General features: G+C 45.2%; 2 protein-coding genes across 4 annotated transcripts; one reads left to right on the forward strand and one right to left on the reverse strand.

Annotated features, from left to right (window-relative positions):
• Positions 1–22,492: 22,492 nt before the first annotated feature.
• On the reverse strand, positions 22,493–39,778 carry LOC136629171 (gastrula zinc finger protein XlCGF57.1-like). Its single transcript, XM_066605333.1, has 7 exons — positions 39,739–39,778; positions 32,214–32,346; positions 31,836–32,015; positions 31,630–31,753; positions 31,483–31,547; positions 30,861–30,963; positions 22,493–24,640 (listed from the first exon to the last, which is right to left on the reverse strand). Exons 2-7 carry the CDS (start codon positions 32,268–32,270, stop codon positions 23,565–23,567), a joined length of 1,605 nt encoding a protein of 534 aa, XP_066461430.1. The 5' UTR covers positions 32,271–32,346; positions 39,739–39,778; the 3' UTR covers positions 22,493–23,564.
• Positions 38,929–59,293, forward strand: LOC136629184 (gastrula zinc finger protein XlCGF57.1-like). Of its 3 annotated transcripts, none has more exons than XM_066605348.1 (5): positions 38,929–38,981; positions 43,623–43,767; positions 44,107–44,286; positions 44,369–44,492; positions 58,126–59,293. In XM_066605348.1, the coding sequence occupies exons 2-5, from the start codon at positions 43,690–43,692 to the stop codon at positions 59,121–59,123; spliced, it is 1,380 nt and encodes a 459-aa protein (XP_066461445.1). In that variant the 5' UTR covers positions 38,929–38,981; positions 43,623–43,689; the 3' UTR covers positions 59,124–59,293. The 3 variants fall into 3 exon arrangements, with proteins under 3 accessions (XP_066461445.1, XP_066461444.1, XP_066461447.1); XM_066605347.1 differs by lacking the exon at positions 38,929–38,981 and adding an exon at positions 40,107–40,264; XM_066605350.1 differs by lacking the exon at positions 38,929–38,981 and adding an exon at positions 40,107–40,264 and having other exon boundaries at positions 43,689–43,767.
• The last annotated feature ends 1,655 nt before the right edge of the window (positions 59,294–60,948 follow it).

Below are 60,948 nucleotides of genomic sequence, written 5' to 3' on the forward strand. Positions count from 1 at the left end.
TGGCTGTAATCGGCAGTGGAACGCAAGACATCCACGGTGCACCATGGGAGAAGACCCGCGGTGCACCATGGGAGAAAACCGCGGTGCATCCTTGAGAAAGGACGGGTGGCCATCTTTAAAAGAAGAAACTGCCCGAACAGGGATGCAGGTAAGCGATTTTTTTTAAAAAACAAAAAAACAAAGGGATTGCTTTTAACGAGGCACAATGTGGGGGTATGTAGAAAAAAATTTTTTTTGATTTCGCCGCGGGAGAACCCCTTTAACATTATGAGCATAAACATTTATAACCTTTGTCTCCTAACTTTGTTCTCCGCAAATTTTGGAATCGCATCACGTGGCTCGTAGTACAGGTAGTATTTCCGAGAAAACTACCTTGGAGGTCCTCGCTCTAAGCTTAGATGCTAGATCCTGGCATTTCTAAGGTTAAGGGTCTCAAAATTTGGTGACAGAAAGCAATTTTAGTTTAAGAAAAAATATTAATTTCATTTAGAAAAATATTTAAAAGCCTTTTGAATTTGTTATCGCTGTAACCATACTGACTCATTGGACCAAGTTCATATGTCATTTAGGCTACACTGTGAACTCAGCCCACTAATAATCGTCCAATTTTATTTTAAAATTTCTTCCCATTGAAGCATTCTTCAAAGTTTTACACACATTATAAGGTATATTAAATGATACTGTTAAAATACAACTCTTCTTACAAAAAACATGCTCTTTCATGGCTTTGTCAATTGAAAAATAAAAACTTATGGCTCTTGAAAAACAGTGATTAAAAAACAAAAATAAAATATGACATCCTTCTGGTCTTGAAAGGGTTCAAGGGAGTCTGTCAGCTGAATGCACTAAATAGTCCATCTTTTCTCATTTTCGAATTGGTGGACTACTTCCAATGTTGTGCTGCTCAGTGCATTCAGCATATACAATAATTGTCAAGAACCATCCGCCCCTAGAAAGAGTTATCATTTTGCTGCAAAACCACCTGAGCACCTGAAAGTTGTCCCACCGTTGACCTATTCAAAGACTCTCAGAGGCTCCTTGTGTGTAGTGACCTCTTCTTCCACTTGTGTAGAGGTTGTTGGCCACTAGACACCTCTACGACGCTGAGAAGATATTTCACTCTATTACCAGAGTCTGAGAGGGGTGCATTGTTGGAATGTGAGAAGCTGAATGGTCGTAGCGATGAATTGTCCTCCAACTGGACTGTTCTGACCAGACTGTAAGGAGGTGTTGATAACAGTGGAGGTGTGAGGGCACACAAGGCAACCAAACTCAGGACTCCCCCTACAGAACACCAGTAGAGAGGATTGTCTGATCATCCGACAAGTACAAGCAGCTCCAACTGTTTTGGGCGCCACCATTACACCGCTGTGTCTGTCAGAACCATTTCCAGGTGCTTGACTGTAAAACATGTAGTCTCATGGTACCCATTACATGTACTGCCTTTGACACCCACCATCGCCACCGTTTGCAGGGGTGTCATGAACAAGGAAACTGGATGATACGGAGTGGAACCGGGTTGTCTTCAGCGATGAATCCAGGTTTAGTTTGGGAGCTGATGACAGCTGTGTTTGTGTCTGGAGACCTCGGGGTGAGTGCTGTCTTTGCTGTCGAGCAGCACACTGCCCCCTGCTGGTGTGATGGTCAGGAGGGTCATCGCATATGACAGTCAGTCACCCCTAGTAGTGGTACAAGGGACAATGATGGCTCAGCGATATGTTCAGGACATCCTGCAGCCACAGATGTTCCTCTCATGGCAGCTTCCAAGAGGCAATAAGGGGGTCACAGAATGTCCCTACAACATTGTCATATTTTCGTGGCTATTCGGTTGCCAGATTTATAACTAATAGAACATGTATGGGACCATCTGGGATGTCAACTGCAACAGTCTACAAGTTTGAACGATCTAGTGGTGCAAATGTGGATTGATATGTGGCAGGATAACATACAGAACTTGTATGCCTCCATGCTCCCCGTATCACATCTTGTATTCAAGCTAGAGGCGCTACAACAGGGTACTAGAGCCTCCATGCTCCCCGTATCACATCTTGTATTCAAGCTAGAGGCGCTACAACAGGGTACTAGAGCCTCCATGCCCCCCGTATCACATCTTGTATCAAAGCTAGAGGCAGTACAACAGGGTACTGGAGCCTCCATGCCCCCCGTATCACATCTTGTATCCTAGCTAGAGGCAGCCCAACAGGGTAATAGAGCCTCCTTTCCCGCCCATATCACATCTTGTTTCTAACCTACAGGTAGCTAACAGGGTACTAGAGCCTCCATGATGACCATATTACATCTCGTATCTGAGCTAGAGAGGACCCAACAAGGTACAGGAGACACCATGACACCCATATCACATTTTGTATCCCACTTAGAGGCAGTACAACAGGGTACTAGAGCCTCCATGCTCCCCGTATCACATCTTGTATCCATGCTAAAAGGCCTAACACAGTACTAGAGCTCTTAGGGGAGCAGGAAAGGGGAACCCCCGCGATATAACGGTTGCATCTGGACAGAGCTGAAAAACATTGACCGGACCCTTATTGACTATAATGGGTCTGTCTGTTTTCCGCGGAGCTGCCAGGTTTTGGGATGGAAGAAAAAGGTAGTTACTAACTGGGCAATTAAGCTAGAAACCCGTGTGATGTGTGAATAGATCCTTACCTGATCACATTCATCCATTAATAATATGTACTCTGACTGAATGGGGGAATATACAGCGGAAACTGACAGATCCCAGAGCTTATAAATCTACATAACTATCAGCAGACAGTGACCGAGGAGAATCTGTAACTCCTCTGCTGTACTTAGTGGTTACTACTCACCTGGGCGGTTACCTGTAGGAATCCCCTCTTTACACCGCTGATCGCCCCTTACATTTGTCTATGTAGTATTAATATCGATCAGATCTTCATCCTAATACAAAGCTGTTACACAAATATTGTAAAAGTCAGCAGATGTTTGGAGAAGTCGTGTGGAATGAACATTAATCAGGACAGACAAAAATGAGCTAACAAGAGTAGTTATCTTAGCCGCAGGTCTAGAAGCTGGACATAGATATTAGATGGTGGCTCAATGACCCCTCAGAAACCTCATACACATGTATATCCAGCATGGCTGGACACGCTGCACATTGTCTTAGTGGAGGAGATCAGCATCCATGTAGAGAAACCATGTAATCTTGTAGATCTGATACCTTTTAATGGCTAACAAAAATACATGATGTAATAGCGAGCTTGCGAACCTCTTGGGCTCTTCGTCAGGCTAAAAAAAGAAATAGATCTGAAGAGGCATGGATATTTATACACACTTATAACATACATACTTATGACAAGGCACAGACTTGGATGTGATTGGTTCGCACTTAAAAGGAATACTGCAACAGAAAACAAACTTTTTTTGTCTAGGCACTGATAGCGGAGTGAAAGTTTTATGGTCCTTGAATCACTGTTGGGGGGGGGGGGGGGGGGTCGTCAGGCCAGGAATGCTACAAGAGGTACACAAACATTTTTAACTAGACACTGATAAGAGATTATAAATTTATGGTCCCTGAATTACTGTGGATGGGGGTTTTCACCAGGCCAGCAGTCTTATCTGTGGCATAGATGTCTCACACCTCCCATCCACCCATAAATCCTGGGGAATAATTGAACCCAAAAGTTATCAATTTATATTCCCAAATTCTTCTGTGGTTTTGTGACTTGAAACCACCCTTCAATATCAAAACTCTTATATCTCCTATGTCATGTCCACGGTTAGAAAAGTGCTCAGCCACAGGTAATTCTCTCTTTAGTGAGTCTCATTCAGCTGAACGGCAGGGATTCCAAGCAGTGGACCCTAATAACCACCTGTTGTCAGAAAACCCCTTTAACCCCTTAAGCACATGGCTTATATTGGCCATACGGATGCCACAGTGTTTTGGAGGGATTTTCATCTCCACTTTTCCAAAGCTGTAACTTTTTATATTTTTCTGTCACATGGCCATACGAGGGGTTATTTATTGTGGGGCAAACAGCAGTTTTATTGGTACCATTTTTGGGTACATATAATGGATTGAATAACTTTTAGAGGGTGGAGAGAATACATCAATTTTGACACTTTTGGTTGTTTTTTCTGTGGGTTGGTACAATTATAACAATACCAAATTAATATATTTTTTCGGAGCTACAGATTTTATTGGTACCATATTGGGGTACATACGGCTTTATTAATCACTTTTGTTGTTTTATTTGAAGAGGCAACAAAAAGCATTTTGGCGACACTTTTAAGGGTTTTTTTTAATTTTTGCTGTGCAAAATAAAAAGTGTGTTTACTTTACAGTATAGGTCATTGTGCATACGACGATACCAGATATGTGTGTTTTTCTTTTTATACAAAGTGAAAATGCACAAAAAAGTAATTTTTTTGGTTACTATTTTTTATGTCCCTATTGTGGACTTGAACCATAAAAGCTCTGATCGCTATGATACTGTACTACACTACTTCTGTACTGCACTGCATTATTACTTACAATAGCAATCATAGACAATGCAACAGCTGCACACCATTTTCTGGCTTCTGGTTGCCGTAGCAATCCACTGGCACTTCACAATTAGATAGCGAAAGACTAATGGCATCACAGAGTAGGCATGTGCTATCTGTGCACTTTTTACATGCTGTGTGGAGGATCAGGACAGATGGAGCAGAACTGCATGTGTGATGTGTGGGGATCAGGATGGATGGAGTAGAGCTGTGTGTGTGATATGTGGGGATCAGGATGGATAGAGTAGAGCTGTGTGTGTGATGTGTGGGGGATCAGAATGGATGGAGTAGAGCTGTGTGTGTGATGTGTGGGGATCAGGATGGATGGAGTAGCGCTGTGTGTGTGATGTGTGGGGGGATCAGGATGGATGGAGTAGAGCTGTGTGTGATGTGTGGGGGATCAGGATGGATGGAGTAGAGCTGTGTGTGTGATGTGTGGGGGATCAGGATGGATGGAGTAGAGCCGTGTGTGTGATGTGTGGGGATCAGGATGGATGGAGTAGAGCTGTGTGTAATGTGTGCGGATCAGGATGGATGGCGTAGAGCTGTGCGTGATATGTGAGGGATCAGGATGGATGGAGTAGAGCTGTGTGTGATATGTGAGGGATCAGGATGGATGGAGTAGAGCTGTGTGTAATGTGTGCGGATCAGGATGGATGGCGTAGAGCTGTGTGTGATGTGTGGGGATCAGGATGGATGGAGTAGAGCTGTGTGTGTGATGTGTGGGGATCAGGATGGATGGAGTAGAGCTGTGTGTGTGATGTGTGAGGGATCAGGATGGACGGAGTAGAGCTGTGTGTGTGATGTGTGGGGGATCAGGATGGACGGAGTAGAGCTGTGTGTGTGATGTGTGGGGGATCAGGATGGACGGAGTAGAGCTGTGTGTGTGATGTGTGGGGGATCAGGATGGACGGAGGAGAGCTGTGTGTGTGATGTGTGGGGGATCAGGATGGATGGAGTAGAGCTGTGTGTGTGATGTGTGGGGATCAGGATGGATGGAGTAGAGCTGTGTGTGTGATGTGTGGGGGATCAGGATGGATGGAGTAGAGCTGTGTGTGTGATGTGTGGGGATCAGGATGGACGGAGTAGAGCTGTGTGTGTGATGTGTGGGGATCAGGATGGACGGAGTAGAGCTGTGTGTATGTGTGGGGGATCAGGATGGACGGAGTAGAGCTGTGTGTGTGATGTGTGAGGATCAGGATGGATGGAGTAGAGCTGTGTGTGTGATGTGTGGGGGATCAGGATGGATGGAGTAGAGCTGTGTATGTGTGATGTGTGGGGGATCAGGATGGACGGAGTAGAGCTGTGTGTGTGATGTGTGGGGGATTAGGATGGACGGAGTAGAGCTGTGTGTGTGATGTGTGGGGGATCAGGATGGACAGAGTAGAGCTGTGTGTGTGATGTGTGGGGGATCAGGATGGACAGAGTAGAGCTGTGTGTGTGATGTGTGGGGGATCAGGATGGACAGAGTAGAGCTGTGTGTGTGATGTGTGGGGGATCAGGATGGACAGAGTAGAGCTGTGTGGGGGATGTGTGGGGGATCAGGATGGACAGAGTAGAGCTGTGTGGGGGATGTGTGGGGGATCAGGATGGATGGAGTAGAGCTGTGTGGGGGTTGTGTTGGGGATCAGGATGGATGGAGTAGAGCTGTGTGTGATGTGTGGGGGATCAGGATGGACGGAGTAGAGCTGTGTGTGTGATGTGTGGGGGATCAGGATGGACGGAGTAGAGCTGTGTGTGTGATGTGTGGGGGATCAGGATGGACAGAGTAGAGCTGTGTGTGTGATGTGTGGGGGATCAGGATGGACAGAGTAGAGCTGTGTGTGTGATGTGTGGGGGATCAGGATGGACAGAGTAGAGCTGTGTGTGTGATGTGTGGGGGATCAGGATGGACAGAGCAAGACTTTGTGTGTGATGTGTGGGGATCAGGATGGACGGAGTAGAGCTGTGTGTGTGATGTGTTGGGGATCAGGATAGATGGAGTAGAGCTGTGTGTGATGTGTGGGGATCAGGATGGATGGCGTAGAGCTGTGTGTGTGATGTGTGGGGATCAGGATGGATGGAGTAGAGCTGTGTGTGTGATGTGTGGGGATCAGGATGGATGGAGTAGAGCTGTGTGTGTGATGTGTTGGGGATCAGGATGGATGGAGTAGAGCTGTGTGTGATGTGTGGGGATCAGGATGGATGGCGTAGAGCTGTGTGTGTGATGTGTGGGGGATCAGGATGGATGGAGTAGAGCTATGTGTGTGATGTGTGGGGGATCAGGATGGATGGAGTAGAGCTGTGTGTGTGATGTGTGGGGGATCAGGATGGACGGAGTAGAGCTGTGTGTGTGATGTGTGGGGGATCAGGATGGACAGAGTAGAGCTGTGTGTGTGATGTGTGGGGGATCAGGATGGACAGAGTAGAGCTGTGTGTGATGTGTGGGGGATCAGGATGGACAGAGCAAGACTTTGTGTGTGATGTGTGGGGATCAGGATGGACGGAGTAGAGCTGTGTGTGTGATGTGTGGGGATCAGGATGGATGGAGTAGAGCTGTGTGTGTGATGTGTGGGGATCAGGATGGATGGAGTAGAGCTGTGTGTGTGATGTGTGGGGATCAGGATGGATGGAGTAGAGCTGTGTGTGTGATGTGTGGGGATCAGGATGGATGGAGTAGAGCTGTGTGTGATGTGTGGGGATCAGGATGGATGGAGTAGAGCTGTGTGAGATGTGTGGGGATCAGGATGGATGGAGTAGAGCTCTGTGTGAGATGTGTGTGTGGGGTGGGATGTGATGTGCTTTTGTCAGGACTGTCCATGTATGATATTGGATCCTCTGCTGATATCTATACATACAAACTGAAGTGTCCTGACTGACTGATTCATCAACGCCGAAAACTACTTAAGTTAGAAACATGAAATTTGGCCAGTAGCTTCTTTGTATAACGTAGAGATCCACCATGAAAAACTTTTGAACTTCAACCCCTAAGGGGCTAAAAGTTTGCATAGGAAACAATATCTAATGCACCTATGAACTTGAAACTTAGCAAAAGCAATACATTGAACAAATAATAAATATGTATTGTGGGAGAGTCAGCTCAGATAGAGCGCGGGATTGCAGTGTGAGCGTCGGTAAGAGACCGAGACACAAGGTATAGTCCAAATACAGGCTTGGCCTGCATTTATTAGAAAGTCCAAAAGTAAACAAAACACAGCCTCAACTTCAGGTATAAATAAAAATCCTACTTCTCCAGCACTTACAGAGTCCTTCCCTGACTATACGCGGACGGCTCGCTGCAGCCGTACGAACACCAACAGTTTGCAGAAAGTCCAGATTTTCCTTGGTCAAGGGTAATGCATTACTTGAGACCAGCAGCCTCCAGTATACACAGCTGCTCCCGAGCCTTCTCTCTGTCTGCAGCTTGCAGACTTTTATGGGCTGGGGTATTTACCCAGCCTCTACACCTGGGGAGCTAATCCCCCTAATAAGACCTGGAGTGGAGGGAGTGGAATGGACAGCCCCACTACCAAGCCTGCTATCCATTCCACAAAAACCAAGCCCAACACATTTTTTACAAAAAGCATCTCTAGCAACTATGTGTTGGAGATCACATCATGTCCCTGTTTTTCCCAGTGTCCCACGCAGTGGGACACGGACTTTCTTCATACTCATTGGGCATGACATCTGAACTGGGGTAAAATATAGCGACCGTCCACAATTAACCCTTTCAGTGTCTCACAGTATTTTACAGATTGTCAAAAACACCCACCTAAATATTTTCCAGGTGGCAACAAATTTGCACAAACCATCATAAGTGTGCAGTCACGACAAATTAGCAAAATAGTCAGTAGAATGGTTATAATTCTTTCCATCACTATCATGATATAAAATGGTGAAATCATCCTAGTGATTCACCACATGCTCCAATCTCTCTTAACTGTTAAATGTTATCCATTGCTCCCAGTTATCAGCCATTTCAGAATTAGGAGAAGACGACTTTCGTGGGGTAACAAACAAAGTCATATTTCCTTACATATGTGACTGATGCAGTCTCAAAGTGAAGAGCAGCATCCAGGGGTACTCAGAACTGAGAAATAATACATTCCAAATGAGCTGTAACTTTATTGTGCCCAAGTTGTCTATCTATTTCTAAGCCATGAGTACCCCTGGATGCTGCTCTTCACTTTGAGACTTCTTGGATCCAGAACCAGAGTCCCAGTGAGCATCCTTTGTCCCACATAGAAGACTCCCCGTTTAACTGAGGTACCTTCGTGTGCTGCTGCCAAACAGATAGTATGTGTGACTGATAATACAGGGTGGACCATAGGGAAGTAGGCCAGCACCACACAGTTATGGCCACCTGCAGACGGCCGGGTCAGATCCCACTGCGAGAATTCTCGCAGTGGGACCAGACCTGAGCCCCTGCAGGGACCAGTGCGGCGCTCACCTCTCCCGTGGCTCCAGCTCTTTGATGGAAAATTCGGACTTCAAGGTAATCCCATAAATAGACTGTGTCTTACTTCTCCACAAGATCTTTCTAGCTGACATTTTTATGTTTACCTGCTGTTGCAGCCGTGCTGAGGCCTGCACCTTGCCTGCAGGCCAGACCAGGTTTTGGGTGTGCCCTTGCTTCTCCGGGAGCTGAGGGATGTGGTAGCTGCAGTAGAAGTTCAGTCAGCACCTGGTGCTGAGTAGCCTGGCTCCTATATAAACAGGGCCAGCACTATCTCCTGTGCTGGTCAATCACTTCAGTTGCATTTTGGACAGCGACGGAGCAACACAGCTTGGCGGAAGCTCTCCATGCAAGCTAAGTTCTTTTCTGTTTTGTTTGGTTCTGTTTCGCTTCTATTTTGTGCTAGGGCTCCCTGATAGGGACTTGTTAGTGGCCCAGGCACGCATGCGGGCTCACACTTGTCAGAGCGATCGGTCCACCGAGTAGGCAAGGCCCCCGCCCGGGTTAGGGGACTATAGGGAGAGTATTCCCCATAGTGTTATGCTTCCTTTGCACAGTTGTGCCTTTGATTTATGTTATTGAGGTTGCACGTCCAGAGGACGCAACAGATTGACCAGCCCTTACCTACTCAGGGAGATTCTGTGCTGTTAACATGAATCTCCTTGAGGTTTTGTCGCACCAGCTCGGCACGCTGGCTGCGGAGGTCGGTGAGATTAAACAGCGACAACTTGCGCTGCAGGTTCCCAGCAAGGAACCAAAAATTGAGCTACCGGACCGTTTTTTCTGGCGATAGGCAGAAATTCGGATCCTTTCGAAAGGCCTGTAAGCTCTATTTCAGACTGCGTCCTAGCTCTTCGGGGGACGACGCCCAGAGGGTGGGCATTGTAATGTCCAGACTGCAGGGGGCACCACAGGCATGGGCATTTTCATTACCCCCGACGTCTGAGGCTCTGACCTCAGTGGATAACTTTTTTGCTGCTTTGGGTCTTATTTATGACGACCCCGATAAGATAGCGGTGGCTGAGGGAAATATCAGACGTTTACGACAGAGAGATTCCACTGTTGAAGATTATTGTGCTAAGTTTCGACGTTGGGCAGCAGAAACTCAGTGGAATGACCCTGCTTTAAAGAGCCAGTTCCATTGTGGTCTGTCCAATGAGATCAAGGATGTACTGGTAGGACATCCAGTACCTCGCAGTCTGGATGAGGCCATGTCTCTGGCTATTAAAGTTGCGAGACGGATCAGGGAGAGGCATCAGGAACTGTCTACGGATCCCGACCTCCTACCTACAGGTATGGAAGAGCCCATGCAGCTGGGGTATCTAGATGGCAGGGTTAGGAGGAGAAGGACGGTACAGTTTAATGGCCGATGCTTTGTCTGTAATCGTACAGGTCATATGGCTCAGTTTTGCCCACGTCGTAATGCTCAGTCGGAAAAACTAGATGGCCTGGAGGTTAGAGAGAAGGTCCCTCTAGGCCATCAGATTGCTTGGGTATCCTCTTCCAGGCTGGTACTTCCCACTGAAATTCGTTGTGGCAGTGTTGACAGTCCCATATGAGTCTTTTTGGATTGTGGAGATAGTATTAATTTAATACATCAGGAGACTGTCAAACGTTTAGTCTTAGAGATGAGTGCTTTGGATTGTCCCATCCCTGTGTCCGCCATTGATGCTGCTCCTCTATCTCAGAGAAATCTGAGTTTTTGTGTATCTAATGTTCATTTAAGGATTGGGCTGTTCCACACGGAATGTATAACACTATATGTGATGCAATCCCTCCCTACGCAAGTAGTCTTGGGGCTGCCCTGGTTGCGCTTACACAACCCAGTAGTGGACTGGGAAAAGGGGGACATTGTTAAATGGAGCCCTGGTTGTCTGTCCGGTTGCATTTCTGCTGATATAGCCTCCATTCAGGCAGAGGAGTTGCCTGAATTTATAGCTGACTTCTCTGATGTGTTTTCCCAAGAGGGGGCAGACAAATTACCACCGCACAGAAAGGGGGATTGTGCCATTGAACTTCTCCCTGACTGCAAGTTCCCCAAGAGTCGCATGTTCAACATATCGGCCCCTGAGAGACTGGCGCTCAAAGATTATATCCAGGACAGCCTGAGAAGGAATCATATACGGCCATCTAATTCCCCACTAGCAGCTGGTTTCTTTTTTGTAAAGAAAAAAGATGGCGGGTTACGTCCCTGTGTTGACTTTAGGGAATTGAACAAAATCACGAAACGAAATCCATACCCTCTCGGGATCTGTTTTCGCAGTTGAATGGCTCCAACTGATTTTCCAAACTAGACTTGCGCGGGGCATATAATTTAATCCGGATTAAGGAGGGGGACGAGTGGAAGACTGCGTTTAATACCCCAGAGGGGCATTTTGAGAGTCTGGTGATGCCGTTTGGTCTCACTAATGCCCCTGCGGTATTCCAGTCCTTGATCGATGAGGTTCTTTCTCAGTTTGTTGGCAGATTTGTACTAGTATACTTGGATGACATTTTGATCTTCTCTCCGGATTTTGAGTCCCATGTTCCTCATGTTCGCCAGGTCCTCCAAGCTTTGCGTGAGAATTGTTTGTTCACCAAAAGAGAAAAGTGTGTGTTTGCTGTACAAGAAATCACATTTTTGGGGCATATAATTACCCACGAAGGGTTCAAGATGGATCCTGAGAAGGTCCGAGCGGTGCAGGATTGGGTCCTACCAGAAAATGTGAAAGCCCTACAAAGGTTCTTGGGGTTCGCCAACTATTACCGTCGATTGATTAGGAATTTTTCGGTGATAGTTAAACCTCTTACTGATATGACTAAGAAGGGGTGCTTTCCTGCTAAATGGTCGACGGAAGCTATGCAGTCATTTCAGAGATTGAAGAGGTGTTTTGCTTCTGCTCCGGTTCTGGTGCAACCAGATTTTTCCAGGCCATTTATTGTTGAGGTCGATGCTTCAGAGGTGGGGGTTGAAGCAGTTCTATCTCAGGGAACGGAGACATTGCAAGATCTCCGCCCGTGTGCATTCTTCTCCCGTAAATTTTCGTCTTCGGAGCGAAGTTACGACATTGGGGACAGGGAATTGCTGGTGATTAAATGGGCATTCGAGGAGTGGCGTCATTTTCTAGAGGGGGTGCGACACAAAGTAACGGTTTTCACGGATCACAAAAACGTCATATAGCTGGAATCTGCCAAGAGACTTAATTCCAGACAGGCACGCTGGTCGCTTTTCTTTTCCGTTTCAATTTTTTAGTTACATATCGTCCAGGCTGGAAGAATGTGAAGGCCGATGCTCTTTCCAGAGGTTTTCTTCCAGTAGTTTCTGAGGAACCTCCTGCCCCTATCCTGTCTGAAGGGGTGGTGGTGTTGGCAGTGTCATTAGAGTTAGAGGAGCAAGTCAGTAAAGCACAAAATTTGGCCCCGTCAAAGCTTCCGGCTGGGAAGCTTTTTGTTCCTGTTCATCTAAGGTTACAGGTGCTGGTCAAGATTCACAGTTCGGTGTTGGCCGGGCATCCGGGGATTAATAATACCCGTAAGTCACTCTCTAGAACATATTGGTGGCCGTCATTACGACGGGATACGTTCAGTTTTGTTTCGTCATGTGAGGTGTGTGCCAGAACCAAGTCATCCCGCAGTCAGCCAGTCAGTATGTTATTGCCACTGCCTATTCCTAAAAGACCATGGACGCATTTGTCCATGGACTTTATTACGGATTTACCACCTTCTGATGGCAACACAGTTGTGTGGGTGGTAGTGGACCTGTTTAGTAAAATGTGCCATTTTGTGGCACTCCCCGGTTTACCTAATGCCAAGACATTGGCGAGTTTGTTCATTTGCCACATTGTTAGACTACATGGTTTGCCAGAGAATATAGTCTCCGATCGTGGCGTACAATTTGTTTCTAGCTTTTGGCGAATAGTCTGCTCTCGTTTGGGTGTCCAGCTTTCGTTTTCCTTGGCATACCATCCTGAGACCAATGGGCAAACTGAGAGGTGTAATCAGAACCTGGAGCAGTATTTACGTTGTTATGCCTCGGAAAATCAGGAGGACTGGTCGAAGTTCTTACCACTAGCCGAGTTTGCTCTAAACAATAGATCACTGGAGGGTACGGGAACTTCACTGTTCTTCTGTAACTACGGATTTCACCCATGTTTTGGCCCCCTTTCCAAGAGGGTTTCGGAGGTACCAGGAGCAAATGAGTTTTGTTCCGATATTGAGGCCGGGTGGGCAGAGGTCCAGAAAGATTTACAGCGATCTGTTCGGCGCAGCAAGCGAGTTGCAGACAGGCACCGCTCTGAGGGGGCGGGATTCTGTGTTGGAGACTTGATGTGGTTGTCTACCAGAAATATAAAACTCAAACAACCATCCGCTAAACTGGGCCCGCGATTTATCGGTCCATTTAAAATAATTGAGAAGATGAACTCGGTGACCTTCCGGTTAGAAATTCCTAGCACGATGAAGATTAACAACGTGTTCCATAAATCTCTGCTCAAAAGATTCATCGATTCGGGGGATGACTCATCACCCCCGGCTCCTGTGCTAGTGGATGGGGAGGAGCAGTTTGTAATAAGTCGCATTCTGGACTCCCGTCAAGTCAGGAATTCCCTGCAGTACCTGGTGCACTGGCGCGGTTATGGCCCAGAAGAGAGGTCATGGGGTCCTGCAGCGGATGTTCATGCAGATCGTCTGGTAAAAAATTTGCACAGATAAAACCCTGGTCGTCCTGGTCCTAAGGGTACTGGGGCCCCTTCTAGAAGGGGAGGTACTGTTGCAGCTGTGCTGAGGCCTGCACCTTGCCTGCAGGCCAGACCAGGTTTTGGGTGTGCCCTTGCTTCTCCGGGAGCTGAGGGGTGTGGTAGCTGCAGGAGGAAGGTCAGTCAGCATCTGGTGCTGAGTAGCCTGGCCCCTATTTAAACAGGGCCAGCACTATCTCCTGTGCTGGTCAATCCCTTCAGTTGCATTTTGGACAGCGACGGAGAAACGCAGCTTGGCGGAAGCTCTCCATGCAAGCTAAGTTCTTTTCTGTTTTGTTTGGTTCTGTTTCGCTTCTATTTTGTGCTAGGGCTCCCTGATAGGGAATTGTTAGTAGCCCAGGCACGCGTGCGGGCTCGCACTTGTCAGAGCGATCGGTCCGCCGAGTAGGCAGGGCCCCCTCCCGGGTTAGGGGACTATAGGGAGAGTATTCCCCATAGTGTTATGTTTCCTTTGGACAGTTGTGCCTTTGATTTATGTTATTGAGGTTGCACGTCCGGAGGACGCAACACCTGCCTTATGAAGCTGTGTCAATCACACTTGCCGTTCCTCAGCTTGAAAGTACTTCTAATTTTGAGAAAAAAAGAGCGCTAAGCTAGATTTACTGATGCGTTCAGAAGAAGACAGATCAACGAAGCCACTACTAAGTGCACAGAAAGAAATAGGGAAGCTCACCGTGCTGCAGTGACAAACAACAAACCAACAAACAAATCCACAGGTTCATAGAGCTGCTGCAGCTAGTTATCAACAGAATAACCCCGAGGTTCATAGAGCTGATGCAGCTAAATAGCGAGAAAATAAACCTGAGGCTCATAGAACATCGTTAGCTGAATAACCCTGAAATTCACAGAGCAGCTGCTCATAGATATGACAAAAATAATCCAAGAGGACAATCAGAATCTTGTTCCGTTTCTATGGAAGGTAAAATCTTTGATCATAATTTTGTACAATTCTGACGTGGATTATGAATCGGATAAAACTGTTGCTCCGTGAAGTATGGTTCATAAATGTATACATTGTAATGCCCGTAAGTGGAAAGAAAAGGCTCCTGGTATGTGTTTCAGCAGTGGTAAGGTGCAAATTCCAACTTGTGAGCCTTTGTCCGAGCTGCTCTAGAGCTTCATTATGGGTCTTCGTCTGCAGCACATACATTTTATGGTCTGTATTAGAAAGTACAATAGTTGCTTTCAAATGACATCTCTTAGAGCCAACACAATTGTAGAAAATGGTTTTATGCCCACTTTTTCAAAGTGCATGGACAGTTCTTCTACTTAGTTGGTAGTCTGCTGCCTTCGCCCTAACAAAAACCTAAAATTCTATAGATTTATTTTGGTGGTGAAGATGAAGGAGAAGCAAGCTGAAGATGCAGCAATTTGCCTGGCGTGAAAGACAATTTGGTTAAACAGTTGCAAGCGATGCTGCACAATAAGAGGCCGTACAGAAAGGACTTTTAAAAGTTTGAAGTTGCCATGTATGCCAATAAAAAACTAGCTAATACTCAGAGGGTGCTCTAATGCACCTATAGCAAGCAAAGTGGCTCTGGTCATAGTTGGACAGCACTTCAAACAACGAGATATTGTGTTACAAAGCCATGAAGGGACTTGTTATTTGTATAGCGCCAACTTATTCTGCATCACTTTCATTTCATTTATCTATTACCCACCAGCAATCTAGGTATTCATTTTACCGGCCTCGGAAAGGTAAAAGGCTGAGTCAACCTTGAGCCGGCTACCTGAGCCATCCAGGGATTGAACCAGCAACCTTCAGGTCTTGAGTGAGAGCTTAGGACTGCATTCTGCTGCCTTAACCCTCTGGGTCACACGAGGCCTATGATAACAAGTTGCAACATATCAGTGAGTTGCATCATTTGTATGATGCCTTACAGTATGCAGAGCTTTTCTTTTATGGTGAGCATGGTATTCTATTAATATTCCCCAGTGTGACCCTAAAACAATGTTGCTCCTTAAAAAAAACAGTATCTACATAAAGTTTTATTCCTACCGCATCATGACCAGAGAAACTGATATTAACCATTTGTAGTACAATCAATCTCTTTTCAGTCAATATTTAGATGATATGTACGCAAAAATAGAGACTGAAATTGCGGAAGCATTGCTGCCTGGTCAAAAGCCCCACAATCATCATGACTAGAGATGAGCGAGTATACTCGCTAAAGGCAATTGCTCGAGCGAGCATTGCCCTTAGCGAGTACCTGCCCGCTCGAGATGAAAAGTTCGGGTGCCGGCGCGGGGGAGCGGTGAGTAGTGGCAGTCAGCAGTAGGGAGCGGGGGGGGGGGGAAAGAGAGATCTCCCCTCCATTCTGCCCCGCTCTCCCCCGCCCGCTGCCGGCACCTGAACTCTCAGTCTCGAGCGGGTAGGTACTCGCTAAAGGCAATGCTCGCTCGAGCAATTGCCTTTAGCGAGTATACTCGCTCATCTCTAATCATGACATCACAGCTGAAGCATTTCACTTAAAAGTTAACCCCTTCCAATCCACTGTCTGACCTCTGAAGACATTATGATTTAAGGCCTTTACAGTTTCAATGTTGGAAGACATCCATCAGGGTTCTCTTGCTGTACATTGCCAGCCTCTCTGCTGTCAGAACCTATCCAACATGTCATGTCATGCAGTACTGGCTTTAGCCAGCATATAGCGCTGTTGTATAACAGCAGAAAAAGAGTAAGACCCCTAAGAAAACCAGGATAGAAATTGGATTGGAAAGGGTTAAAGCATTAATGGCATTGTTAACAAAGGGGCATTGTTTGGAAAAGTGTATTTTATGTATTCTGTTTAATGGCAAAAGGGAGGTTTTCCTCATATCCACAGTTTGTTGTGACTAAAGCGAATAGATGTTGTTATCTGTGTGGAGATACCAAAACTGAACAATATCCTCAGCTTCATGAAATTATCAAGGCCGATATAATCCATGGGCCTCGCGGTAACTTAAACATCAATGCACCCTGTATGAAAGAAGGACACTGCAGTAAAAAGTACCCTCGACCCTCCTGAAAGAAACTGAAACAGGAAACTATGGATCCCCCCATTAATGGTGAAGGCGCTCTGAAGGACGATGGTTTCACCGTTGAAATCAATAGTGTAACCCTGGCTGACCGCTGGGTGATGTCTTATAATCCTCTTCTTTCACCTACATTTGTTCTCCATATTAACATAGAGTATCGCAGTTCTATAAAATCTATACAATACATACGTAAATATGGTAATAAAGGCAGCGGCTTCATTTGGTCTCCAACAGGATAGTGATGAGATCAAATCATATGAAAGTGGTCGATACATCAGCAGTTCTGAGGCCGTCTGGAGAATTCTAGCTTTTCCCATGCACAAAAGGTTTCCAACGCTGTGTTCATCTCGCTGTGCATTTGGCCAGCGTATCCACTTGAATCCAAATGACAATGATAATTTGCTACAGAAGGTTAACGGCCTTCAGGAAATTACACTTTTAGCATTTTTTCACCTATACAAAACTGATATTTTTCCAAAAACTCTTTATGTGGAAGTTCCATCCTACTATGTATGGAAAAGTAACAGATTGGAGAGGAGAAAACTTGTTGAGGCTGTTGATGGCTGGCCAGAAGAGCGCTATTATCTCTGTCTTCTGCTTTATGAAATTTGAGGTCCAACGTCATTCTAGGATTTGAAGACTGTCAGGGGCAATGCCCATGGTGGAAATCTGCGTCGGAATAACGCAGCTATTAGGTTCTGTTGAACCTAATAGCTTTTCTACCTGTCAGTGTTCACATGCGTGATTCTGCCACGGATTTCCACTGTGGGAAAAAAATTGCGGCATGTTCTATTGATGGTCACCAGTGGGGAGTTTTTGTTTACCACCATGGTACTCCCACGGCGTAAATCCACAGGCGTATCTCACTCCCTCTGTGGGCATAAGCCCTTAATGGCATGGTTCACCCGACATATCAATCAGTCTGTAAGGCTCTAGGCTTGCTAGAGGATGACAAGCACTGGAATGCTACTGTGGAAGAACCTTCTCTTTGTGATTCTTTATTCAGACTACGGGAACTTTTCTTAGTATTATTGATATTTTATAAGCTGTCAGACACTTTATGTCTCTGGGAAAAATACAAGGATAGTATGTTGGAGGACATGAAGCGTAATAATTGCAAGAAAACGTTCACCTCATTATGGATGAAATTTATCATAAATGCCTGATAAATATTAAAGCCGCAGTGTTGTGTTTTTGGAGGACAATGTTTAGAATACTATGGCTTACCTCAACTTACAAGATGTGATATGCGAGATATCAATAATTTAGATTTGTGGTTTTCGAACCTGAGCCTTCTGTAGTGTTAATCCTTTGACTGCTAGAGAGCAGTGAGTGTTCGAGTGTAACTGAGGGTGATTTCAGGCCCTGCATTCCAGCAGTGGTGGCAATGAGTATGGAGGTGTATGGACTGGGTTGGGGTATGAGTTATGCTCATTCGGCAACTAAAGTGAAAGGGGAGCACAAGATTAACCCTTTACAGTCACACCCAAGCCATGCTGCTGAAACATTATGCCGGGATGTTGCTACATGAGACTCATGCGAGCATGCAAAAAATATAGCGCTGAACTAGATGCATAAGAGACTCATTTAATGGTTAATACGATTATCCACTAAGAAAGGATTGCTTTCAAAGCCGAAAGGTTTCCTAATAAATCCCACAAAGTCCGGGATCCCCGTTGTGATTCTCCGCTCACTACTAATACATAAAATGTCTACAAGTTCTCGCTCAGCTCCATTAGTCCTGAGAGATCGGCCCAAATAAAGCACACAAGTTTTTAAATGTACACTTTTATTTATAAGCAACAAGTTAATAGACACATTTATATGTGAAATATTGTATACACATAGCTTATATATAGCATGAAATAAATCCCACCATCTTGTCCCGTGCTCCATTTTTTCCTTCAATATAATTTTGATGCTTAAAGAACTCTATAAAGAATTTTGTTGAGCTTAAAGAAATTTTTGCCTAAGTGCCCAAAAAGACTTCAAAACTAACTAAGAGGTCCCCGGGCATGCCGTCTCCACACACTGAGCTCCAAATCTCCGTGCAGTTCTGGCTATTTTGAACTCCAGCTCAGCCTGATGCTATAAAAACCCCTCTTATCTGACCCAATTATGTGCTAATTTATGTTACATGTGAATGCTGGATGTCACTTTATTATAATGCTTCTGGAATAATGATAATCTCTATATTTGGAGCAGACACTTATGTTATTTTTATCCACCACCGATAGGTGCGTTATCTGGATCATATTTGCTTTCTGAATAATAAACGTTTCTTAGTAAGTTTATACATTTCATACTCGTGTGGCGCAGAGTGCGAAGGCAGCAGAAATAAAGTCCTAAACTCTCGCTCATGACCTGAAGGTTGCAACTTCAAACCCTGCGTGGTTCAGGTAGCCAGCTCCAGGCTGAGGTTGAAAATGAGTACCCAGCTTGCTGGGGGGTAATAAATAAATTACTTGAAAGCGCTGCAGAATAAGTTGGCGCTATACAAATAAGATTTATTTTTAACATAATATAGCACTCTGAATTGCTTGCCTTTTGTTAGGTTGTGCTGCTGGGACCTGTAGTTCTATGGGTTTCCTTTACCTTCTTTCCGAGGTTTTCAGAAACTTTGAAGACCTTAGAAGGAAGGTGAAGGAACTAGAAGCACAGATGGTCTTCTCAACTTTCCTTCCAGTGGATTGCCATGGAATAGGTAGATTGAACAGGATTTTAGAGGTGAACAACTGGCTATGTCCATGATGCCGTCAGCAAAGATTTGGATTTCTAGACCATGGAGTCTAGAATTAATACATTTGAGAACCTTGCTATTAGACATGGAAAGAAAACAAAGACAAAACATTCATAAGGAAAGGAGAGGAGCAACAGACACCGATCACAAACTAAAATGTTTTTACACAAATGCACAGAGCATGAGAAACAAGCAAGGAGAATTAGAGCTCCTAACACAGGAAAAGAAATATGATGTCATAGGCATCACAGAAACTTGGTGGAATGATACACATGATTGGAATACAAGGGTTAACAGGATACAACTTATTTATAAGAAACAGACCTAAAGAAAGGGAAGGAGGTATTGCATTGTATGCTAGGAAAACATACATCTCCACAGAGATTCAAGCTTCAGAGCATGGTAGTTCTGTGGAAACTGTTTGGGTAAGAATACAAGGAGAGAACAACAGAAAGGACAGTATTGTAGGCATTTACTATAGTCCGCCTGGAGAAGCAGAAGATATTGATGAACTCTTTCTACATCAGATGGCCACGCCCTCAAAAAAACATGACATAGAGATCATGGGAGATTTTACCTATCCAGACATTTGTTGGGAATCTCTCTCAGGTAAAAGTAATGGATCCAACAAATTCTTATCCGCTCTTGCTGACAACTTTATCTTACAAAAGGTCAAAGAGAAAACAAGGGGATCTGCTATCTTGGACCTAATTCATACCAACAGGGAGGAAATGGTTAAGGAAGTAAGGGTGGCTGGGACCGTAGGAGGCAGTGATTATGCTATCCTTGCATTTTGAATAAAAAGGGGAGGAAGATCTGAGAAAACGCAGACCTCAAGTTTGGATTTCAGAAAGGCAGATTTTAGTGAACTCAGAAAGAGGGTAGGAAGAATCCAAAGGCTGGATGTTCTTAAGGACAGAAATGTCCAAGAAGGTTGGGAAATATTGCGAAATGAGATTCTCAAAGCACAATCGTTAACAATCCCTAAAAGAAGGAAGAATGGGAAGAATTTAAAGAGACCAGGATGAATGAACACAGAACTTGCACACATGTTAAAAACAAAGAAAAACATGTTTATCAAATGGAAAGAGAAGGGAATATCTAAAGAAGAATATAATGCAGTCTGCAGAAACTGTAGGGCAAGTGTCAAAAAAGCTAAAGCTAATAATAAATTGAGGCTTGCAACAGAGGCCAAAGTAATGAAAAAGGATTTGGGAGGGGGTGATGTCAAAATCAAAAGAAAAGTCAAAGATGCTATTGGATGCTTACAAGATGAAAATTGTGAATTGGTTAAGAATAATGTTGAAAAGGCCGAACTTTTAAATTCATATTTTGTATCTGTTTTCTCTCAGAAAGTAGATGGAACATCAACTGATCTTCCCCGTGCTATTGGGGGAATAAAAGAAGGCATGCCATCCATAAGCAGAGAGACAGTGAGGAAACACATAGCTAACTTAAATGAATTCAAGTCTTAAGATCCAGATAAATTACATCCTAGGATACTAAAGGAAGCAGCAGAGATAATTGCTGAACTATTCGCCACAATCTTTGAAGATTCCTGGTGAACAGGAGAAGTCCTAGAAGATAGTAACAACACTTGCCCTTTTCCAATCTTCAAAAAAGGGAAGAAGGTAGATCCAGGAAACTACAGGCCTGTGAGCCTGACTTCTATACCGGAAAAATCTAATTTCCTTCTATGACAGAATCACCGACTGGGTTGATCAGAAAAATGTGGTGGATATAGTATATCTTGACTTTAGTAAAGCATTTGACAAAGTATCTCATATCTTACTTATTGAAAAAATGACCAAATATGGGATTGACAAGGCAACTGTTAGGTGGATTCACAACTGGATGAGTGATCGTACTCAAAGAGTGGTCATAAATGGCTGCACAACCAAGTGGAAGAATACCCCAAGGCTTCTCTTAGTCCCACTGTTGTTCAACAATTTTATAAATGATCTAGAGGAGGTAATTAATGGGAAACTGATGACATTTGCAGGCGACATAAATCTAGGAGGGATAGCTAACACTAGGGAAGAGAGAGTATTTAAAAAGACCTAGAAAAGCTTGAACAGTGGGCAGCGACTAACAGAATGGTATTTAACAAGGAGAAATGCAAAGTCCTACATCTGGGCAAAAAACATGAAAAAAGCACATACAGAATTGGAGGAATTGGGCTAAGCAGCAGCACATGTGAAAAAAACTTGGTTATACTAATAGACTGAACATGAATCAACATGAGCCAAAAAGGCAAACGCAATTCTGGGATGTAGTAAGAGAAGCATCGAGTCTAGATCACATGAGGTAATTATCCCGCTTTACTCTTCCTTAATCAGACCTCATCTGGAATACTGAGTCCAGTTCTGGGCACCCCACTTTAAAAAAGACAGACAAACTGGAGCAAGTTCAGAGAAGCGTTACCAAGATGGTGAGCGGTCTGCAAATCATGTCCTATTAGGAACGGTTAAAGGAACTGGGAATGTTTAGCTTGCAAAAAAGAAGGCTGAGAGGAGACTTAAAGGGGTTGTCCCGAGGCAGCAAGTGGGTCTATACACTTCTGTATGGCCATAATAATGCACTTTGTAATGTACATTGTGCATTAATTATGAGCCATACAGAAGTTATAAAAAGTTTTATACTTACCTGCTCCGTTGCTGGCGTCCTCGTCTCCATGGTGCCGACTAATTTTCGCCCTCCGATGGCCAAATTAGCCGCGCTTGCGCAGTCCGGGTCTTCTTCTTTTCTGAATGGGGCTCCGTGTAGCTCCGTGTAGCTCCGCCCCGTCACGTGCCGATTCCAGCCAATCAGGAGGCTGGAATCGGCAATGGACCGCACAGAAGCCCTGCGGTCCATGAAGACAGAGGATCCCGGCGGCCATCTTCAGCAGGTGAGTATGAAGACGCCGGACCGCCGGGATTCAGGTAAGCGCTGTGCGGGTGGTTTTTTTAACCCCTGCATCGGGGTTGTCTCGCGCCGAACGGGGGGGGGGGGGGGTTAAAAAAAACAAAAAACCGTTTCGGCGCGGGACAACCCCTTTAATAGCTGTCTACAAATATCTGAAGGGCTGTCACAGTGCAGAGGGATCAGCCCTATTCTCATCTGCACAAGGAAAGACTAGAAGCAATGGGATGACACTGAAAGGGAGGAGACACAAATTAGATATTAGAAAAAACTTTCTGGCAGTGAGGGTGATCAATGTCTGGATCTGGTTACCATGATTTCTCATTTAATGGAAGTGTTCAAACAAAGGCTGGATAAATATCTGTCTGGGATGATTTAGTAAATCCTGCACTGAGGTACCTTCCCTGGAGGTCCCTTCCACCTCTACCATTCTATGGTTTCCAGGAGCACACCTTCAGAAGTGTGAGAAGTTTGATCTGGCTGGGTGTGGATTTCTATAGCCAGCCAATCCCCACTTGTCTGCTACACATATATATTAGCCCCTCTGGCTAGAGGAAGTTGGTTTCCTCATATCCCTTGTGTTTACATCCATGCATGTTTGTTGGTATGTTGTGAATAGTGACATGTTCTGTGTGTCAATGAAGGTGAACAGACATGTGGTGTACGAAGAGTTATGTTTCTGTGTGGTATGCATTACCTAGTGTGTTGGTATAAACGGTGCCCTGTCTGCTTTGATGGTTTACTATCTCAAGTGAGTTAGGTCCTTAGGTTACAGCGTGGGGCTGTCCCTATTGAGACAATCACCTCGTTTGCAGGCAGGATTCATGGGGAAGTTGTCTTGTGAGAGTAGGGACCCACAAGACAACAAGGACCCTTGTTGGTGAGCTTGTGGGCTTAAGTGTCTTGGCTAAAATATGAACCAATACTTCATACCATAGCAATTCCATGTTTCTACGTGCAGGTATGCTAGGTGAGTGTTTTGGGCATTTGTCAGTCAATGCATATGTCTGCCCGTGAGTCCAGTTTGCAGTTTACTATCTTTTGGTATTCCATGTGTGCATTTGCGTAGTATTTCAGGTTACGGAACCAGCATGCCCTGTGTGGACGTAGCATCTTTCTCTTCTGTGACATCTTATTTTACATTGACTAACTTCTATCTTAAACTTGTAATATTTTTCAAAAAAGTGAACTTGGAGGGAAGAAAAAATGGCTACTTCCCTGTGTGAGTTCTGTAGTGTCTAAGGAGATTAGCTTTCTGAATAAAACATCTCCCACATTGTGAACATGAAAATCGTTTCTCACCTGTGTGAATTCTCTGATGTACAGCAAGCTCTGATTTAGTAAAGCAAAATTTTCCACATTGTGCACATAAAAATGGCTTCTTCCCTGTGTGACGACTGTGATGTTCTAAAAGGCTTGCTTTCCGGATAAAACATTTCCCACATTCTGAACAGGAGAATGGCTTCTCTCCTGTGTGAGTTCTCTGATGGTCAACAAGATTTGATTTTGAAATAAAACATTTATCACATTGTGAACATGAAAATGGCTTTTCTCCTGTGTGAGTTCTCTGATGTGCAGTTAGATCACACTTTTTGTAAAAACACTTTCCACATAGAGTACATGAAAATGGCTTCTCCCCTGTGTGAATTCTTTGATGTATAACAAGAGTTTTCTTCTCTGTAAAACATCTACCACATTCTGAACAAGAAAACGGTTTCTCCCCTGTGTGGATTCTCCAATGTTTAACAAGACTTGATTTTGCCGTAAAATGTTTCCCACATTCTGAACATGAAAATGGCTTCTCCCCTGTGTGAGTTCTCTGATGTATAACAAGACTTTTCTTCACAGTAAAACATTTCCCACATTCTGTACAAGAAAATGTCTTCTCTCCTGTGTGACTTCTCTGATGTTGAATACAATTTGATTTCTGGGTAAAACATTTCCCACATACTGGACATGAAAACGGCTTCTCTCCTGTGTGAATTTTCTGATGCTTAACAAGACTTCTATTCTTAGCAAAACATTTCCCACATTCTGGACATGAATACGACTTCTCCCCTGTTTGATGTTCTTCTGTTGTGTGACTTTCATTTTGCTTATCGGCCTGTGATGAATCAGACGATGGGACCTGTGTAGGAGGATCAGATGATGGATCTTTGCTGTGAAGGGCTGAGGGAATATCTGGGATAATGGCAGGTTCTTCATAGGTATCTTGTTTGATACCACAATCCTCTGTTTTAGAATCTTTAGATATCAGATGTCCCTCTGAGCTCCCGATATCATCATCTACCAAGAATAAAGCTGATTTTACTATATAACCTTAAACATGATACTGAGATTATAGAACATTTTTAGAAAAACATTTACATACAAATTACAAGTCAAGCAGCAAAATGTAATCATTAATGGATTTAGGAAGTTGTTCATATTGGTTATGTCAATTCCATTTTGCTTCTAGGTTATTGGAGCAGAAGAACAGAATCCCCTGCATAATGGCTCCATCTGATAACAGAACCAAACGGATACCACATAATAGGGTCCATTTGACATTTTGCATGATAAAATAGGGTTGCATTCAGCACTAGTTAATTTTTTATTATAAAGCAATTTAGTGACTGAAGCTCTGAATGGAATCTCCAGTGCTGGTGTGAATTAAACCGAATATAGTGGTGACCACATAGATCCCAATTTAACAGTAGACCTCAGAGTGAGAACCAGTAGATCATGATGTTTGGTCACCAGGTTGTTCTCTTGCAGTTTTCCCCTTCTGTGGTGAAGCCTCCATCTTCATAGGTTCATAAATCAGTGAGTCAGTGCTACTGGGTGATGTCCATCTCACACACTCCCTGACTTCTGCATGCACTTTATCGCGGAGTGGAGGAGCAGTATGGTCATATATGAAGAAGTCATGGGTTTCTGTGCCCTATAGATCATTAGGCCATGCTAAATAAAAGTGTATTTTACACTGCCTCATAGAGAAAATGCAACACTATGAAGAAAGTCAACACATAGAAATTAAGTAAATTGTTCTGAACTTAATTCTCTAAGGCCGCCTGCAGACGGGCGGAAATTCCGCGGAATTGCCGCCTGTGGAAGCTGCCACAGAATTGCGTTAGCAAACGCAATCCTATGTAGATGGCCATGGTTTGTCCGCGCGAAATCTTGCGCGGCAAACAAACCGCAGCATGTTCTATTTCTGTGCGGGGCTCGCAGAGAAATGTCACTCCCTGGCCGCCGGCTCCGCCCTGCGCATGAGGGTGAATATGTGGTGCTCTCTGCAGGTGCTCGGGTCGAGTGCCCGCTGCGAGAATTCTCGCAGCTGGATCTGACCCGGCCGTCTGCAGGCGGCCTAGCAGTTACATGTCTCTTGGCAAAATAAACAGGATGATCAGTAAATATTGGGGTCACCATGTTGGGTAATACAGTGGCTAGCAGTTACAGTGGTTAACGTTATGTGGCATTCATTTCAATAATGCTGGAATACTGCCCTAGGGTGGGGCTGACCAGGGTCGGATTTAGGTCAGATGGCACCTTGTGAGAGAAATTTGATTTTCACCCCTCTCCCTCATTCATATTAAAAAAGGTAAAACACTGAGTCAAATGTAATCTCAAAGTTTAATGGTGAAGGTAGCCTGTGGATAGGGAATAGCGTGCAATTGTGGTGCAGCCCCTTAGATCTTTATCCAGCCAAAAAACATCCACACAAAGCAGTTTCATTGTGATAAGATCTCCAATATTAGCTTCACAGACTGGTTTTCACTTATCATGCTCTTGGATCACGTGATTGGCTTAAAATTGCATAAATTTGTATATCTTGCCTTTCTGAATGAACCCTGCAAATTGCATAACGCTGCAGCAAAATCTTCACGATGTTGCATTTTCTCAGTGAGAGTTCGGCCATTACCGCACCAAGATTAGTTTCTGTTTTTCCATAAAGAACTCATAAAATCTCCCATGAAGCCGGATGTCAGTAACACACAGTGTACAGCAAATCTAGAACTGCTCATCTATAAAACAGCTTAGTACATGCAATACTACTATATACCATCACGTCAGAGCAGGATCTCAGACCCTACTTGTGTGGAGTGACCTCTTTTTCCGATCGTGTAGCGCTTGTTGACCGCTAGACGCCTCTACAACACAATCAAAAAGATTTCACCCAGGTAAGATAGTTTGAGAGGGGCGCATTATTGGAATGTGAGAAGCTGAATGGTCATATCAACAAAATGCCTGCCACCTGGGCGTCCTGACCAGACTGCTAGGGGGGTTTTGGACCAGCGGATGTGTGAGGGCACACAAGGTGACTGGGCTCAGGATGTCCTCAAAGACCACCAGTAGAGAGGACCATCTGATTGTTCGTGAGCAGCTCCAACTGTTTACTTGTCTGCCATCCAGGCGGCCCCATCGTTACACCCTTTTGTCTGTTGGAACCAGGTGCTTGACTGAAGGACATTCGGTTTCACGGTACTCATTGCGTGTACTGCCTTTGGCACCCCCATTGCCTTAATTTGCAGTTTTGTCGTGAACAACAAAATTGGGCTGCTTTGGAGTGGAACTAGGGTTGTCTTTAGCGAGAAATCTGGGTTTAGTTTGGGTACTGATGACAGATGTGTTCGTGTATGAAGACCTCAGAGTGAGGCACTCAATCTTGCCTTGAGAGGCATACTGCCCCCTGCTGGTGTGATGGTCTAGGGGGGCCATCGGAAATTACAGTCAGTCAGCCCTAGTAGCTCAGCGATATGTTCATGACATCCTGCAGCCACATGTGTTTCTCTCATGGTGGCTTCCAAGAAGCATTTTCCAGCAAGATAATGCTTGGCCAAACACACAAGGGGGCCACAGAAATGTTTCCACAACATTGCCACATGCCTCCATGCCTGGGCACCAGATCCATCAGCAACAGAACATGTATGGGACCATTTGGGACGCCTACTTCGAAAGCCTATGAGTTTGCACAATCTGGGGGCTTAATTACAGCAAAGGTGGAGCGATATGTTGCGCTGTGGTACGAAGACTCACAAGCTATAGTTTCTCAGTTATCAGCCCGAAGGCTGAAGCATATTATCTTTACCTAACTTTACCTTTTATTAACTTCCGTTGCTATAAACATAGTTGACTAGAAGAGGTTTCTCTCTTTAACAAAAGTAGGGCTCTCACACACTTGTGTTTTTTTAAAGCTGCATTAATGTTGCAGGTTTTTTTTAACACAGATGTCAATGGGACTTTCTAATGTTAAAAAACGCATCGCACAAAAATCGCAAAACACAAACTTGCGATGCGTTTTTAACATTAGAAAGTCCCATTGACATCTGTGTTAAAAAAAACACAAGTGTGTCTAAGGGCTCCCACACAGTCTGCTTTACTATGTATCTAATCGTCATCTAGGTGATACTAGTTGTAGCCAAGATACACTGTGTGACCAGATACCAGGAGCCTGTCCTGGAACTCACCTACTAACCTTCCTCACTTTATTCACACTCTCTACCCCTCCCCTCCCTAAATTCGCTAAAGTGAAACTTGCTAAAGTGAAAGTAAATATTTATTTCCTGGTCTTTGTGTGAAGATTAGCCAATAAGTGTTAGCTTTTATTAAGCCTGCCTACTCAATATATAAAACCCTGTATGTGATGTAATAAGACAGCCAGAGATTTCTGAACATGAGGTTCCCTCTGACTGAATTGTGTTGACACAAATAAAACTGTGTTCACTTCCTACGTCCCTGGGTATCGCACAAGATGTCGGATCGTACATCAGCAGGATACAATACAGAACCTGTATGCATCCATGCCTGTATCCCATCTTGTACCCAAGCTATAGGTGGCCCAACAGAGTACTAGAGCCTCCATACCTGCCTGATCACATCATCTTGTATCCAAGCTAGAAGTGACCCAACAGGGTACTAGTGTAGTGACTGGGCACTACAAACTGGTATACTGTGCATGATATAGGTATGGAGTGATATAGAAAGGTTTTATTGTAGGTTATTTACTCTAGTCCCCTTGATAGTCACGGCCAGGTGGGAGGTAGAGACAATTGCTGCCGTGACATAACAAGCAGCGGACCAAGTAACAACTACCGCTTGCATCATCCACAACCCCCAACCCTATGGCCTCTACACTAGAGCCTTTCTTCAAGGCTTCAGTTTGCCACAATAAATTCCCCTTTTGCTCTGATATTGTAATCACTGACATATCAATGTTACAATCTCACAGAAAGTTTCATTCCATCCAACAACTTCTAGGGCGGAATGGGTTTTGACAAGGAGTGTAAGTATTATTGCTAATAACACTTCTAGGAAGCAGCCAGTGATCAGCGGGGATCTCTTTAAGCTTTTACCCTGCCCTGATGGCAGTCCTGCCTTTAAGACTCTTCCTGATTCCCCAAAACACAGAAGTGTAAATGGCTCCTCTAAGTACTATGGAATGAGGGTTCATAGAAGGACGGAGTGATAACCATTGTATGTTAAGGCATTTCCTAATATTTATGGGGCTGCAGCTTTACATTACTTTGGGGCCATCATAGAAACATCTCTGGAAGCCATTACTTTATCCTCAACCCCCTTATAATCGGCTCAGACGTTATATTAGGAGAAAACTACTCAGAATCTGTTCTCCAATTGTGTACATTTCTGGCATCTGAAAGAGTTGGAGGCAGAACTCAACTACCAGATGGGCTGGTGTCCATCCACTCTCCGCAGACCCTCCTCACCACAAGGAGGGTCCTTGTACACGGGCCAATAAATTATTCAGATTCCAGTATCCCGCAAAAATAATTATCGTTCAGTGTAAATACAGCTTCGACTGAACGGCGAACAATAATCAATTCTCTGATCAAAACTGAACACCGATCGACCCGTAGAAACGAGTAGTCACAAAATACGGGACTGTAAACAAACCCACTGAAATCAATGGGTTCTATTCTCTGCGTATTGCACATGCCAATTTTGTATGCACAAATACGCCAGCGTGAAGCTGGCCTAAAAGCACAGGAACGATCATTGCTGGAAACAACCCGTTGGATATCTGCACCTGACATGTCGTCCCGTAAAAGGGTCCTTAGGCCGGGTTCACATGAGTGGGTGGGATTCCGCAAGAAGGAGGCCCACAGCAGATTCCGTCTGTGAGCCCGGCCGGTGACCCTACATATGACACTTTACTGTATATGACCACAGAGGCGCACAGACGGTCATGGGCAGTCAGGTTTTTTGTTTTGCTTGTTTGTATTTCCCACGCTGTCCTTAGCCACGACGCGGGTACCAGCAGCCCTAAAGCAATGTTAAATGCGCATGGGATGCAGGTGGGGCGTCTCCATTGACATCAATAGTGGCCGTCCACATAGAATCCGCAGTAAAATGGAGCATTCTGCCATTTTTTTTCCACTCGTGGAATACGTGATTTGTATCCTTGAGTGTGAAGGAAAATTTGAAATGCAGGTCTTTGAACACCTGCATTTAACCGCGAAAGGTCAGCGCGGACGCCGATCAAGGAATCTTCAAATCCAGTCATGTGAGACCGGCCTTAGACTGACCATGCTGATGGTAATCCTTTATTAATTAGTGCTAGTGCTCCTCACACCACAGGACACTGTGTAGTGGCCATCACTATCCCATCACCAGAGTACAAGAGACAGAGGAGGAGGACTAAAAAACACAAAGTGAAGACTATAGCTCATTAGTGCAAGATTAACAACAGCACCATCAAGATTCAAAAGAGGCAGAAAGGAGGCACTATTAACAAGTGGGTGCATTAAGGGGGCACTAACATGTGGGGGGTACTATGGATGCACCAGTATATGGGAGCAGCTAACAGTGTGAAGGGCTAAAAAAACACCGATGTCCATCCAGTTCAGCCTATTAGCCCCAATGTTGATCCAGAGGAAGGCAAAAAAAAATGTAGTAAAAAAAATTCCAACCAGACTCCAAGGGCCACTATTAATTTTTGGTAGTGCTAAAGGAGCATCATAACCTTTTGTGGAGCACTAGTATTGTGTGTAGGGCAGAAGGCCTGGAGGTGGGGGACACTGAGAGGAGCAGAAGAAGTGGGAGAAGTTTTTGCGCACAATCATGGCTAGCAAAGGTCTTCATGGCAATGTGGGCCCGAAGAGAGAAGAAACCTGAATGATGAGGACTGCAATCAGAGAATACCCCACCTGTGATCACTGGAAGTAACTGCACTGTAATTGCTATCACTCCGTAGAGCTAGTATCTGAATATCATTTAGTGACAGCACCATAGAGGAATACTACAGCTGAGCCGCTGTATCTAAGCCTGCCATATTGTCATGGATGGAGCGGTCACTGATATTCAGTATATAAATACACAATTTCTCTCTTATTCCGCAGGGAACAGAGATTATGCTTTGAGGCTTGTGCCTCTGATCTATTAAGACTCTAGTAACACCAATGAATAGGCGGCTTCAGAGACCCAGCTGAAAGTTATAGATGGGTATTTGTTCAGAGAGTGCATCTTATGTGACTTTTCTCCCCTTTATTTAGTGGTTACTACTCACCTGGGCGGTTACCTGTAGGAATCTCCTCTTTAATTTCTTGCTTGACCCTCACATTTGTCTCTGTAGTATTAATATTGGTCAGATCTTCATCCTGATACAAAAGCTGTGAGACAAATATTGTAAAAGTCAACAGACGGTTGGAGAAGTCATCTGGAAGATTTTATATGACAAGAAAAGGTCATTAGTCATCACGATGATCAAAAATGACCTGACAGCAGTAGTTATCTGAGGCACATAGCTGCAGGTCTAGAAGCCGGACATAGATGTTAGATGGTGGCTCAATGACCCCTCAGGAACCTCATACTCATGTATATCCGGCATGGCTAGACACGCTGCACGTTGTCTCAGTAGAGGAGATCAGCGTCTACCAGACACATCCGCTGTTTGTCTCGGGGGAAATAAAGGAGCAGATAGATATAAATCCAACCTGTTGGCTCCTTATTCCCACCAGCAGTCTCCACCGCCAGAAAACTGGGAGAAGATCCAGACAACATGTAATGTCTCTGGTCAGCAGTAATCCTGCCATCTCCACTGGCCTCATCACACAAGTAGAAGACATCTAATAAGACTGAAGACAAGAGCTTCACAGCCTTCTACAGATCAGAGGGACATCTCCATCTACCTGATGGTCCTGTGGAAGAAGAGGATGGGGACATCTCTGTGGTGGGCTTCTCTTACTGGATGGAACTGGAGGAAACACAGACAGACACTGAAGTCGTTCTTTACATACAGATAATAAAGAACCCGTGTATTTAGTCCTGTCTATTACCTGGTGATGGGAGCGGCTGGCGGGCCTCCATCATGGCATCCTTGTACAGATCCTTGTGTCCTTCTAAATACTCCCACTCCTCCATGGAGAAATAGACAACGACATCCTGACACCTTATAGGAACCTGACAACACAATATACAGTCATCACCCAGAAGCCTCCAGTGCTGTTACTGTATAATGTCCCAGCATTCCCTGCAGCGTCACCTCTCCAGTCAGAAGCTCAATCATCTTCTTGGTGAGTTCTAGAATCTTCTGTACATTGATGTCCTCATGTATCAGGGGGTGAGGTGGGGGCCCCGTGATTGGGCTCAGGGGCCTCCCCCATCCATCACAGACAGGGGCCCGACAGCCATCACTAGAGGTCTTCTTCACTACTGTGTAATCCTTTATATGGGGAGACAGTAATAAATATCACTACAGACATTTCCAGAGTCCATCACCTCTCCAGTGACATCATCTGTTATTACCATAGATAAGAATGATGTAATGTGACATCATCAGAATCTCTCCCCTCTCCAGTGACATCATCTGTTATTACCATAGATATGAATGATGTAGTGTGACATCATCAGAATCTCTCACCTCCCCAGTAAGCTGGAAGAGTATCTCTAGGGTGAGATTTATTATACTCTCTGCCATCTTGTTTCGGTCTTTCTCCAATCTTGATGAGCCAATCAGGAAAAATCTCTTCTATAGATGATATCATCAGAGGATCCTGAATGAAAATAAGATGAACCAATGCAAAAACCAGATAAAATTCCATATAAAAATATATTTACCAGCAAGAATAAAAATGTATGCAGATATTAAAGAAGGCTATCAGTAGTTGTAACTGCTTAGTGATGGGCCAATTTTAGAGTGGTGATGGCAAAATCCATAGAGGAGTTTAAAAGGGGACTTGATGTCTTTCTGGAGAGGAAGGATATTACAGGATATAAATCTTAGGTTAATTGTTAATCCGGGCATACAGGCAGGTAGGAACTATTAGGGGTTGATCCAGGGAACAGTCTGATTGCCATTAGGGAGCCGGGAAGGAATTTTTTCCCCAAAAGGGCTAATTGGCTTCTGGCCTTGGGGTTTTTTGCCTTCCTCTGGATCAACACAAGAGGATAGACAGGCTGGACTAGATGGACATTGTCTTCATTCAGCCTTACATACTATGTTACTATGATTTTCCATATTTTTCACCATCGCATTCCTGAAGCCATCATTATTTAATTTGTCCATAGACTCACTATAGGAGTGCTTGTTTTTTGTTGGACAAGTTATATATTTAATAGCATCATTTTCGGGTCCTTATATTATGTTGCATGACCTTTATTAATTTTTCAGAGGGATTGGGGAAAGAGGAAATTCCGCAATTGTTTCTGGATTTCATTTTTACGGCGTTCAGAATAAGTAATGTGATCACATTCTCCGGTCAGCGCAATTCCAGAGATTCCAAGTTTATACAGTTTTCTTATGCTTTGCTATTTTTCTAGATGCAGAACCTTGGTTTTTGTGTCGCTGCATTCCAAGAGTCACAGCATTTTTATTGGGCTTGTTTTTTGCAGGTTTCGTCCTCATTTATCCCATATAACATTCTGGTCATTTCTTTTTCCTATGTTTGTCCTAACAACATGCAATTCTGGCAAGACTTTTCATTTTGTTTATTGTTTCTGACGTTCTCTGTGTGAGATCAATAATATGTTAAATTAATTCTGCAGTCAGTATGACAATGCCAATACCACATTATTTTACCTTTTCTTGTGTTTTGCCTTGTTACAGTCTTAAAAAAAACTGCATTTTTTTCTATGTGCTGTGCGTATTGAAGGACCCACAGCAGGTTTTTTCAGTGTTATGTCCATGCTGAGCGGTAAAGCACCATAACCAACATGCAAGGCATTTTATGGAAAGGAGAAAGAAGGGATAGGACATGCATGCACGACAGGACATCAACAAGAAACATAAATCGAACGTGCATACAAACAACCACAAAAAGACAACAGATGCCAAAAAAAAACCTTACCAATAGTACAAACTAACATAGGCAGATGGAATTACTAATAGGTACGAGGTATTGGTTTGTATTTTGGTCATAATACATAGCCCATATCAAGGGTCCTTGTTGTCTTGTGAGTGCCATCTCTCACAAGACAACTAAAAGCACAAAAAGGGAACCCTGCCTACAGGTAGGGTGATCATCCCAAAACGGGAACACCACACAGAAAAAGACCTTGTTCCCACCTAGTGTAATCCACACCTTCAGACATATACTGAACAGGACCTTGTTCACACCAAGTGTAATCCACACATTCAGACATACACTGAATGGCACATTGTTGCCACCTAGTGTAGTCCACACCTTCAGATATACACTGATCAGGACCTTGTTCCCTCCTAGTGTAGTCCCCACCTTCAGATATACACTGATCAGGACCTTGTTCCCTCCTAGTGTAGTCCACACCTTCAGATATACACTGATCAGGACCTTGTTCCCACCTAGTGTAGTCCACACCTTCAGATATATACTGATCAGGACCTTGTTCCCACCTAGTGTAGTCCACACCTTCAGATATACACTGATCAGGACCTTGTTCCCTCCTAGTGTAGTCCACACCTTCAGATATACACTGATCAGGACCTTGTTGCCACCTAGTGTAGTCCACACCTTCAGATATACACTGATCAGGACCTTGTTCCCACCTAGTGTAGTCCACACCTTCAGATATACACTGATCAGGACCTTGTTCCCTCCTAGTGTAGTCCACACCTTCAGATATACACTGATCAGGACCTTGTTCCCACCTAGTGTAGTCCACACCTTCAGATATACACTGATCAGGACCTTGTTCCCACCTAGTGTAGTCCACACCTTCAGATATACACTGATCAGGACCTTGTTGCCACCTAGTGTAGTCCACACCTTCAGATATACACTGATCAGGACCTTGTTCCCACCTAGTGTAGTCCACACCTTCAGATATACACTGATCAGGACCTTGTTCCCTCCTAGTGTAGTCCACACCTTCAGATATACACTGATCAGGACCTTGTTCCCACCTAGTGTAGTCCACACCTTCAGATATACACTGATCAGGACCTTGTTCCCACCTAGTGTAGTCCACACCTTCAGATATACACTGATCAGGACCTTGTTGCCACCTAGTGTAGTCCACACCTTCAGATATACACTGATCAGGACCTTGTTCCCACCTAGTGTAGTCCACACCTTCAGATATACACTGATCAGGACCTTGTTCCCTCATAGTGTAGTCCACACCTTCAGATATACACTGATCAGGACCTTGTTCCCACCTAGTGTAGTCCACACCTTCAGATATACACTGATCAGGACCTTGTTCCCACCTAGTGTAGTCCACACCTTCAGATATACACGGATCAGGACCTTGTTCCCACCTAGTGTAGTCCACACCTTCAGATATACACTGATCAGGACCTTGTTCCCACCTAGTGTAGTCCACACCTTCAGACATACACTGATCAGGACCTTGTTCCCTCCTAGTGTAGTCCACACCTTCAGATATACACGGATCAGGACCTTGTTCCCTCCTAGTGTAGTCCACACCTTCAGATATACACTGATCAGGACCTTGTTCCCACCTAGTGTAGTCCACACCTTCAGACATACACTGATCAGGACCTTGTTCCCACCTAGTGTAGTCCACACCTTCAGACATACACTGATCAGGACCTTGTGCCCTCCTAGTGTAGTCCACACCTTCAGACATACACTGAACGGGGGGGGGGGGGGGGGGGGGAATGGAAGAGCCATGAGCAGGAACTGAGCGGCCTAAGGGGTATTTTTTGTGCTTTTTAATAGTATCATTTGGTGGTTCATATGACATTTTGATCTATTTGAATTCCATTTTTTGTCAGATATATGCAAAATTAGCTATTTTCGTCCTGTTTTTACATATTTTATTTAACATGGTGATCACTGTGCAAGTTAAATAATGGACTACCTCTTTACGTGGAAAGTTAGGATTTTTTTCACCTAGTAAGGGCAGAAATGTAGGGTTTTTACTTTTTTATATATATTTTTTTTTTACTTCTTATCTTTTTCCCATTAGAGAACTTGAATGTCAGAACATTTGATCATTTCTATAACATACGGTAATGAAATACTTCGTTATTTCAGTGTATTATATTTGCTAGGAAATTCTATTTCTGGCCAGGCCTTATAGGCCACCATAGATGGCAGACTCAGGTGCCGTAGCAACCCATCGACACCTCGCAATATTGTGGGGGACTAATGAGTTACAGAGGGAGCCCCCTTCCCCAGGTCAGCCTTTTACATGTCGCATTCACAATAACTGCGGCATGTAAAGGTTTAAATGGCTAAGATCGGAGATTTCTCTGCTCCCGGCTTTCATCAGACACCTGAGCTCCTGCTTCTACCGGCACCCATATCTTCTTTATTCCAATATACTGTGCTGTGAACATCTGTGTGCATTGGAATAAGGCCCATTAGTGACCCCTGTAAGAAGGCGTATGGGTGGTCACTAAGGGGTTAAGCTGCCGGACCAATGGGCAGCATGAAATCCTGACAGGCACATATATTGCAGACATCTATGTTCTACTTGAAGCGCTATGGCTTTAGAAAAAACATACTTTAGAACAGCCGGGAAGGTGGAGAGAAGTCACCGGGGAGGACGCCGGAACTCCTCTCACTCTGAGTCAGCTGGAGGGAGGGGAAGATTATGGCCGTACCAAGTCACCGGGGAGGACGCCGGAACTCCTCTCACTCTGAGCCAGCTGGAGGGAGGGTAAGATGATGGCCGTACCACATTTACATAGTTCTGTAAAGTCTAAGAGGTCTTTTCCGAGGTGCAGCTAGGTTTTCGTGCACCCGGGCAAAGAATCAGATTGACGCCCCCCACCAATCCGAAGCTTATGGTATGGACCACATGGTCCAGCTGACAACACGCAGACAAGCTACAGTCAATAGTTACCGGCAGCATTTTGTGACCATTGTCCACTGCGTATGGGCATGGCTGCATGTGACCGGACAGATCATGTGACCGGACAGATCATGTGACCAGACAGATCATGTGACCAGACAGATCATGTGACCAGACAGCCTGAGGGCTTATTCACACGAACGATATTCTGGCACATCGCAGCATATCCTACTTTTATCATTCCCGTGGCAGGAATAGCCCGTCATTTCCTATGGCATCAGAGTGCCGTGCGGTGTGCCTGCAGTGTATCCACTAGAAGTCTATGGGAAACACTTTGATCCTTTCACATGCGTGAAGAATGCCATTTCATACAAGCAATGCAATACGAATTCTAATCCCAAATGCATGGCACGTTGGCGAGCACGCTATCGCACCATTTTTCGCACCAGTTCTATTATTAACCCCTTAGTAATAGCCAACGTGTCTTTTTACTGGCCTCACTAATGGGCTTTAAACCTGCACATACATCTTTTTAAGGCGGTGGTATGACTGACCACTAAAGATGAGCGAGCCTACTCGGCCACGCCCCTTTTTCGCCCGAGCACCGCAATTTTCGAGTACTTCCGTACTCGGGCGAAAAGATTCGGGGGGCGCCGTGGGTGAGTGGGGGGTTGCAGCGGGGAGAGGGAGAGAGAGAGGGCTCCCCCTGTTCCCCGCTGCTACCCCCCGCTCTGCCACGCCTTCCCCCGCCCCCGCAAATCTTTTCACCCGAGTACTGAAATACTCGAAATTCGCGGTGCTCGATCGAGTAATTACTCGAAACGAGTAGGTTCGCTCATCTCTACTGACCACCAACAGCCAGGCTCCTGCTCTAATCATCCTATATGGAGAAACCTCAGATCCTGCAAGTATAACCCCTTATCTGCCACAATCAATAGCGATTGCAGACTGTAAGCAGATGACATGGGGGAGGGGTCCTTCTGTCTCCCTTTGGCATGTCGCATTGTGATTGCAAGGAAGCAATGGGTTCCCATGGAAACTAGAAACCTAACAAAGACCTCCATGCATGACATGGCACTCAGCCTACTAGACCCAGCCTCCTGCGGAGTTTAACAGGCTGCTGTCATAGGTTTAGTAGACTGCACTACTTAAGTAATGCGGTGTACTGCCCAACCGAACAAATGATCACGTCTTCAAGTCGAGGGTCTGTCAGCTTCTGCAGAGTGTTAAAGGGGTGATCCCATGATCAACGTTCATCACCGATCCACATGATAGGTAGCAAATGTTTGAGCAGTGGGGGTCTGACCAATGGAACCCACCAATGCTGAGAACGAGGGCCTATGTCCCCCTGCTGGCTCACTGAACCCCCACAGCAGGAGCAACTTGGATGGAGCATTGTCTGAGCATTATTAGTGCCACACCAATCACTTTCGATGGGACTGCTGGCGATAATGGAGTACAACTATTACTGCAGCCATCGGCCTGGCGGTTGTGGACGATGCAAGCAGTAGTTGTTACTTGGACCTCTGGTTATGTCACGGCAGCAGTCGTCTCCACCTTCCACTATAAAGTCATAACAAGGTGGTAAAAGTTCGTGGCGCCAGAGGGACAATGATGTTACTCTGCTGTCTCTGTAGCGGGGGGTGTAGTGGTACTGAGCACTAAAGCAGGCTGACGAGGATTCGGCATTCCCTGATGGGCAGTGAAAGCCACATGACTAGTGGCCGGGTACACCGGCCTGCAGGAAGTGAACTGTAGCTAATGGACACTACATAACAGGAAGGGGATCCGGCCGGCTGGAGGTGAGGTGACCCGGGGGACCGCAGGGGCCGGGAGAACATCGGGGAGGAGATCTGGTAAGGAGACTGACGGGGAGGAATGGGTAAGTATAGAATTTTTTTTCTAAAAATCCCTTTAACTCCGTCCTGTCTAACAGGGTGAGAAAGAGAATAACCCACAACAAAACCTCTCTGTCCCCCATACCCGGCTCACACACCGTATGACAGTCTGTAGTGCCCGGGCCGGGGCACCATATTTCTGTCAATGGAGTGGGACTGGGCACGTTGGGCTCTCCTCCATTCCCGATCCTTGTCAGCGAGGGGGGGTGCAAACAGCGCACGGTAAGGGCCCAAAAACACCCGATCCCGGCGCGGTGCATATAAACAACGTTCACCATTCAGGGTAAATAATGTGTTACTTTGGTAGATGGCGCTTTATGGATGCAGTAATACCCAATAGGTTTTGGTTTTTTTTTTTAATATGGGAAAAGGGTTTTTTCAAACTTTTAATATTCTTTATTTTCTAGAACAATACAGAAAAACTCTGTTTTAATCGTATTTTCCCTTTTTCTAGTTTGGACTTGAACCTCCGATCATTTGATCGCTCCTGCAGTCTGATGCCGTACCATCCTGTGTTCTGACACGCCGTCTACCTAGATGTGCCACAGGTATGTTGTAATAGGCAATCATCCCTGGCAGCCGTGGGGCATTCATAAGGCGCTGACAACCAACGACACCTCGCAATCTCATCGGCAAGGAGCTGTGGGGGAACCCTGATTGGTTTGGGCAGGAGTCAGACCTGTATGGAGCAGGATCAGCTCCCGACCCCTCCATATAAAGCTGCCCCCGGAGGGCGTACATGTACAGGGCCGCAGCGATATCGCAGCTGTGTTCTATGTGATATCGCTGAGGTTTAATGCAGAAATATAGCGATTGTCTGGCGCTACAGCGTCATGTGACCTTGTGTGGCGCTGTACGTCATGTGACCTTGTGTGGCGCTGTACGTCATGTGACCTGGTAACGCTCCTCTGCCAGGATTTACAGGGGCTTGAAATATAAGCCTGAAAATAAGCCCTGGCTGCATTAAAAAAACGATCCATCCCCTAACAGGCGCCGTCCGCTCTGCCGGCAGTCCATGGGGGCCGATCTACTCCCTCCCCTAGTGATGGCTGTTATCTATATGTGTGAAGTAACTGAGTTAATCTAATACATAAGTCCCATCTATAGCCGGTGGTTATTGTGAGCACCCCGGAGTGGGGGAGGGGCCTGGCCCTTTAAACTCTGCATCTTCCTGCCCCCACAAAGGTCAGAGGTCACCCTCCCTCCCTGCTGTGATGATGGACTTGTGAAACCCAAGTAACAGCAGGACGAACTCCATAACAGCCCCAGTCTAGTTACTGACATCAGACTGCAAAACCCTCCTACCTGCAGCGCCGGACAGCAGCATACAGGACCTGTGATAACGTCACCGTCATGTGACCACCGGTGTGGGAGGAGCCCAAATCACAGGCCGGAGGGTTGTATGCAGAATCCTACAGGGACGCATAGATTGCTTTTCTGTAACTGTATCCTCGTGCGCAGCTCAATAGGGGGAGGGGTGTACCCAACAACCAATGAGGTTGCTGGAATTGCTCAATGCTACTGAAGTGGGGCTGAAAAGCAATATATGCTGGAGTGACCTCTTGTGCCCATGTGACCACTCTTGTGTGGGAGGAGCCATTGTGATTTAGCAGACTTACCAGTGGTTCAATCCCTGGCTCCTCCCACACATGTGACTGATCACATGACGGTGACATCATCACAGGTCCTGGAAGCTGCTGCTCTGCAGGTGGAGGTCTGTGTGTCCCATCAGGACCGCTGGGGGAGGGGAGGATTAACCATTGAAGACCGGGACATTCTTGTTTCCCCGGAGGAATCAATACCTGGAGAATGGAGCCCTTCGGACATAGAGGTGAGAGCGCTGCGGAGCGGCCTGAACACCCGGGGGTGGGAGCCCCTGTGAGCCACCGGAGTGTATGGGAAGAGAGGGACACACAAGCTCTATGCAGATGCTGTTGCCAGCCGGACCTACTGCTGCACCGACCACGAGTCGCCCCCTGCTGGCCTCTGTGCATTTAGCTTTATGCTGATTTCTTGTATTCTCACTTGTTTGACACATTGCGCCCCTCGTGCGCCCCAAACAGCGCCGACTACTGGTCAATATCAGGCGAGCGTTACAAACACCGACGGCTCTTTAACAGACTGACAGTTTGTGAGGGCGTGGTTTTTGGGGTTTTTTTGCATGATGAGTCATGTTTTGTTCTTTGGGGTTTTTTTGTCCCACTTTGGAATTTTTGATCCCTTTATTGTGTTTTTCTGGTAGACAAAATGAAGAAAAATGCATCTTGGCTTAGTTTTTTTTTTTTTTTTTTTTATACAGGGTTTCAGGCGCCCCCTGGCGCCACCCGAATCTTTTCCCCTGAGTAGACAGTTACTCATCTTGAGCTCTTATGGATGCAACGATCCCAAGATGGGCCGCCTGCACACGGGCATGTTGGCATTGTGGATCCGGATCGGGCGTCCACCTCCGGGTTCTGCAGAAAGTACCGCCCACAGCATGATATTTAGAAAACGCTCTCCTGCCCACGAGCGGAAACAATCGCAGCATGTTCTATTTGTGGGCAGATTCCTTGCGGCCGGCGTCCATTGAATTCAGTGGCGTCCGTCTGACCCGCAGCCCTTCGGCAATTGACATTGCGCAAAGGTTGCAGATTCCGTGTCATCGCCGAGCGACGACGTGCGGGCTATCCTCAGTACAGGGAAGAAGAAAAGGCAGGTAAACGCAGATGCCAGCCGGGCACAGGGTGGGGGTCCATCCCCGGCTCCTGCAGGCGGTGTCCGACCCGATCGCGTGCGGCTGGCCTTATCTATATATATGTCTGTCTGTGTGTCTGTCTGTCTGTCTGTGTGTCTGTCTGTCTGTCTGTGTGTCTGTTTGTCCTTTATGCGCTACTACACCATTCATCCGATCGCCATGAAACTTTGGGAAGTTGTTGAGTACACTCCTGGGAAGATTATAGGCATAGTACAAATATCCTACGATAAATGGCTCGCGAGCGTCGTCGAAAGTTACGCCCCCCCCCACGTACATCGATCGATTTCCATCATTGCCACTAATTTTCTCACTTCCCGATGTCATAGAAACGTGAAATTTGGCACGAGCACTGATAATGTCATAAATAGGAAAAGCTAATGGGTCCCAACTCGATTATTCAATTCTAAGGGCTCATGTCCACGGGGAAAATATGATTTAGGATCCGCAGCGGATCTCCCGCATGCGGATCCGCATCCCATAGGGATGCATTGACCACCCGCGGGTAGATAAATACCCGCGGATCGTCAATAAAAGGGATTTAAAAAAAAATGGAGCATGAAAAAATCTGGACCAGGAATAGGAATAGGAATTAAAAGCATTTACTCACCCGCAGCGGGCCGCGAAGCTCTTCTCTTCCTCACGGCCGCATCTCCCTTGCTTCGGCTCGGCGGATGTGCCCGGCGCATGCGCGCGGCACGTCGACGACGTGCCGCCGGCGTGAGGAATTCATTCGCCGGCCGAAAAAGAAGATCCGGCCGTGAGGAACAGCTGAGCTTCGCCGCCCGCTACGGATAGGTAAATTCTTATTTATTCGTATTTTCAGCGCTCATGTCCGCGGGGCAGGAGGGACCCGCTGCAGATTCTACATGTAGAATCCGTAGCGGGCCCGATTTTCCCCGTGGACATGAGGCCTAAGTGCAAAAGAATTAGCGTCCAAATTTTATGTACGGAATCTAATTCTCTCACTTCCTGATGTCATCTATATATATAAAAAGGAATGTCTGTCTGTCTGTCAACTACAAAATGATGCATCCGCCGAACGTTTCGCAAGACAATTGCTGGATATTGAGAATGCTGAGGTAAAATGAAAGCTGTGCTGTGCTTGGTTGCTATATATTATACTGCTGAGGTAAAATGAAAGCTGCGCTGTGATTGGTTGCCATTTCTTATACCTCTGTGGTAACATGAATGCTGTGCTGTGATTGGTTGCTATTTCTTATATTGCTGAGGCAACATGAAAGCTGTGCTGTGATTGGTTGTTATTTCTCTTACTGCTGAGGTAAAATTAAAGCTGCGCTGTGATTGGTTGTTATATATTATACCACTGAGGTAACATGAAAGCTGCGCTGTGATAGGTTGCTATATATTATACCGCTGAGGTAACATGAAAGCTGCACTGTGATTGGTTGATATCTAGATATATAAAAACGAATGTCTGTCGCGCCAGCTAGTTCTTTATATTTATGACTGTTTTTTTTTTTTTTTTACGTGTTTTAAGGTGAACGCAGACGGCCAGGTCGGATTCCGACTGAGAGAATTCTCACAACGGGATGCCACCCATGCCCCTTCAGTAACCCGCGGCTCATCTGTCCGGCGCCCTGCTCTGCCACGATTTATTACGGCACGAGTTTTCACGCTGTCAAATCGCGGCTTTCTGCATAGGATTGCATACATTGGCAGTGTACATTTCCCATTATTGTGATACTTCTGGCAGCGGGGATCGGTGTCATTACTGATCCTTGCTGTTACATCAGTCACTGCTCACTCCCTCTGTGAATGCCATAAACTCCGCTCCTAAGCCTGCACCGTCCATACGATGTAAGCATGCCACAACTGCTTCCCACACAGAATGTTCCATATTTTTTTCCTGGGTTAGGAAGCGGTTTAAAATGGCAACTTATTACACAAAAATGAAGCTTTCATTAAACTGCTAGGATGGCTAATAATAAAGTTATGGCTCTGGGGAGGCAGAGATGGGGAAAAGCAAGAATGAAAAATGCCGGTGAGAGTGACCCCGGTAGAAACCTCACCCCCCTGACGCTCCGGCCCCCTGACCGGCAGACGCTCCGGCCCCCTGACCGGCAGACGCTCCGGCCCCCTGACCGGCAGACGCTCCGGCCCCCTGACCGGCAGACGCTCCGGCCCCCTGACCGGCAGACGCTCCGGCCCCGTACAGACATCTGCAGAACGGTCTCTGAGACTCTGCACCATTTTACATCATTTTGTGTATCTAAAAATTAGCTGGGAATGTGTGGAAGAGCCAGTGGGGTGGAGCTCCGTGCCAACCTCTACCCACTCAGACTGGTTGGCAGCATCTAGCGATTAGGCAGCATAAAATGTCCAAGGCGTTCCCTTAAATATCTCATCAGATGTTTCCGCTTATTATCTTCAGCAATTGTATTTTTATATGGGATATTATGTGGCTTTTATATTGTCTCATCCTCTTTCTATTCAGGTCCCTACAATATAGGATCCTCTGATATCTTCTATATGACATAATATTACTGATTGACGCATTAAGAATGGAGAAAGACAGAAACAAGATGATGGAGAGTATATTAAATCTCACCCTAGAGATAATCTTCCAGCTTACTGGAGAGGTGAGAGATTCTGATGATGTCACATTACATCATTCATATCTATGGTAATAACAGATGATGTCACTGGAGAGGGGAGAGATTCTGATGATGTCACATTACATCATACTTATCTATGGTAATAACAGATGATGTCACTGGAGAGGGGAGAGATACTGATGATGTCACATTACATTTTTCCTATCTATGGTAATAACATGATGTCATGGGAGAGGGGGGAGATTCTGATGATGTCACATCACATCATTCTTATCTATGGTAATAACAGATGATGTCACTGGAGAGGTGATGGACTCTGGAAATGTCTGTTGTGATATTTATTGATGTCTCCCCCATATACAGGATTACACAGTAGTGAAGAAGAACTCTAGTGATGGCTGTCGGGCCCCTGTCTGTGATGGATGGATGAGCCCCCAGAGCCCAATCACGGGGCCCCCATCTCACCCCCTGACACATGAGGACATCAATGTACAGAAGATTCTAGAACTCGCCAAGAAGATGATTGAGCTGCTGACTGGAGAGGTGACGCTGCAGGGAATGCTGGGACATTATAAAGTACCAGCACTGGAGGCTTCTGGGTGATGACTGTATATTGTGTTGTCAGGTTCCTATAAGGTGTCAGGATGTCGCTGTCTATTTCTCCATGGAGGAGTGGGAGTATTTAGAAGGACACAAGGATCTGTACAAGGACGCCATGATGGAGACCCGCCAGCCGCTACCATCAACAGGTAAAAGTTTTATTGTTTTTTTTTGTGTCTCCATAACTTTTTCCTCCTACATCTCCATCACAGCACTAACAGGATGATAACCCTCTACTTAGGGACAGGAAATATGAGAGTCCGTAAAATTGCCTCCTCCTTGTAGTACTGCAGCTGTTTCTGTCCATAGGCAGTCCATTTTTGAAGTGCTGTTCCTAGGGGGTCAGAGTGCTTTTATGCGCCAGTCTAGCTCACCTCCTTTACCATCCTGTGGGAGAATCGGTGCAGAGGTGTGCAGCAGCTGACTGCTTACGCCCCCTGCAGTATTCGGGCATAACCCCTCTATTGCACCTAGTTTTGGGTTGTTTTGAGCTTGGTAGAGAAGTCCCTAGTTGTTATGCACTTCATAGTTGTGCTGTTCGCTGCCAACAAGTCTTCTTCATGAAATTGGTATTAGCCGGTGTCTGAAACGGGAGAGCTGGCCATGTCACTTCCACCAGAAATGGGTCTGCAGCCATCCTGGAGTCTATAACGTATGTACCAGGCCAAGCGATAATGCCTTGGCATATCCCTACAATGACCACATCGGCTTGATAGTGATTGAGGCTGTCTTGAGGCTGTGGGTTTTTCCCCCTCTAGATGGAGCCTTAAGAAGGTGCCCATTAGACCCTGTTCAATCTATTTTGCCTCTAGCCTGGTAAGGGACATCTGTGCCCATCTGGTTCATTATTCGGCAGAGGAACCTGAGGCTTGTGGGCGACTCTGCTGCAAATTATTTTGTATAGCACTTTCTGTGACCTACCACAGGGCCCCCATTTTATTGGTAGCAGCCACTGTTGGCCATCTGTAAAGCCAGAATCACATATGTAGTTTTTGGTGATGTTCCAAAAAAGGAAATTAAAAAGTAAGTAAGGAAAAGTATAAAGAACTCGACCTCCTTTTTTTATATCTTCAACTAATAATAGAACATAGAATTAGCAAATTGCACCTACTAATCCAGCCTTCCACTTGCTCCATAGCCATGGTTTCTTCATATGTGGCTATACTGCTCCTCCCCTCTGCGATAAAGTGCATGTAGGTGTCAGGGAGTGAGTGAGGTGGACACCATCTAATAGCACTGACAGGACTGATAGCACTTCTGGTTCTCCACTGAGCATTTACTAGAAGCATGGTGATGGGTACACTGATATATGAACCTGTGAAGCCTCCATCGTCATCACAGAAGGGGAAAAACTGCAAGAGAACAGCCATGAAGCCCCACAGAAAAACTCAGAATTGGGCTCCTCAGACTGAGGCAGAAGGAAGTGTATATGGTGTAGCTGGTTCATCCTGGACAGAGACAATGAGCGCTTGGCTGCCAGGCGGAACAGTTTGGGTGGAGTGTGGTTTGGGTTTAGTATAGGGATAATGGTATAGGATAAGGTAAAAGGTTGTGATTTACTCTAATTTTATATTTAGGTTTTGTGTGTGTATATAATATGGATAAAAAAAGTAATGTAGTGTTGGCAAATTCGAAATGGCAAATGAATGAGATTTAGCACTGATAAATGTAAGGTTCTGCATACGGGCAAAGGAAATACGTGTCACCATTACACACTAAGGGCTCACACCCACTGGCGGTTTTTTTTTCTCCACTGCGCTGCGAGAGTAAAGTAAAAGTCTCGCAGCGCAGTGCGAGGGGGGGGGGGGGGGGAACGCATCACGCCGGGATATCGCTAGCCTTTAAATGGGGCCAGCGGCAGCAGCGCTAGCCCCATTGAAAAGAGATGGAGAATGCTGCAGACTTCTGCCACAGCTGTGACAGCTTTGGCAGGAGTTTCCTCCCCGCGGGGATGAAGGAACCCTCTGCCACAGCTGTGGCAGAAGTCCACGGCATGCTATCCCATTGCTTTCAATGGGATCGGCACTGCTGCCGCTGGCCCCATTGAAAGCACTGCTTTCTGGCAAGCCCCACAGTATGATTATCGGGGAAGGGCTTGAAATATAATCCCTTTCCCGATAATCATCAATAAGTGGTAAAAAAAAAAAATTACTCACCTCTACGCGGCTCAAACGCGTCCTCCGGCTGGCTCCCCTGCACTGCTGTTTAGCTCTTGCAGCAGGCGGGGATTTAAAAATCCCTGCCTCCTGAAAGGGCTGTGCTGATTGGCTGAGGGCTCAGCCAATAGCAGCTAGTGCTTAGCTATTGGCTGAGCGCTTAGCCAATTACAGATAGTGCTTAGCTATTCATTCATGAATAGCAATATCTTAGCTATTCATGAATGAATAGCTAAGGGCTAGCTGTGGCAGAAGTCCGTGGCATTCTCCCTATGTTTTCAATGGGGCTAGCGCTGCTGCCGCTGGCCCCATTGAAAGCACTAGCGATATGCCGGCATCTTTCTTGTGCTGCGAGGCGAGAGTTTTCCCGTGCTCTTGCAGCGCAAGAAAGAAAATATCGCCAGTGGGTGTCCACCCTAAATGGGAAAACACTGGGTCTTGCTGACATGGAGAAGGGCTTGAGGGTTTTAGTTAATTGTAAGCTTAACTAGAGCAACCAGTGTCAGGCAGCTGCTGCCAAGGCAAATGGGAACATAAGGTGCCTCAAAAGAGATCTTTGGGCGCATGATGGGAACATTGTTATTTCTCTTTACAAGTCACTGGTCAGACCACACATGGAATATTGTATACACTTTTGGGCACTGATACTCAAGAAGGATATATCAGATATTATGAGCGGGTACAAAGGTGGGCAACTTAAGTAATAAACGACATTGATGGAGTACAATCCCCGGAGAGGTTATCAAAATTTGGTTTATTTAGTTTAGAAAGAAGATGGCTGAGGGGGCGACCTAATAATATGTATAAATATATCAGGGGTCAATACAGAGATCTCTCCCATCATATATTATACCCAGGACTTATATCTGTGGATTATTCTGTTTTTTTTCCCCCCCTAAAATGTGGAAAATTGGCTTCTACCTCACTGTAGTTTTTTTGTTGCCCTCTTCTAGATCAGCATTAGGGGGTAATAGGTCTTTTTTCAGCCTTACATACTGTTATGATGTCCTTTCTAGGTTTATTGGATGAGGGAAGGTTGGGGTCCAATTTTTTTGATATGTTTCTATGCGATGTTGGTTGTGGTTGTATATGCTGATGAGTATCAGTGTGGGTTTAGTATGTGTGAATGTATGGAATGGACGGCAGCAGATGGACTCTGTATGCTGATTGAGGTGAGTTTAATTGTCTGTGAGCCTCTTGTTTCAGTTTATTTTTTGGTTTTGTTGCCCCTCTATGCTATGTGAGCTGTGAGCTATATTTCCGTTCTTGTTACGATTATGTTTTTAAATTGCATAATAAAAGACCTCTAAAATCTTCTATGACTTCTTCTGAAGCCTTGGTGGACTCTGAGGTCTGTTTAGAATAGTTGTACTGTTGGAAAGTCCAATGACATCCAAGCTTCAGCATTCTCAGAAGACATGAAATTTTCTGCCACATACTAAAGGTTTTCGGTGCCAAAGGAAGCAAAGCAGCCGCAGAGTGACACTGAACCACCACCATGCTTCACTGTCGGCAGTTTTTTTTTTCAGTCTATGCTTTATTAGTCTTCCTCAGATATATTGCTATCCATAAGCCTAAAGAATTCCAGTTTTGTTTCATTGCTCCACCGAACAAAATTTCAAAATTTATGTGGCTTATTTTTATGACTTTGAGCATTTTCTCCTCAAAATCCTATAAATAAGCCACAGAAAATATAAATTCCAAACTTTCAGAAGGAAAGTAGAGGAGCAAGAGACACCGATCACAAACTAAAATGTTTTTACACAAATACACAGAACATGGGAAACTAGCAAGGAGAATTGGAGCTCCTAACACAGGAAGAGAAATATGATGTCATAGGTATCACGGAAACTTGGTGGACTGATACACACGATTGGAATACAAGACTTGAAGGATACAACTTATTTATGAGAAACATAGTTAATGAAAAGGGAGGAAGTATTGTGTTGTATGTTAGGAAAACATTCATCTCCACAGAGATTCAAGCTTCAGAGAATGGTAGTTCTGTAGAAATAACGTTTGGGTAAGAATACAATGAGAGAACATCAACAGGAAGGACACCATTGTAGGCATTTACCAGAGGCTACCGGATGAAGAAAAAGATATGGATGAACTCGTTCTACATCAGATGGCTAAGTTCTCTAAAAGTACGTCACAGTGATCATGGGAGATTTTAACTATCCAGGTAAAAGTAATGGATCCAACAAATTCTTCTCCGCTCTTGCTGACAACTTTATCTTCCAAAAGGTAGCAGATCCCCTTATTTTCTCTACTATCTTGGACCTAATTCTTATCAACAGGGAGGGAATAGTTGAGGAAGTAAGGGTGGCTAGGATATCATAAAACAGTGGTCATACTGTCGTTGAAGTTTGGATAACAAGGGGAGGAAGACCTGAAAAGACTCAAACATCAAGGTTGTTATTCAGAAAGGCAGATTTTAATGAACTCAGAAAGAGAGTATAAAGAATCCAATGGCTGGATGTTCTTAAGGACAGAAATGTCCAAGAAGGTTGGGAAATATTGTGAAATGAGATTCTCAAAGCACAGTTGTTAACAGTCCCTAAAAGAAGGAAGAATGGGAAGCATTTACAGATGTTAGGTCTGCTACTTGTGTCTGCTGCCCTCTTGCTATTCCGGGCATTGCTCTGCTTCTGCTGTTTAAATGTACTCTTTGTTCTATTTTCTACCAGCATTGAGGGTGTTAACCTCTCTCAGTGCTCACAGCCCAGCTACTGCTTAAATAGCAATTACCCTCCTTTAAGTGAGCTGGGGACCCTCCCTCTTTGCCTCAGAATTGATGTTTGTCTCTGACACTCAGCTTTTTTAGGTCACCTGTTTCAGGTCTGTTTAATCCTGTATATGTTTATTTTGTATTTTCTTTGCCATATACTTTCGCTTGTGTGCATCTGTCTAGTCTGTGCATCGTTCCTCATTCTGTCATAGTAAGTCCTGTTCTGTGCTTTGTGTGCACTGTCCCTGTTTCCTGTTAGGGATAGTCAGCCCCTGAGTTCCAGCGTGGGGATGTTCTTATGAGGACACCTACATTGCTTATAGGCAGGGGTCTTCCCATCTTCCTGCTTGGCTACGGGTAAGTTACCCATCTGAGATTTCTCTGCTTCTGTACCTCCGACCACTGGGCTCAGCTGCCAGCCATACCCTGCCTGGTCTAAAACCCAGGTTTGGTTGGTTAGCAAAGTGGGTCCACTCCCAGAGCCCTAACAAAAGAGACCAGGATGGCTGAACACAGAACTAAAATAGGAAAAAAATATGTTTATCAAATTGAAAGAGGGGGGGCATATCTACAGAAGAATATAATACTGTCTACAGAAACTAGTACAAGCGTCAGAATCGCTAAAGTTAATCATGAACTGAGGTTTGCAAGAGAGGCCAAAAACAATAAAAAATTTGGGGGTATGTCAAAAGCAAAAGAAAAGTCAAAGATGGTTACAGGATGAAAATGGTGAACTAGTTAAAAATGAAGTTGAGGAGGCCGAACTTTTAAATTCCTATTTTGTATCTGTCTTGTCTCAGAAAGTAAAAGTAACATCAGCTGATCATCTCTGTGCTATTGAAGAAATAAAAAAGGAATGCAGGCGATCTATAAGCAGGGAGACTGTGAGGGAACACTTGGCTAACGTAAATAAATTCAACTCTCTAGGTCCACGTGAATTACATCCTAGGATACTGAAGGAAGTAGCAGAAGTAATTGCTGAACCATTCCCCGTAATCTCTGAAAATTCCTGGAGAACAGGAGAAGTCTCAGAACATTCAAGAAGGTCAAATGTTGTTCCTATCCTGAAAACAGGGAAGAAGGTGGATCCAAGAAATTACAGGCCTGTGAGCCTGACTTCTATAGTGGAAAAGATCTTTGAACAAGTGAAACAGCATATATGCAAATAAGTGGATGATAATGCAATAATTAACTAGAGCCAGCATAGGTTTGTAACAAACAAGTCATGCCAGACTCATCTAATTTCCTTCTAGGACAGAGTCACTGACTGGGTTGATGAGGGAAATGCAGTAGATATACTATATCTTGACTTTAGTAAAGCATTTGACAAAGTATTTCATACCATCATTATTGAAAAAAATGACCAAATATGGGATTGACAAGGCAAATGTTAGGTGGACTCGCAACTGGCTGGGTGATAGTACTCAAAGAGTGGTCATAAATGGCTAAGTGAAAGAATGTCTTAAGTGGGGTACCACAAGGCTTTGTTCTGGGCCCAGTGTTCAAAATTTTTATAAGTGATCTAGATCAGTGTTCCCCAACTCCAATTCCTCAGGGACCACCAACAGGTCATGTTTTCAGGATTTCCTCAGTGTTGCACAGGTGATGTAATTATTGTTGGTGTATCAGACATTGCCACAGGTGTTCTTACCATAGGATATCCTGAAAACATGATCTGTTGGTGGGCACCTGAAGACTTAAGTTGGTGACCCCTGATCTAGATGAGGGAATTGAAAGGAAACTGCTGAAGTTTGCAGATGACTGAAAGCTAGGAGGGATGGCTAACACTGCAGAAGTGATTCAGATTAATTTCAGATTAAATTCAGAAAAATTTAGGCAAACTTGAATAGTGGGTGGTGACTAACAAGATGGTATTTAACGAGAAGAAATGCAAAGTCCTACATTTTGGGAAAGAAAAATGAAAAAAGCACATAAAGAATGGGAGGAAATGTGCTAAGCAGCACATGTGAAAAAGACTTGGGTATGCTAATAGATCACATATTGAACATGAGTCAACAATGTGATGCCGCAGCCAAAACCGCAAACTTTTATGGGATATATTAAGAGAAGTATAGAGTCTAGATCAAGTGAAGTAACTATTAGAGATGAGCGAGCACCAAAATGCTCGGGTGCTCGGTACACGAGTCGAACTTTCTATGATGCTCGAGAGCTCATTTCGAGTAATGAACCCCATTGAAGTCAATGGGCGACTCAAGCATTTTTGTATGCGACCGATGCTCCGCATAGCTGATGACTTCTCAAACACCAGAAAACATCAGAGAGTCATGGAAACACCACAGCAACGGATAGGGAAGGGCAGGGGCAGCATGCATGGCTGCATCTGAGGCACCCAGGTCCCACTATTAAGCCAAAATGGGAGCAAGAGTCTGGTGTCACCCCCCCCTAACAATTTACTTGGGACAAACCCTCATTAGCAAGGCACATCCGCTGGCACATCCTAGCCAAGCACCGCACTACCTGCAACCAAGGACAATCACTGCTTGCGACCCCCGCTGCCTCTTCTCCTGGGTTACATGCTGGCATTGCTGTCCAACCTCCCGCACGACCCTGAGTCCAAGTTTCCCTGCGCAGCGTTCAGCTGCTCTCATGCCACACGCTCGTTTCATAGCCACACCACCCTCATGTCTATTTATAAGTGCGTACTGGATGAGGAGGAACCGGAGGCACACACTGCGGAGGGTTGGCAGGGCCAGGCAGTGACCCTCTTTGAAAGTGTGGGTGATAGCCCACAATGCTGTTGAGAACTGATGATAGATTGACGTACCAGCCTCTACCTTGTGTGACCCAAGGTGCCGTGAGTTACATAGCAATGGAAAATCCATGTATCCCCACACAATTCATTCTATGCAGGTGTCAGATAGCTGAACGACGTGCTAGGAAAGCAGTCTGTGCCCTACCCAAGTCATTCAGTGTATTTGTGCCAGATAGCTAAAACACTGCAATGGGAAATCCTTGTGCACCCACAGGATAGGCAAGCCCATAAAACCCAAGGAAAGTATTAAACATGAAGCAATTACAGTGCCCAAACATGGCAGACTTTCACTCCGCCGAGGACCTTGGCCTCTGCAGACACCCTCAGTAATCGTTGGCATAAAGCAGACTCCGGTGCTAGTACAGCAGTGAAGGTCTCATTAAATTAGTTATGCTTGCTTTCATCACTCCAAAGACTGGATTAACCAGGAAGAAGTTCCACGGGCCAAACCTGGCGCAGTTTCATTTCCCAAGGACATAGGCCTCTGCCCACACCCTCATCAATCGTGGGCATAAAGCAGACTCCAATGCTAGTACAGCAGTGAACGTCTCATTAATGCAGTAACGCTCCCTTTGTTTGGCCCAAACCAGTGTCTACACTAACTGTGGTAACGCAAGAGAAAATACATGTTTCCCAGTGCTGATCCCCTGACCCCAAGCAGGAGGAGGAGGGGGCATTACAAGGCGAAGAAAGCATGAGCAGGACCCGCAATAGTCTGTGTGGGAAGTATGTGAGCGGGCCCTGGATCAGGCTCGGTCCCAGCCTCAGCCTCAGCCTCCACCTTGTGTGACCCAAGGTGCCGCGAGTTACATAGCAATAGGAAATCCATGTGTCCCCACACAATTCATTCTCTGTAGGTGTCCGATAGCTCAACACCGCAAGGGAAAGTCTTTGAGTTCCTTGGGCTCGCCTATGCTGTCAGTGCACAAAGTTGGTAGTACACAGGAAGAGATCAGAGTGCCCAAACATGGGAGAGTTTCACCCCGCCAAGAACCTTGGCCTTGGCCCACATTTCTGCGCTAGTCAGTCAGTGTATTTGTGCCAGAAAGGTAAAACACCGCAATGGGAAGTTTTTGTGCACCCACAGTAAAAGCAAACCCCTGTAACATTCCTGTAGCAAAGGTATACGCAGACCCCAGTAACATTCCTGTAGCAAAGGTATAGGCAGACCCCAGTAACATTTCTGTAGTAAAGGTATAGGCAGACCCCAGTAACATTTCTGTAGTAAAGGTATAAGCAGACCCCAGTAACATTGGTGTATCATGAGTGTAGGCGAAGGCCGGAAAAATTGGTGTACCAAGAGTACAAGTGTACCCCTAGGTTAAACCCAGAAACATTTTTTAAAGATACAGCTCGCTGTTACTTAATTTGTAACAGAGCCTGGAGGCCGCCCTGTGAACAAAAATTGGTTTCTGTTAAAGTATCAATACTTTTGAAACTTTTGAAAAATTGTAAATGAATTATAAGCAGAGCCTTTTGGGCTGCAGAAAAATTGGCAGTTCAGCGTGATGACATGCTGTTTTAGGAGGAGAAGTAATAATATCTGAAAGTGATTGACAAAGCTAATTCCCCCTTTTTTTTCCGGTGAGAGAGAATGCTTTTTTTCTCCGGTTGCAGCGAAAAGAATAATTAGGTTAACCTGATTACTTTCAGCATGGCTTGCTGACGCTTGCCCACCGCTGTGCTGCCGCGCAATACCGACTGCTCGCGACGTGCTCACACTTCTTAATTGAGAGGTAGAGGTGGCGGAGGAGGGGGAGGGTTTGGAAGAGGTGGCATAAAGCACAGCAGATACCAGCACCGAGGTAGGACCTGCTATTCTGTGTGTGGGGAGGACATGAGCGGTCCCAGGCTCTGACTCAGTCCCAGCTTACACCAAATTCACCCAATGTGCCGTCAGGGAGATATAGTGGCCCTGCCCGCCAGTACTTGTCCACGTGTCCGTGGTTAAGTGGACCTTCCCAGTGACCGCGTTGGTGAGGGCACGATTTATGTTGGGGAGACGTGCTGGTGTAGGGCTGGAACGGCACACCGGGAAAAATAGTGGCAACTGGGTACCGAGTAGCACGGGACCGCTGCAGCCATCATGTTTTTGAAAGCCTCCGTTTCCACAAGCCTGTACGGCAGCAGCTCCAGGCTGATTAATTTGGCAATGTGCACGTTTAAAGCTTGTACATGTGGGTGCGTGGCGGTGTATTTGTGCTTTCGCTCCAATGCTTGTGTTAGCGACAGCTGAACACTGCGCTGAGAGACATTGCTGGATTGTGTGGAGGACAGTGGAGGTGAGGGTGTGGGTGCAGGCCGGGAGGCGCTCGTGCCTGTGTCCTGGGAGGGGGATTGGATCTGTGTGGGAGGTTGGGGCACAGGGGAAGAGGCAGTGGTGTGACCCAGAGGCGGTGAACGGCCTTTGTCCCATCTTGTGGGGCACTTGGCCATCATCTGCCTGCGCATGCTGGTGGTGGTAAGGCTGGTAGTGGTGGCTCCCCGGCGGATCTTGGTGCGACACAGGTTGCACACCACTGTTCGTCGGTCGTCCGCGTTCTCGCTGAAAAACATCCACACCTTTGAACACCTAGCCCTCTGCACGGAGGCTTGCCGTGAGGTGGTGCTTTGGGAAACAGTTGGGGGATTCTTTGCTCTGGCCCTGCCTCTCCCCCTGGCCACCCCACTGCCTCTTCCAGCCTGTCCTGCTGCACTTGCCTCCCTCTCTGAAGCCCTGTCCTCAGTAGGCTTAGCAAACCAGGTGGGGTCAGTCACCTCATCGTCCAACTGCTCTTCCTCCAAATCCTCTGTGCACTCCTCCCTCGGACTTACTGCCTTTACTACTACCTCACTGACAGACAATTGTGTTTCATCATTATCATCATCCTCACGCACAAAAAGCTCTTGGGACAGTTGCCAGAAGTCCCCAGCCTCATCACCCAGACTCCGGGAACTTTCCAAAGGTTGAGCATCGGTCACAACAAACTCCTCAGGTGCGAGAGAAACAATTTTTTCCCACTCATGGCAGGGACCCAAGAACAGTTCCTGGGAGTCTACCTGCTCAGAATGTCATTTTCATGGAGTGAGGAGGCTGGGAGGTAGGAGGAGCAGCAGCCAAAGGATTCAGAATTGCAGTCCCTAGGCCAGGAGTAGTGGATTGCGTAGAAGACTGGGTGGTCGATACATTGCTGGACGCATTTTCTGCCATCCACGATAGGACCTGCTCACACTGCTCTGTTTGTAATAAAGGTCTACCACGCGGACCCATAAATTGTGATATGAAGCTGGGGACCCCAGAAACTTGCCTCTCTCCTAATCCTGCAGCAGCCGGCTGTGATTCACTTGGACCAGGAACGCGGCCTGTGCCACACCCTCACTTCGATGTCCGCGTCCTCGACCCTTACCCCTACTCCTCATCATGGCGGATTAAGAATAGAGCAGGGCCCAAATAAATTACCCCACTGTACAGCACTGACAACTGGGCCTTAATTCACCGCACACAGAGACATGTAGGTAGCGGAGGCTCTATGCTGTGACTTGAAAAAATTAACCTGCTGTCTCGCGCTGATACCTAGGGGTAATTTACTGCTCGCAGAGACTTGTAGATAATAGAGGCTGTGTGGAGTGGGAGAAGACTCTAAAGCCAGTGGATAGTGCTGGTAACTGCGGCTATCTCAACCCCACCAAGGAAAGGGTATTGTGAGACGCTCTGCACAGCGGCAGAGCTGAAATAGTTTGCAGTGGCCCCGGTAATATTACAGTACTGTTTAGCGGTGAGACCTCTGTCTAATGCACTGCAGACACAGAACGGTATAAATGAAGTAGTTTGCAGTAGGCTAGGAAATATTTGAGTGCAGTTTCACGATGAGAGCTGGTTGTATGGCACAACAGACTGAGAATGCTATTACTGACAGGCTGGGAACAGGCCTAGGCCCTAGATGCGTAATACAAAAATGGATGCACTACAACTCCCAGCCACCCACAAGTATAATGCACACTGTCAGATGTAGCCCTAAGAAGGAACTTTTGGGTTTTTGCACGGAGGATCAGGAGCACTGTATAGTGTATATAACTTTCTCTATAGAAATGGCTGTGTCCCTACACTGTGTCTAATGTACTGCAGACAGAGAACGGTATAAATGAAGTCCTGCGCAGCAGGCTAGGAAATGTTAGAGTGCAGTTTCACGGTGAGAGCAGCATGGTACGGCACTGCAGCCTGAAAAAACTATTCCTGAAAGGCTGCGAACAGGGCTAGATGCGTAATACAAAAATGGAAGCACTACAACTCCTAGCCAGCCACAAGTATAATGCACAAGGTCAGATGTGGCCCTAAGAAGGACCGTTGGGGTTCTTGAAGATAGGACCTACGCTAACACTATCCCTGAATGAGCAGCAGCACTCTCCCTAATCTCTCCCAGCGTGTGTCTGAGGCAAGCCGCGGGCGGGACCACTTTAAGTGCTCAGCGGTCACCTGATCTCACCAGCCACTCACTGCTGTGGGGTGGGATAGGGCTGGCACGTCACAGGAGGAAGTGGTAATGCCTTCCCCGCATGGCTATTGTCTAGAAAATGGCGTTAAACATGCGGGAAGGAAATGGAATTGCGAGCATCTCGAGTACCCTAATGCTCGAACGAGCATCAAGCTCGGACAAGTGTGCTCGCTCATCTCGGGTAACTATCTTCCTCTACTCTTACTTGGTCAGATCTTATCTGCAATACTGAGTTCAGTTCTAGGCAGCCCCACTTAAAAAGATATCGACATACTGGAGCAAGTTCAGGGAAGAGTGAGTCATCTGCAAATGGTCTACTATGAGGAACGGTTAAAGGATCTGGGAATGTTTAGCTTGCAAAAAATAGGGATCAGCCCTATTCTCATTTGCACAAGGAAAGACTAGAAACAATGGGATGAAACTGAAAAGAGGAGATTCGGTTTGGATATTAGAAAAAACTTTTTGTCAGTTAGAGTGATGAATGGGTGGAACAGGAAAATGGCGAGTTCTCCTTCAGTTGAAGTCTTCAAACAGAGGATGGACAAACATCTGTCTAGGATGATTTAGTGAATCCTGCTAGAGCAGCAAGATGACCGTGGAGGTTCCTTCCAACTCTACGATTCTATAATCCTGCTTTTTGATCAGCAGAATTGTGCGTCTTGCAGTTTAGGTATAAATACCTTAGAGTATATTATGTGTTTTACTGTGGAAATGGAAACCTCAATGACTTTTGTCCCCAAATCTTGCTGCAGGACTTTTGCAGTCAATCAAGGGTTTTTATCACCTGTTTCCATCTAGTGGCAGTTGGTGATATCCAGTGTCACCTTTTAACTTAGAACTTGCAAATTATGCTTTCAATTGTATCTCTAGGAACATTCAGTGCTTTTACTGTCTTTCCCTGGTTTGTGCAAAGCAATGATCTCCTCTCTTAAATTAGCCATATATCTTAAGGCTGATTTAGACACAACGATTTTCGCTCAAAAATCGCTTAAAGCCATCTTTTGAGTGATAATCGCTTTGCCTAACTGCACTGACATCGTGTAGTTTTCGTTAAGCAGCTGCTGATCGCTGATCTATCAGGAATTCACAGCAGAGTATCCCGCTCCCTGAACACAAGCTGGGTATGAAGAACACAGCGGTCCAGCTGTCTTCTGCATCCCCTGCTTGGAGCGCTCAGCTGTATAACATCCAGGCGCTCCAAGCAGAGAACAGCTAGATGCAGAAGACAAGTGGTCCAATGGTCCATTCTAACTCCAGAAAGTGGATGATATAAAACTGACTCCACATCTTTATACATATTGAAAAGTGTGACACATTTATCAACATCTTCCAATATTTCACATACTTGTTGCATTTTCCACTAGAAAGGGAGGGGGGAAGGTGTCAGAAGAATGGAATAAAAAAAATTCATCTGATCATTCCCCCCATTGTGTTCCAGTAATCTAATTCTGTTTTTTTTTTTTTTTTGTGGGGTGGGGGGGAAGTTCCTCTAAAGCCATTTCATCAGGTAAATGTGTAGGTGATGAACTGTGAAAATTGCCTAGTAGCAGGTTTAACTCCAGGACCCCAGCAATGCAGGGCAATAGTACTAAGCTGTTATAAAGTACTGTGTCCGTATCACTTAAAAAAGGTCCATTTTATTTTTGGCAGATGACGCTACCAAAGTTTCCGAGGGCTGTCTGATATCAGCAGATTGTAAAGCAGAGGATTGTGGTATCGCACAAGATACATATGAAGAGCCTGCCATTATCCAAGATATCCCCTCAGCCCTTCACAGCAAAGATCCATCATCTGATCCTCTTATACAGGTCCTATCTTATGATTCACAGACGGGAAAGGAGAAGAAGAGTCACAGAAGGAGAGAACATCAAAGAGCGCACAGAGGAAAGAAGCCGTATTCATGTTTAGAATGTGGGAAATGTTTTACAGATGAATCGATTCTGGTTACACATCAGAGAATTCATACAGGAGAGAAGCCATTTTCGTGTCCAGAATGTGGAGAGTGTTTTAACCAGAAAGCACATCTTATTACACATCAGAGAATTCACACAGGAGAGAAGCCATTTTCATGTACAGAATGTGAAAAATGTTTTAACCAGAAAGCACATCTGGTTATACATCAGCGAACTCACACAGGAGAGAAGCCTTTTTCATGTGCAGAATGTGGGAAATGCTGTTCTAATAAGTCAGATCTCGTTTTACACCAGAGAACTCACACAGGAGAGAAGCCATTTTCATGTGCAGAATGTGGAAAATGTTGTTCTAATAAATCACATCTTCTTAGACATCAGCGAATTCACACAGGGGAAAAGCCATTTCAATGTCGAGAATGTGAGAAATGGTTTACCCAGTTATCACATCTTGCTGCACATGAAAAAACTCACACTGGAGAGAAACCATTTTCATGTTCAGAATGTGGGAAATGTTTTAGCAAGAAATCATCTCTTGTTTCTCATCGGAGAATTCACACAGGGGAGAAGTCATTTTCATGTACTGTTTGTGGAAAGTGTTATAATCGTAAGTCAACTGTAATTACACATCAGAGAATTCACACAGGGGAGAAGCCATTTTCATGTTTAGAATGTGGGAAATGTTTTAACTGCAAATCAAATTTTTTGAAACATCAAAGTCGTCACCTGAGCAATTAGCCAGTTTTGCAAACCTGTATTATTGACAAAAAAGTAAAGTGGGATGTCATAGAAGAGACAAGCAGAGCAAGGTAGAGGACTGAATGATTAAGAGAAACGTATATACTTATCAATAAATGTGTTAGCCAGATAACCCACATTTATATCACTCATGTACATAGAATATTTCACTTGGATAATATAACTATGTCTCCAAAGTTGTTACTTTTTGTTAATAAGCAATTACTTACATAACTTATATGTTTGTGTTTGGGTCGATCTCTCTTTTACCTTTGATTTGATAAGATATTCCCCCCCTCCAAAACCGCTGAAGATGAGAAAGCGCTGATGGAGAAATTTTGTGAGAGGAGAATCGCACCACGGATCCCAGGTTTTGTGAAAGTTTGTTAGAAAACTTAGGAAACATTTTTTAAAATGATCCCTTCATAGGAGATAATCATATTAAACCGATTGCTCGACTGAGCCCAAAAAGTAAGTCTCCTATCCATCTCATCGCTATAGTTTTGTGCGCCAGGAATAGTGTCATAATAACAAGTAATATACAAGTATGATTCTGCTGCTCCTCACAAGGAAAATCCAACAGGCATCTCACCTCCGCGAATCCAAACATAAATACCAAAACAGGTCCAGATTAGATGCAGAAAATCACCATCAATGTAGTGGAATCTATGATACCTGTGATGGTACTGTAGGCTGTCAAGTGTTATTTGTGATAGGAACTTGAGGTAAAATCTAGAGATGAGCGAGCGTACTCGGAAAAGCACTACTCGCTCGAGTAATTTGCTTTATCCGAGTATCGCTGTGCTCGGGTCTGAAGATTCGGGTGCCGGCACGGAGCGGGGAGCTGCAGGGGAGAGCGGGGAGGAACGGAGGGGAGATCTTTCTCTCCCTCTCTCCCGCCCGCTCTCCCCTGCTCCCCGCTGCGACTCACCTGTCAGCCGCAGCGGCACCCGAATCTTCAGGGACGAGCACAGCGATACTCGGATAAAGCAAATTACTCGAGCGAGTAGTGCTTTTCCGAGTACGCTCGCTCATCTCTAGTAAAATCCTATGGTATGTACAAAAGTACAGTGAGAATAAGGTAAACTCACAGCTCTGCCTTTCATGTTCTAAGAGAAAGAGACACCTACCAATAGGATGTAAATAGGGGCCTATTGGTTTCCCAGGTTTTTGGAACCATTAAACTCCTATCACATTACATGTGTTAACGGTATCAGAAGATGGAGACATCTACACAAATAACAGAATCCAGAACTGAAGACATAGAGACACAGAACAGAATACAGATTGTGAAGACATAGACCAAGTTAACAGATTACAGAACATGTAGGCATATCACCAGAGAGTGCAGAACATGGAGACATGTACATAGAAAACAACATTTTTAGGAAGGCCAAATTTGATCAGTTTAGTGATGCCCTTAACCTTATTGACTAGGACAAATAAGAGAATGAACAATAAATGGGAAACATTTAAAAACATCTTAATTACTTACTCTGAGATGTTCCTCCCTTACTGAAATAAAAGACTTAGTAACGGGAGAAAACCAATATGCCTTCGTAAAGATGTAAAGGGGGGCAATAAACAGCAAAAAGAAAGCAGTTAGGCTACTAAAACGAAGGCAGTAAAGAAGCACTAAAAACTTGTAAGAAAAAAAAATTATGTAAAAATCAGATGAAAGCAGCAAAGATGGAGACAGAGAGACTTATTGCTGAAGAGAGTAAAAGTAACCCTAAACTGTTCTTCAACTATATAAATAGTAAAAACATTAATACTGAAAGTGTTGGTCCCTTAAATATCATAGAATTTGTAGAGGGTGATGAGG

The sequence above is a fragment of the Eleutherodactylus coqui genome, chromosome 5, assembly GCF_035609145.1.
Source record: "Eleutherodactylus coqui strain aEleCoq1 chromosome 5, aEleCoq1.hap1, whole genome shotgun sequence".
Taxonomy (NCBI): domain Eukaryota; kingdom Metazoa; phylum Chordata; class Amphibia; order Anura; family Eleutherodactylidae; genus Eleutherodactylus; species Eleutherodactylus coqui.

Coding starts and splice junctions, on each gene's coding strand:
- LOC136629171 (XM_066605333.1), bottom strand. CDS start 32,270: ATGGCAGAGAGTATAATAAATCTCACCCTAGAGATACTCTTCCAGCTT. Junction 32,016..32,213: donor TCTTCCAGCTTACTGGGGAG/GTGAGAGATTCT, acceptor CCCCATATAAAG/GATTACACAGTAGTGAAGAA. Junction 31,548..31,629: donor CCAGCCGCTCCCATCACCAG/GTAATAGACAGG, acceptor TGTTTCCTCCAG/TTCCATCCAGTAAGAGAAGC.
- LOC136629184 (XM_066605348.1), top strand. CDS start 43,690: ATGGAGAAAGACAGAAACAAGATGATGGAGAGTATATTAAATCTCACC. Junction 43,768..44,106: donor TCTTCCAGCTTACTGGAGAG/GTGAGAGATTCT, acceptor CCCCATATACAG/GATTACACAGTAGTGAAGAA. Junction 44,287..44,368: donor TTGAGCTGCTGACTGGAGAG/GTGACGCTGCAG, acceptor TTGTGTTGTCAG/GTTCCTATAAGGTGTCAGGA.